Source organism: Lampetra fluviatilis, chromosome 12, assembly GCF_964198595.1.
Source record: "Lampetra fluviatilis chromosome 12, kcLamFluv1.1, whole genome shotgun sequence".
NCBI classification, from domain to species: Eukaryota; Metazoa; Chordata; class Hyperoartia; order Petromyzontiformes; family Petromyzontidae; genus Lampetra; species Lampetra fluviatilis.
The window spans coordinates 3,370,456-3,442,544 of record NC_136286.1 but is presented as its reverse complement, the minus strand read 5'-3'; the positions used below and the strand labels follow the sequence as shown (position 1 = coordinate 3,442,544).

At 49.0% G+C, this 72,089-nt stretch overlaps 2 protein-coding genes across 2 annotated transcripts in view; one reads left to right on the top strand and one right to left on the bottom strand.

The window, feature by feature from the left end:
* The window catches only part of LOC144935056 (pantothenate kinase 3-like), a 9,829-nt gene extending 5,433 nt beyond the window's left edge, over positions 1-4,396 (top strand). Inside the window, exons 4-7 of the mRNA XM_078861378.1 lie at positions 1,068-1,244; positions 1,489-1,612; positions 2,079-2,204; positions 2,454-4,396. Of these exons, the coding sequence (XP_078717504.1) occupies positions 1,068-1,244; positions 1,489-1,612; positions 2,079-2,204; positions 2,454-2,504 (478 nt within the window). The 3' untranslated portion in view covers positions 2,505-4,396. The remainder of the gene's footprint in view (positions 1-1,067; positions 1,245-1,488; positions 1,613-2,078; positions 2,205-2,453) is intronic.
* Positions 4,397-22,682: 18,286 nt separating this feature from the next.
* On the bottom strand, positions 22,683-63,922 carry LOC144935055 (rho-related BTB domain-containing protein 1-like). The gene is made up of 13 exons (XM_078861377.1): positions 63,453-63,922; positions 56,604-56,795; positions 54,314-54,417; positions 47,873-48,058; positions 44,501-44,891; positions 43,029-43,281; positions 42,572-42,806; positions 41,778-42,187; positions 40,034-40,152; positions 35,397-35,547; positions 32,664-32,752; positions 30,764-30,869; positions 22,683-28,585 (listed from the first exon to the last, which is right to left on the bottom strand). The coding sequence occupies exons 2-13, from the start codon at positions 56,793-56,795 to the stop codon at positions 28,389-28,391; spliced, it is 2,433 nt and encodes an 810-aa protein (XP_078717503.1). The 5' UTR covers positions 63,453-63,922; the 3' UTR covers positions 22,683-28,388.
* Positions 63,923-72,089: the final 8,167 nt, after the last annotated feature.

The following is a 72,089-nucleotide window of genomic DNA, read 5'->3' as shown; positions in this document are numbered from 1 at the left end:
TCAAACAGAGATGTGGATATCTGATGTGAGGTGGGAGTCCTTTAACTTAAGACTCTAGCAAGACTGGTTCCATCTCGGAGATGAATGCAGGAGATTAATCAACATGCTAGTGAAGCTAACAATAAATTCACCCAAAGGGGATTTAGTAACGTGGTGTGGCATTTAATTTTATGATTCCTTTGGAAGGAAATTATTTAAAAGAAGAGGTATTGGGCCATATTGCTATTAGACTTAGCTACAAAAGGTACCATGCAGAAAAGTGTTTCATGTCCAGCAGAAAAGTTAATCTGGATTTTTGTTCAAATGCATGATAGCACACTGCGTTCGGGTCCCAGGGACTTGAGTGGCAAATAATTTCAGAACCAGTCCTGTACAATATTAAGGAAAGTACTCTTGCTGGTATGGGGAGGACTTCATGCAGCAGTGGATCAACAAAGGGCTGTAAATTAGTAAATACATATTATGCAATGTTAAAAGAAAAAGGCAATCCAAAAAACACAGATAGCTGTTACAAATAACTCTTTACGTCCAGTTGTTCACCAGGTTTTAAGCTTGTTAATGAGTAGATTTTCAAATTAGTCAAGCAAAGCATTTTGGAACCCATGTGAAGTCATGCCCAATATATAATGAAATGATAGTTTTTGTTTATTTTCCCATTTTCATTCCAACTGTGCTCACAGCACAGACACATAGTTATGCAAGAAAAAAATCATTTCCTTCCAATTGGGTTTAATTCTCAACCCAATACATTTTAAATAGAGAGCTGGGTGTTCCACGCCAATCAGTGTCTGTGGCTTTTACAAATGTGCCACTTCAATTATTACCTGCTCCTAGCACGCGACTCCGAGATGATTAAGAATAAATAAAAACAGATGACACATTCCACATAAGTAATGAGTAAATACCGTTTTTTAATAGGCTAATTTGCATATGTTTAATCCGTATTTGTTTTATCCAGGCTACCCTTCCCATCCAATTACACTGGATAACTGAGAGTTGACTGTCTTCATTGTCTAAAGGGCCGTTTTCTCTCCACTTGCTCGCTTTCCCCACCCACCCCCTTCAAGCCTCGGCGGTGGTACATTCCTGGGCCTGTGCTGCCTTCTGACTGGCTGCGATAGCTTTGACGAGGCGCTTTCACTCGCCGAGCGGGGAGACAGCACCAACGTGGACAAGCTGGTGCGGGACATCTACGGCGGCGATTACGAGCGCTTTGGCCTCCGCGGCTCAGCTGTCGCGTCCAGGTGCGGTGCAGAATGTTGAGTGTTAGCCCCTTGAATGCGTGGTGGGGTGTCTCTGGGTGTACCGATTTCCTCCCGCATGATCCTAAACACTCGTTAATGGATGTGGCCTCATATCCCAACTTAGCAGTACGCTACTCAAGAGAGACAGTGTTGGTGACTCGTCGGATAAATAAAGGACGTTATAATTATTATTGTTGTGAATTCTTCCCAAGCTTAAACCCGTCTGTGTGTGTGACGCATGCAGCTTCGGGCAGATGATCTGCTCAGACAGGCGCGAGGCCGTGAGCAAGGAGGACCTCGCCATGGCCACACTCGTCACCATCACCAACAACATCGGCTCCATCGCACGCATGTGCGCCCTCAATGAGGTGGGCATTGTTCGGTTCTACCCGTGTGCCCGTCTCACAGTCCTCAATCTCCCACAAATGCCGCTTCTGTGGGAAGGGGGGGGAAGTTTGCTTGGGGTTGGGGTGAGGATCGCTCTAAAAATCCCACTGGCTTCTTTCCAGGTCACCCCTGCCGTGCTACTTGCTTCCTTCCCCGCTCCTTTCAGCCTCTCTATGGTGCTGCCTTGTATCAAACCTGCGTGTCAAGCAGCATCGTACAGGGCTTGGAAAGTGTCGGGGGCCTGCAGCTTGGGCAGTGCAGACAGCACGGGCTCGGGGAATGTGCTGGTTTTTCTTTGGTGTTCTCCTACATCTAATCTTGGTTGCGTCGACTGAAACGAAATTTGCCCTGAGCTTTTTTCTCATGATTTATTACCGGCATGGCTCTCATCACCCGTACCGAATACTCCATTGACTCCTCTGTCCTGCTGCTCCTGCCGTCCTGTAGAAAATGGAGCGCGTCGTTTTCGTGGGCAACTTCCTGCGCGTGAACCAGCTGTCTCGGCGGCTGCTCGCGCACGCGATGGAGTATTGGTCGGGGGGGCAACTCAAGGCCTTCTTCCTGGAGCACGAGGTATCAGCCGCTCCTCCGTCCCGTAAAGCCAGGGCGGAGAACAACATTTCGTAAAGCTGCAGAAGCAGCGTGCAACTGCGGTTGAAATTATATATTTTATCACAGCGGGAGCGATAGCTTCAAAGCTCATTTGCGTCATGTGATACGTTATCAGCTAAGTTACTCTGTAGCATTAGGTCACGCGGTTTAGTCAAATGGAATTAGGACCTTCAGCATGCAATCTTGACCGTTTCTTTGTTTCTCCGACAGGGTTACTTTGGGGCTGTCGGAGCGCTGCTGGAACTGTTAAAGTCGGAGTGACAACCTGGACCGTTTCCATTACCCAGTCTGCAATAGAAGAGTGGAGCTTCTTGAAAAACACTGATGCAGTCGACTAAAATTCACGCTCCGGAGGCTTGAACCAACGTCGGTGTCCGTCTAACGTAGTTTCTTTACAATGGCTTAAAGTATTGTGCTAAATTATGTGAATCGCTTTGGGAAATTGCCGTTAGGGGCACTGGGAGTTCCGAACACTACACCAGTGTGCGGCGTTCTTGCATAAATCAAAACGTCACTGCAAGGACAAAGCGTGCGCATCAAACTGCGACGTCCTGTGCAAATAGCCTCTGCTCCACGATGCGTGACCTGTTTGACCTGGTGCCATAGCGGCACCGAAAGGGCAGTTTTAACCGCGGCCGATGCCATCAACGGCCAACGTGAAGGATTACACGAGTGCTGGAGATCATCGCCGCGCCCTCTCCGATTAATCTATTCGCTGCTGATGAAGCGTATGCACATGCAGTTTATCTGTACAACCAATTTTTTGCTGTGAAGCGGTGTCCCCGCATTGTGGTTGTTGAAAATGCCCTGCTCCCACCGCCGCCTGTTCATGTTGCCAAACAGCTGTTCAGAAAAATGTCCGTTTTGTGATCAGCTGCTCGTACGAAATTACTTGTCTCTCATTTGTTTTTTTACGTTTTTCTTTTTAATCATTGCGAAAAGTTCACAACAAACAATCTGATCACGTAATGCAAATATCAAGTGGGAACGGTGTTGCGATGACACATTTTTCACATAAGCTATTTCGAATGGACTGGGTTGGGGAGGGTTAAGGCCGGGGAGGTGGTGAACTTTAGACAATTTCTTGCAACGTGACCCCACAATACCATTCCAGGAGATGCATGAGGCATTACGGGACAATGAAATTCGCAAACTGCCTTCTTAAGCAGGCCTTAACGGTTTTTTCTTGTTTCGTGTTATTTTAAAACGGATTAATCGGTAACGGTGTTTTGTTTCCTTACAAACATTCCAATGACATCGAATCACTAGACAATTGGCAAACATAAAAATAAAACCTGCTGTAATCATGACGAGCCTTAGGTTGTTCGCTAGTTTTATTCACAATTTTTGTAACAATTGTTATTTTTCTGTTTTGAGACGATGTGTGAAATAGACGTGGCAATACTGTACTTTAAAATGCTTTGCTATACAAGGTACAGAACATCTCCCGCAAATTCTCCCATGAAAAAATGAATGCCTTCTTTAGAGACTCTCTGTCACGTGGCTTTTGAAGATGGGAATGAGATGTATGTGGTTTAAAGTAGACTCGTGCTGGGCTGGGTTCACGCGAGGTGACGGCGGCCGCACTTTACTTGGGTGGTGGGGGGGTGTTTCTTGAAAACTTGGCCGAGAAGCCACAAGACGCCGCCTTGGAATCGGATATCAAACGGCCGGGGGTGAGTTTGCGCGCACGCTCTTGTGAAACGCAACATCTCAATCTGAAGTTTTAAAAAAATACCACAATTATTAAATTGGGGGGGGGGGGCTATGAAACTGGGACCGTGTAAAAACAAACACTGGCTGAATCCTCGTAATTGTAGATAAACACTTGAAATGGAAAGTCGCTGTAAGGTGTCAAGTGTGAAATGTGGGTTATGTTGTAACGGTGCTGTCGCTGTGTACAGAGCGAGCAAAGGGGGTGAGAGGTGGGAGAAAGGTAGCAAAGTGGTGCAATTGAGTGGACAGCGGACGAACACGAATTTCTGTATCGTACTTGCGATGCTTGTTTTGGAGCCCGTTCAGCGTTATTTAACATAATGGATGCAAGTTGCGTGCTGTCGCCTACAGTATTGTTGGCCTTTACAAACAAAACCTGTGAAGTGCGCATAACTGAACACTTGAACGTGTCCTGTCTGGAAATAAAAAAAAATCCGACCGCGAGATATTTGTTTTATTCATTTAACTTGAATGGGTATTTCACAGTGGTTCTCAAGCGCATTGGTATTGACGTCCTCCTCCACAACCATTCACAACCACTGGCCCCCTCATCACATCTCACTTGGGGCGTCGATGTGTGTTTTGTCGCCACCACATGGCACTTACCTTCCCTGTGCATTCACAAATTAATCAACTTTCCCGTAACTTCACAACGATGGTGGTCGGTATGGAGGATTGTGATGTTGGGGGGAGATTTAGACGTAGTGGTGAGCGTATTATTTGTAACGGTGCAACGCGGCCGGTGAATATATATTGGCACTGCCCTCTGCTGGCCACTACGAATACTCTCGCTCAGTCACCACAACTTGCTAGACCAGATCCTTAGCCCGGCCACCAAATGGTCGAACAAACCACATTAAGTTTGGTTCCACACACTCCATTTGGCTACAATCCAGCTCTGAGAAGGAACAATTCGGGTTGACCTCGTGCGGCTCACGTGACTCTCGCACGCAGGGCAAAGTGACGGGTGCTGGGCCCTCTCCCTGCGTGTGCACCACATTCAGCTGCTCGGTCATAGCCACTTAATCGGTCTTCTCTGATTATGCGTTTGTGTAAGGCAACAACAACAAGAACCAGTTTGGCCGGTTGGGGGAGTTATGGGGGGTGTTTTAAGCCACGCTGGTGACGTGGAGTTGATTGTGCCGGGTTGTGTTGTTCTATGTTGAACTTCTTTCGCACCGTACGTAGCCAACCGTGTTAATAGGATGTGGACGGGAGGGGCCGATGACCTCATAGACACGGGGCTGTTGGGGAGAGGAGTTGCGACGTCACGGGAGATTTGGGGTAATTGAAGGAGGGGCAGCATCAAATTAACACGTGGGCTTTATGATGAAGAGGGGCATGATGACGTCACGAAACTTCGAAGGTAGAAGAGATTACGTCACGCACGATTGGGATGAGCAGGTGGAGAGGGGATTGGTTTGACGTCACGCGACATTGGTGAGTTGGAGCAGAGGGGCGATGACGTCAATCTATAGATTGAGGTGTGTTGGTGAGGAGAGGGAGAGACGTCAACAAACGCAGCGGGTGGGGGGGGGGTGAGGGGTTGGTGACGTCACGCGATACGAGTTTGGTGGAAGACAGGCGGCGATGACGTCAAGAGACGACGGAGTGGTGAGGAGAGGGGGCCGGGTTATGACGTCACGAGACATTGGTGAGTTGCAGCACGGGAATGACGTCAAGCTATAGATAGAGGTGGTTGGTGAGAAATGGGTGACGTCACCAGACGCGGCAGGGGGGAGGTGAAGGGGTTGGTGACGTCACGCGATATGGGTTAGGACGTTAAATTCTAACTTAGCAATTTTTGAAATACGTGATCAACCAGGCTATGCGTTAATTGTGTGTTGACCGACCCTCTGTGTTGTATTACATTACATTTCGATATTTTACTAGGTTATTTAATTTTAGTGTGTCTTTCTCCTGATTTTCAGGCTTGCTTGCCGTGTAATCGTTCTTGCAGCACCAATTGATATGCTAATTTTTTCTCTAACCCCCCTCCCTCTCTCTGCCCCCCCCCCCCCCCTCTGTCTATTTAAGGCCACCCCACAGAGACGATCACCCCTCTCTGTTACCTGTGTTGCTCCCGCTATGTATCTTGGTGATATATGTCTGCCTATAGTTTTCTGGTTAGATTTTATGTCGCTATTTCATTATACCTGATGATGATTGCTTGTGTTGCAATCGAAACGTCGTATTCTATTATTTAATTTAATTTATTATTTTATCTTTAGACGTGACTTAACCGAAAGAACCAAATAATAAGGTGGAAGACAGGCGGCGATGACGTCAAGAGACGCCGGAGTGGTGAGGAGGGGGGGTTATGACGTCACGCGACATTTGGTAAATTGGAGCAGGGGTGATGACGTCAAGCTATAGATTGAGGTGGTTGGTGAGAGATGGGTGACGTCACCAGACGCGGCGGGGAGGGGTGAAGGGGTTGGTGACGTCACGCGATACGGGTTAAGTGGAAGACAGGCGGCGATGACGTCTAGAGACGCCGGTGTGGTGAGGAGGGGGATGGGTTATGACGTCACGCGACATTGATGAGTGAGTGACGACACAAACGAACGCGGGTTCCTGCCGGCGATTGATCGCCCTGGATGGCACCACGTGGGACCCGGAGGGATATTTGCCTTTGGGAAGTAATTGATGGAAGAATAAATATATATACAGTGCACTGAATGCGAAAAGGGGGGGGATACACAACAAAGACAAAGATCTCCCGTATAGCCTATTAACACTTGGGGCAAGTGCTGTTAGCGAGCACCTATAAAGGCTGGCACGGTACAGGAGGGGGTGGGTGGCCAACACCACGCCCGGCCGCCTTTGTCTCTCCCAAGTTGCGATGTTTACCACACCGCACTAGGTACTCATTTGAGGCTGAGTCGACCTAGTGGAGGCCCAGGACCGGCTTAGATAATCGCCACTGATGTCGGCCGTGAGCTCTGGTCCGCCGGGTTCGTAGCGCGGCGCGCTAACCCGCTGCACCACCGCTCCCGACACAAAGACAAAGATCCCCCGTATAGCCTTAACAGACTGTCGGGGCAAGTGCTGTTCGCGAGCACCTATGAAGGCCAGAACGGTACACGAGGGGGTGGGTGGCCAGCACCACACCCGACCGCCTTTGTCTCCCTAGTGGCGGTGGTTACACACCACACCAGGTACTCATTTCAGGCTGAGTCGACCAAGGGGAGGCCCAGGACCGGTTCAGATAATCGTCACTGGTGTTGGCCGTGAGCGGGAATCGAACCCGGGTCGTTGGGTTCATAGCGCAGTGCGCTAACCGCTACACTACACAACCACACACGCACACACGTTAAATTCATTGACGTTAAATAATACAGTAAAACACATTCCTGCGGAGGGAGCTGGTAGGAACGTTGGGTTGCTCGGTCAATGGCCAGGGTCAACGGCGGCGTGGTGTATTCCGCAAATATGCCCGACTGTGAGGGCGGGCACAAGCCGGCGTGAGTAGGTTAAACGTTGAGTTTTATAAGGGCACCACGCGGTGACCAGCCCCTCCCCACCCAGCCCCACCCCTCCCACCCCCACCCAGCCCCACCCTCCCCGCCCAGCCCCTCCCTCCCCACCCAGCCCCACCCCTCCCACCCCCCACCCAGCCCCACCCTCCCCACCCAGCCCCTCCCCACCCAGCCCCTCTCGACCCAGCCCGACCCCTCCCAATTTTGGATGCAAGACGGACGGACGGACACAATTATCCCCTGTGGGCTGGTGGAACCAGGTGGTTCCTACCAGTAAAAGAATATCTACGGAGTGGTAAAGCAACCATTGAGAGTCACGGATGAGGCTTCTTGGTTGGCGAGTTCACTTGCGGCGCCAACGTATTTAAATGTCAAGGTGCGCGTCTCGAGTGGCAATTCCCATCACAAGGGAGAAACACAAACAAATAGTTATTTTTGTTTGCCCGTCGTTGAAACGGCCGCGCGCCGTATGGACCTGACAACTCAATTTCCCTGTACAAGAATACGGGTAAACCGTGTGGGTTGACAGGTATGGTATAGTCGTGTAGTGTATGTAGGAGTGATGTAAGGGTGTTGTCACTCATCGTTCAACAGCCTGTAGTTCCACTTACCGTCAATAGAGTGCAGAGGCATTACCTCGCTCGGGCACATGCCATGGGTCAGAGAGGCCAACGGTGGATTCCAGTAAAACGGATCCTGGGAGATATTCCCCGGGCCACCAGGTGGCGGGGAACCGGGGGAATGATGTCACCTGAGAATGTTCCAGAAGGAAGGCGTGGCCAGGGCAGAGCCACCCACGAACCGGTATATAAGGCAGAGCTCAGTGAGCTCTGGCTCAAGTTATCTACACAGCGAAGACTGAAGAGACCGGGCTGGAAAATAGGACCCAGGACCGCAAACTCTTCAGTTCTTCTAAGGGCTGGAGCTCAGTGAGGCCAGTAGTCAGGACCCACGGGCCCGGAGGTCAGGGTCAGTTAGTCTCCCCTAGGTCCCAGCTGGAGGACGATAGGGAACGGGTCACCAGAGTAGGTCCCATATACTCTTTGGATCTTTCGGTAAAGTCACGTATAAAGAGAAGAGAAAATAATAAATTATATACTAGCATACGACGTTTCGATTGCAACACAAGCAATCATCATCAGGTATAAATGAAATAGAAACACAAATCTAGTATACTTAGAAATGTAATGTAATACAACAGAGAGTCTGATAACATAACAGTCAACACCCTACCTGGTTGATTACGTTATTCCTGAGGATGCTAAATTCGAGAGAGATAAAACACAGAACCAGAGACATATAGACAGACATATAAGTAGAGACAGATGTAACAGAGATACATAGGCACACAGAGAAACCACGCCTCTGTGTCGAGGCCTTAAATAGAGAGAGGGGGCGGGGGCGGAGAAAGAGGAAGGGGTTTGAGAAATTAGCATGTCCAATGAGTGGCACGCTGCAGAAGCTTGGAAAATTTAGGAGACAGGGAGAGAGACACACTGAATTAAATAACCTTGCAAAATTTTTAAATGTAATGTAAGTATACTAGATTTGTGTTTCTATTTCATTTATAGCTGATGATGATTGCTTGTGTTGCAATCGAAACGTCGTATGCTAGTATATAATTTATTATTTTCTCTTTATACGTGACTTTACCGAAAGAACCAAAGAGTAATTCCTGCAGTCACGAAAGCTCCAAATTAAGTAGGTCCCGTATAGTTCGGAGGCCATAGCGAGTGAAGGGACCGATATACCCTTCATGCTCGGGACCCTGTAGTAAAAGACAATAAACAACGTGTGCCTCATAAATAAGTGTATTCGTCAATCTTTACAACACTACATGTATAATAGTGTAGTTTATAGTGTAGTCATTAGTAGTATATAGTTTTGTAGTGTATTGCATACCTTTCAACCCCTTATCAGTGCCTACCTTATTACAGACCAATCGATACCTTTTTGCTCACCTCGTGCCCTTATAAATCTCAACGTTCATCCTACAAAGTCCCATCACAAGGGAGAAACACAAACAAATAGACAAAAACATGTTTTTTCCCCGTATTGAAACGGCTGTTCGCCGTATGGACTTGAAAGCCCAATTTCCCTGTACAAGAACACGGGGTAAACCATATGGTTTGACAGCTATGTAGAGCAGGGTTCTTCACTCATTTTCAGAGAGGGGGGGGGGGGTGGCATTTTCGCCGATATGACATCAACAGTGAGGGCCGCCACACATTTAAAACCATTTGGGTTTGACATGAGCACGATGATGGTGCAGGGTGAGTAGGCTGTTTCCACTCTTGCGTTGTTGTCGGGAGACCGCACGATGAGGGTGCCGCACTAAAGGCCGCCAAAGGGCCGCCAGTGGCCCACGGGCCTTGCGATGAAGACCACTGGGGTTACATTTTGACTGAAAACTTTAGTGACTGCAGGAATTCATATTCTTGGTTCTTTCCGTAAAGTCACGTAGATACATTTTTATTTTATTTTATATTGTTTTCTATCTACGTGACTTTACCGAAAGAACCAAGAATATGAACCACTGTGGTAGCGTTCTCACCCGCCCCAACTGGACATCTGTGAAAAAGACCTTCATAGCTCACCGGATTCCCTCAGTATAGATACACATTCTGATTCACTGTCTTTGACCGTGGGCCAACAACCTGCGGCTCTTTTAAGGACGGTTTCTTAACGTTATTCGTTAAGGACCACCTTCTCGTATTCACGTGCGTTGCTTTTTTTTTTAACAAATTCGAAACAAATGTCTCTTCTTGTTATTTTGGTTGCCGACCCCGGTCCGAGACAAACATCCGCAAGCGATCTGAACGCAAAGGCGCCAGTAGTCAACGGTTAATTAACTCCAGTGAGCTTGGGCAAGGTAAGGCAACAACATACAAATTGACCAGGTTCCTCTTTATACGTGTATAAATGTTGTCGAGACACTTAGTTAATGATTAATTTAAAACAAACCCAGCATGCGCGTAGTGGAGTTTTATTTTGCCAGGTAAGACGTGGACTTTACAAGGTGGACCTGGTCAAGGTGGCTGGAAAAGTACCAGAACCCCCCCCTCCCCCCCCTTATAGCACTCAAGCCATACACATACACTTCTGCTACTGTGACTAAAATTACACCACCACTTTTAATAACCCCGTACTTCATCTCAACCCGTCATCATCATACGTACACTTTTATAATTGCCATGATGCACATGGGAAAATGCGCTAGAAACATCTAGATAAGACACAAATGAATGCACAATACACATTGCGTCTCACCTTGACGCTGCGCATATTTGTGAAAGAGATGACATGTAATGTATTGAAAAGTGGAGCATGTCTGTCCGAGATGACGTCTGCTGTGGAGATGGAGCGCTCAAAACAACTCCTGATCAGGAGCTAGATGGATTGTATTGTGACAACGTGAGGGATGCCAACGGTTTGGGGAGACATTCATCCAGCAGTGTACTGCTCCAGAGTTATGATGATGAGGTGACAGGTAAATGGATCCGAATGTAGAGAAGGTTTGTCATCACTCAGAAACCGCCGGGCTTAAACTAATCTTTTTTATTTTACCAGGTAAGGCCCACTGAGTTATGAAGCTCTGTTTAACACGTAGGCTTTCGCGACCAATATCATCCATAATAGTTTGTTTTGTTAGATCGCGTAAATATATAAATGTGTCTTTAAAACCCGCCACCAGCCGACACGGCCAACTAGTAAGGGTTGTCACGTGAACAGAACGTGGCCAATTCGTCACGAGTACAGCTTGGCTCTCCAACACACCGGTTGGAGAGCCAAGCTGTGGACACTTCCCATGGTGAATACACCCCATGGTGGACACACCCCATGGTGGACACTGCCCATGGTGAATACACCCCATGGTGGACACTGCCCATGGTGAATACACCCCATGGTGGACACTGCTCATGGTGAATAGACCCCATGGTGGACACTGCTCATGGTGAATACACCCCATGGTGGACACTGCCCATGGTGGACACTTCCCATGGTGAATACACCCCAAGGTGGACACTGCCCATGGTGGACACTGGTAGCATTTGCCACCCCAGGTGATAGGGACCTACCCGCTCAGTAACACTAACGGCCTCATCCGCGCGTTTGGAGCGCTCGCGACGCAGGTGTCGTCGGCCCCTCGACGCTGGTGCCCGGGGCTCCGCGTGATGCACCTGCTGGCCCCAGTGGGCTGACTTCAGTGGCTCAGTAATTAATGACAACCTCACTGGGACTTACGTCCGCCGTTCTCTCTTTCTTCTGTTTTCCGGCCGGATTGTTTTTGACAAACTGTGTCGAGATGTTTTCCCGTTTCGTTATTTGTGCGCGTGCACCGCTGCCAACGCAGCAGCAGCAGCAGTAGCAACAATAATATTTGTTCACTGGGGCGTGCGAAGTTTGTCAAGGTGTTGCAACGATATGACTACTAATAATATTAACGCCCTCCTTTAATATTGTTTACACACAGTTGCGGAGCACACGGGCCAAAGGTAAAAAAAAACAATTATTTATTTTACCAGGTAAGGCACACTGCTCTCTATACGGTAGATCTTTTTCAGAAGCGACTTGGCCACAAATAATAGCTCAACGAAGTGGCTTATCGCGTGGAAATTTATAGCACCCAAATGCTCTAAATGCATGTCGATTCTAAATGTGGAGGGGGAAAAATGGAGAACCCGGAGACAAATCCACGCGACCATGTGGAGAACATGCAAATTCCAAATAAACAGGCGTAAGGGTTGGGGATCGAACCCACGATCTCCTGTATACCAGGCGAGGCAGTTAACATCTCGTCACGTCAAGCGGACAGTAACAAGCGGCACTATCCAAGTTGTGACAGATAAAGAGTGTAACACGTCTCTTAAATTGAGCAAGGTTTTCATCTTCTTGGTTCTTTCGCTAAAGTCACGTAGAAGGCAAATAATAAAAAAATAAAAAATAAAACATTATTTTATAATGTAAATGAAAATAATAAAATAATAAAAATTTAACATTCTTTTATGTAAATGAAAATAATAAAGTAATAAAAATAAAACATTATTTGATTATGTTTTATTTTTTATTATTTTATTATTTGCCTTCTACGTGACTTTACCGAAAGAACCAAGAAGATGAATGCCTGCAGTCACGAAAGCTTTAAATCGAAATTGAGCAAGGTTGTTTATAAGAGCTTGGGGTAAAGAGACTATGGGAAGAAATTTGAAACCCGAGTAGTGCGAGAGAGAAGGCAGACAGAAGTGGTGTGACCTGCAGTGGGGTGAGTGAATGGGACGGTGGGTGAGTGTAAGAGTGAGTGGGTGAGTTAGTGGCAGCGTGGGTGGGAGAGTGTGTTTGTTGTGCCCTGCACTGGTGGTTGAAAAATACGGGTGAGGTGGAAGTCAGTCTGGTAGACCAATTCCTCAACATGGATGGGGGAATCAATGAGTGCTGTTCACTAACCATGGTAGCGATAGCAGAATGATAAGGATATGACTGATTGAGTGATCGGAGTGAATAGCTGAGTGCTGGATCATCAATCACTCCGACTGTTGCTTCAGTCTCTAATTATATCGCGTGTAGCTGGGGTAGGGCCCAGATTCTCCACCCAAGACGTGACGGCAGGATCCCAACTTCGACAGACTTCGTGTTTTGTATACGAGTCATAATTTTACCGAGTTAAAGAGGCTCTACTTACCCAGGACATACTAACCCAGTCCCAAGACTCTTCTTCGCGATGCTGCTGCTGCTGCCACATTGGAATGTTGGTTGGCCAATAGCGTCCGTGAGAGTTGGACCTTGGGAAACATCCACCGTGCACATTTGGAGATAACACTCAAAGTTTTGCACAGATCGGTTCAAGAATCCATTGCTATTTCAGGGCCTCCTTGCCAATGGCGGAGCCAGGCTTTTCAGGTAGGGGGGGGCAACCCCTCCAGCAATGAAAAATGATAGAGGAGTTGCTAGTAAGTAAGGAGTTGTTAGTAAGTAAGGACTTGTCCTTTGGTTTTTATTCGACGCGTGTGTGGCGATGGTGCAGCCATCGATCGAGGGTCGAATTCGAACCGCGTTGTGTGATCGGCATCGCGCTCGCTGAAGGTGAATGCCTTCAGGGAAGTCGTGTGCTGTATACGCAACTGAGCACAATTCTGTGAGTCACTTATAACCGCTTTGCCGTTACTTATTGCCAATTATGGACTCAAACTATTGTCCTATCATCTCACAGAGTCCCTGGCACGTAATAATATGCTACGCAGTGGCAGTGGGGGTCGCAAAATGCCGATTTATTACTAATACACACCAATGATCCGATCGAAATTAGGGATTTCGATCGCCAGTGCTCCTTGCAGCGCCAGACCACAACATCCAGCATTCCCAAGCAATCTCACGCACGTGCACTGATTTCGCACCGTGCATAACCGACCGTGCTAATCGATTGGCTTACGTACTAACCAAATCAAGCTCTGCTTAGCTTGCAACGATTAACTCCCCACCGGGCGATTCTATACATGTGTCGCGATTCAGTAGCAAGGATCGCGATTCAATAATAATTCAACACATTACCTGGCGATGCTGCGTTGGCAGTGATACACAATCAACAGAAGAAGAAAACACCCTCAACCGATTAGTCAATAACACTGACTTTAAAAGCAACATTTATAATAGGCGACGTTTCGGATTTTGGTGAATCTTCATCGCACGTAGATTTAAGAAGTGATTATCTATAAACATTGTGGTGAATCTTGACTTAAAGCTTTCGCGACTGTAGGAATTCATATTCTTTTGGTAAAGTCACGTAGATAGAACAATAAAATAATAAAATAAAGTGAATAAAAAATCATACAAATAATATCACATTTAGATCGCAATACAAGCAATCGTCATCAGGAGAATAAAGAGCGTGAAAACTGCTGAGGCAGGATGCTTTAAAGGTTTGAAATGTGTGTAGCCCAAGGGTCATAAACGAAGTGAGCGGGGCTAGTGACGTTAAAGTGAGAGAGATTAGCATATCAGTTAGAGAATCAATTGAAATTGAGAACAATTCAAATAATTTTAATCGCTGTGATAGCTATAGACTCAGCGCAGCCTGGAAGCGTATTATTAAGTATTACACAACACATTGCATTTCCTTACAGGTGAGTCACATGCTAAGTGGCTGATTAATGATCTATTACATAATTGCATACACCGCCACCTCCGCCTCTGATCTCGAATCCTGAATGGGTTCAACAATGATGACGTCATCCTGCGGCTGCACTATTTAAGACTGGAAGCAGGTGGATGGCTTCACTATTCTGGCAAATCGCCCGAAGATGCTGGATGTAATTTCCCGCGAAACGTCGTACTACTCAAATGATACATGTTGTGGATCCACTCTTCAACACACCGGTGGGCTAAAGTGGTGAACTATTTGTCTGTTGTCAACGTGACACATTTTTTTACTGATTGGCCGTGTCGGGTGGTGGAGGGTATCGACACATTTATAAATAACGCGATCCAACCCAAAAACCTTATGAATAATAACTGGTCGCGAAAGCCTACGTGTTAAACTGGTTTTGTCCATGATGACCGTGGCATTGCCCTTGTCGGCTGAGAGGATGACGATACCATCTCTCTGTTTTAATTGAGTGGGCATCTGGTAAAATAAAAATGGTTTCGTTTAAAAAAAAAAGCCATCTCGGGCGGGCGACTGCTGCAATTGCTCACCGTGTCCACGAGAGGGCACTGCCGCACCACCAAGTAGAACGAACGGGCAGCCGGCAGAGCCAAAATCGTTTCACGTGGAGCGTTCGAACTTCTTTCGTTTGGCTGCTGATGCAGATGCCAGAGCAGCGACTACAATTTCACACTCAGGTGGTCAAGCCAGACAGCCGCGTCAGGAGTCCCGGAGTGTATCGCCGTGATGCCGCCTCCTTATTTGTGGAGAGTTCAAGACACGTGGCGCGTTCAAGACGCAGGACGGAAAAAAACACCTGTGGCTAACATTCACGGGATGCCGATGTGGATTTTCCCCATTGATACCTCCCCCGCCCGCCACTGTTGACACATACAGCAGGGAATCACAGAGCCCCATTTGTTCCAGTGGTTAGCGTCACACGAGGGCGATCAGGTCATTGTTGCCGTCCACGCTCCTGAGCAGAGAGCTGGGACGAATTCCTTGGCCACGTTAAGCAGCTCCAGAGACGAAGTCGCTGCCATTCGAGCTCCCGTGTCTGCGACGGATCCGAGGAACGTTGCGTGGCTCGATAGGATTAGCAGACGCAGGGAGGTCCGGTGGAGAGCGTGACAGGATAGTGTTGCAGATATGGTGGGTAGCTGTGAAAAGAGCTTGATAGCTCATCGGATTTGTCCAGAATAAATAAAGATTCTGATACGATTCGACACACGCTGGGACACGTGCGGCGCGGGATGGGAACGGGGAGGACCGATTGCCAAGACAGGGATTGAAATGATCTCAATTAATCCGGCGACCAAGGGGTAAGAGCTAAGACCAAATGCTTGGGATACTGCTATGGCAGAAGTGTGCGGGTTTCTTACGTGAGTCTGTGGGTCTCTGTGCGAGTATATGGCTCTTTGGGTGAGTCTGTGGGTCTGAATATACAGCCTTCTGAGACTCAGGGCAGATATTGGAGGTCGTGTATCTACTGTGCAGCAGCTGCGAGATCTGGCGAAGGGGAGACAGTGTTGGCAAAGAGCTGTGTGGTGGCACCGACGGTTTTGGCTCACGTACTGCCGGATGAGGGCCTCCCTTCACCGTGCCAGTCATTGGGATTATTGGGACATAACTTCACCACGCTGGCCAGTGTGGGTTGGTCAACACAGAAGCATAGACGTAGGGACAACAGAGGTACACCAATAGATGTTTCTGCACTGCCCTCTCTGCTGCCCACAACGCCTATAACAGTTTCCAAGGGTGGTGGTAGCCCATCTAAGCATCATCTAGCTCCAAAACAAAGCCTGCTTGGCTTCCGTGATTTGGCGAGATTGGGCTCATGCAAAGTGATTTGGTCACATGTGGTTAGCGCAACACAAGCTCAAACGTAACCTAACCGCGTATAATTTCCCAACACTGCAATACGGAACCGTGTTTATATACCAGTCATACAAGTGGAGATACAGCACGCGCATATCATGTGTTGTATATGTGAAGCAAGATACATTTGAAATAGCCGAGTAGCCGACTGGAAAATGTGCCATCGGAGCGAGGAAGGAGAGAGGGGGGGAGGAAGAAATGTCCATTAAAGTTCACAGCGCAGCAGTGACATGGAAATGATGAACACATTAAAAAAAATCATCTAAAAATGGACACAGAGAAGTCCAAATGGAGAGACCAGAAATGACAGCGACTTGATTCTCACTGACAAAGTCCAGCATGTCAGAGACGTGTCTGCTCCTCGGTCAAGTCAACACAGGGCGTGCTCGCAGGCTGAGGATGCGACGCCAGTTGCACACTTACACGTGGCCCAAGATAAGGCCAATTAATTAGTCAAGAGCAAGACCATTAACGAAAATACTATTGCTCAAGAGATTTGGTGATTTATACTGAAAAAAAGAGGCAATTTTGAAGGGGATTTTCAAGTTGCCCGAATCAGGTGAGGCTATGTTTAAAATGCTTAAGATGTGTGAATGCGAAAGGCGGAATGCATTTATACACCGAATCGGCCAAATTAAAATGCCTCGCGTGGGATCCTAAGAGCAGCAGGAGAAACGTTCCAAGCCCTCCCGAACAGCTGCCTTGTTCATATCGACTGTGCCAGACGGCCGGTGACACCTGTTCTGAATTGCATCTTATAAAATACCACAATGACGATGATACACATTGGCGTGATGATTATGATGATTATTGAGATGATGTCAATGATAACTGAGATGATTATGATTGAAATTATAACAATTAAGATGACGATCGTGAGAAAAAATTATGGCGAGACTAAATGATTATTTTACACACATCAACCCACACACACAGGCGAGAGCCTATTTTTAACGACAAAATGTGACGACGTTTCTTCTTCTCCTCCTCCTCAAATTCTCATATCCCAGAGCCCTGCAGAATAAATATAGAGCGGCGAGGCGAGAAGAAGGATATGCAGGAATTAATTAAGAGGCACCAGGGAGACCAGCGAATGTGAACATTGGTCCTGCACCTGAGAACATGCAATCATCCCTACGTCATCCGCGTGCCACTATTTTTAGCCGGAACACAGCCAACAGGGAGGGGGGGGGAGAAAAAAAACCCCACAAACACACACAAAAAATGAATTTGCAATCCCATGCGTTGCATTTGAGACTGCCACAGGTCCGGTGACGTATTCTCCACTCCCGCGGGACATCCGCGGCGTCAGCATCGCGTTCGTCTACGCGGCGGGGAGCAGAGAGGCAGCCGAGGGGTCTCGGCAGAGGGAAGGAAGCGACGGCGGCGTGCGGCCGACGACCTCTTGACCTTGAGCTCGAGCGGTGGCGCAGAGTTCGCGTTGCTACGATGGGGAGCCACTCGCTCACCGTACGATGCCTACTTGACCTTCCTCAAAGTGGTCGTCATTTTCATCACCCCAGAGAGGAAGGTGGTGGTGGTGATGATTGTGAAGATAAGGGTGATGGATGAAAACGAGTGTGGTGTTGGTGGCGCTGATGATGTGGATGTTAATTGAGGCGATAGGAGTGATAATTACTATATTGATCATTATGGTATTGCTGGTGATGACAATGCTAATGATAGCAATGGTGGTGATGGCGATTAATAGTACAATAATGGCAGTGGCAATGATGATGGTAGTGATGTTGAGGATTATGGTGATTATGACGACGATAACAATGATAGTCGTGGTGGTGATGAAGATGATGATGGTGGTGATGTTCGTAAAAATTGTGTTGTGTGGTTGTACCAATAACAACACCGATTTATTTGTAAAAACATTCACAGCAACCAGACAAAAGGGGAACTTGATACTGGCAAAAAGGGTCCTATTTTGTAGCTGCTCACCCCGAGCTTTAAATGCTCTGATACGTGTGCCATCGTCTGTGTACCGTTCGTCTCTTGTCGTTCTCTGGTCTGACACGGATGAGACTAGCAGAGGTGGGACAAAGTCATTGTTATGCAAGTCACAAGTAAGTCTCAAGTCTTTGCTCTCGAGTCCCGAGTCAAGTCGAGTCAAAGATGAGGCAAGTCCAAGTCGAGTCTGAAGTCATCAAAATCATGACTCGAGTCTGACTCGAGTCCAAGTCGCATGACTCGAGTCCACACCTCTGAGGTGGGACAAAGTCATTGTTGTGCAAGTCACAAGTAAGTCTCAAGTCTTTGCTCTCGAGTCCCGAGTCAAGTCGAGTCAAAGATGAGGCAAGTCCAAGTCGAGTCTGAAGTCATCAAAATCATGACTCGAGTCTGACTCGAGTCCAAGTCGCATGACTCGAGTCCACACCTCTGGAGACTAGGCCATAAAGAAGGCTGCGTGTCGGCCAGTTTCATAGACAATGCATCGATTACCGGAGCACGTTTGCTTGCAAGTTCACAAGTACGTGTGGTTAATGCTGACTTGATTCCTTGCAAAAGATTTCTATTTGGAGTTTGAACATCTTAGAAAGGGGTAAACTATTTTTTATTGTTTTATTATGTTTTATGTTTTATTTTTATTATTTTATTACTTCCCTTCTACGTGACTTTACCGAAAGAACCAAGAAGATGAATCCCTGCAGTCACGAAAGCTTTAAATCGAAATATTTTTTATTTTGTTCATAAAAAGGAACTTACTGTGTAATGCATCTCGTGGCAGACCGCACCGGGCAGAGGTTACGGAGTGCAATCCCCGCAGTGTACGTAACGCACACATCTCCACGGCTCGTTCGTTTTCATTAAACACAAGAGGAATCATCAACTGCCGTATTTACATTGACAATTCGGTCATTGTTATTATTGATGCGGCGAATTTCCATAATCCAATTAGGCTCCATCCATATCGCTTATAAGGAAAATGCGCCGACGACGGCTTTCAAAAGAACACAAATGTCTCTCGTGTTTAAATTATGCAGAGTGTATCATCGATAATGCCCTTCAACTGGAAAGTTTCGGAGAGTCCAAGGACTCTTTTTTTTTGGAGGGTCCTGCTACATTGGGATGTTTGACAAATTCCATGAACGATTGATTTTGGCTTCGAGTATAAGGAAACTGGAGCACCCAGAGGCTTAACACACCAAATGAACTCCGCGCGCATATATTCCGTACATTCTTGCAGATGGATGTACGGACGTACGTATGTTGAATTTCTTTCGCACCGTGCGTGAGCCGACCGTGGCAATACGGAGGCGCGGCGTTTCCATCTCGCGGGGTCTTCCACGCACAAATATTTCCTACAAGCGAAACGTAAACACTGTGCTACGATATCAATAAATTTAACAAACCCACTTATGCTGCACTTGCAATCTCCTGGCCGGCCACCTTGCAGCCAGCCCAAGCCGCCTCGTGCCTGATATTCCCATGGCAGCCTTCCGCTCTTCCGTGCCAAGCAGGAGCCACCCAATGCTGAAGCTGCCCAGATCCGGCCGCGGCGAGAATGATTTTTTGGTGTCGCGGACGGATCGTTAAGGAATGCACGCGCGCGGATTCATTGCCAATGCTGCACCAATGGGAGCAAAAAATATATATATCAATACCATTTAAACGTATATCCTACAGCTGTGTTTCCACAAGCCTTATTCATAATTAACACCGGCACGATTTATTATGCATGAGTGTTGGCCGGGTTATAAATGGGCGCATACACACAACACCACACGCACAAACTCGCCTGCTCGCTCGTTTGAAATAGATACCGTACATCTGTGACGCACACATGTTCATTAATGTCCTTTACTTAAGGTGATATCCAATTAATGTTAATTATTTATTTGACAAGACGGAACTCGAAAATGTGTTTTGTTGAGTGGAGGAAATTGAAGTCTTCTGTGCCGTCCAATTATAGCCGCCTGCAACCGCATTTCCATATCTGGCATTTGGGCTACGACACCAGCACATGGCAAACTACTCTTGATTATCGTGCCGCAGGGTCTTCAATGCGCACTTCGTAACAGTTGGTGGTGTGCTCCATCAATTCCCAGGAGGCAATTGCAAAGTCCCTGTATTGGGAATCAAACGGAGAGCTCTTTGCACGCTGGCTCAGAGGCGATCGGACTCACCTCAGAGCTCCAGAAGTTCTGTACGATCCATAAATCACCGAGGAACGCCACATCGTTATCTTTCCTCTACAGCATCTTGAGATCATCGCAATAGAATTATGGAATGGCTTTGTTTATCCAGCAAAAACATCGCCGAAGCCAAAGACTCTCCCCTTCAGGATGGCCCCGAATGATAATTATTTTCAGAGACGGATGGGAGACTTGGGTGGACGCGACACTGCCTGGGAACACCAGGTGTGGTAGGTTTGGGCTTCACTGGCTTGCAAAACATTTTGTATTCATAATAATCAATCAATGGTGGTGGTCTGTTTATTCAGGAACGCCTTATTCAGCTATAAAAAAAAAAGTCTCAACTCATTCGTCAATACCACTGCTTTAAAATAAAAATATATATATATAATTGACGTTTTGGGCTATGGCCCTTGTTCAAAACACATACATGTAGAAGAGCCATTTCCGGATGTCACCTATTTATATATTTTTTAAATTTAAGGCAGTGTTATTGACGAATATGTGGAGGGTTTTTGTTAATTGTGCTTATGCACCACAGGCAAATCAGCAGCAGCAGCAGGGTCGTCATCACCAAATAATGTTTAATTGCGTTTCAAGATTCCCTTTCAGGGATCGTGCTGCATTGGGATGTTTGGCTAGATTAAAATAAAATGCCCCTTTTTAAAAAAATGCCCCTTTCTTTGTCGCAGCAGGGCCATTGCTCAAAATGCCACCGATGATATTGTTTTCCTTTTGGCACAATGTCACTGACGTATGCGTTGAATTTGTTTTTGTGTCGTTACCGTTTAAGCTTATTGCTGCCAACAACACAAGTAACTACAACAATAAACACGTGTTTGACTTTGACAAGAGACTCCCACTCATGTGTTTCAAAAAACAGCACTCGCTGTCCCCACCTCCACCCAAAAAAAACACAAGTGGGAGTCAAAATTCAGTCACAAAACCAAAATCAGCTCAGGGTGGCTCATTAAAGGATTGCAGGAGCTATTTTAAGACACTAAATCTGTCTTGGATTTAGGGCTGTCGGGTTGAGTCAATTAAGCGATTGGAAAAAACAACATTGAGCCAATGTGTTGGACAGGTGTTGCTGTCCCTACTGGCAGTACAGCTGATGCATCGGCCAGTCATCTGTCAGTCGGGTAACCCATGGCACCTGGGTCCGTTCCGTGACCTCCTGCCCGCGAAGTGTTCAACCCCTCACGCGGCATTAAAAGTGCACGTAGCCTGGCACAAGCGCTGTGGTGACGTCACCACCACTTAGTGGCGAATGGCGGTTGTTGTTGTTGTCCCTACTGGAGGCAATGGAAGCTCCGTGTCGTCTGTGGGCGACTTCTGCAATGTGCTCAGCATTATTTGTATTCTGCCTGAATTTGCAGCAAATGGTTTCCGGCTTGCTAATTAAGCAACTAATGAATGCGATGAGCACAAATATATAATAATAATAATAATAAAATCCATACCACATTGATCATTAACACTGCCTGGTAACATAATTGGCTAACGTTTCAGGAAATGGCCCTTCAGAGTAAAGAGAACAGAACCATCGACCGACGTTTTTCCAAAGACCACAATATAAAGTGTTAGCTCAACTCCAAGTAATTATTTCTGCTTTCTCTCATACTGAATGTCACTGCCCAAAACACAAGTCTTAGGACCGTATGTGTAATGTGTATATATAGTACTGGTTATCATCATCAGCCATGGTCAATGGTACTACTGAATTAATGCCTCCTCCTCATGCCACAGCCTCTCGTGATCTTGCGATGGGACAATCCACCCAGCACCTGCGCATGAGCCAATTCCATTGCTCCATCTCCTTCATCTCTGACGCGTTCCATCCCTTTGCTGCCGTTCCGTTACGCTGCAAGGCAGCGTTCTCGACGAAATACTCCTTTGTGCTGCTCCCCCACTGCCAACGCCATCTCTTAATATTTGACTGGGACGAGGGAGGGTTGTTATTATTATTATTACTACGAGGCACAGTTGGGCAGCTGTTCCACAACTAGAGCATCCCTGGACATGTGCAAAAACGAGCTCCATTGCTCATCGGATTCCTCCAGTATGAACAAAGACTCTGATTCTCACATAGTTACTGGGTTTCCGCTTAGCGTTGTCACTAATGTGCTGTCTGTGTATTAGTGTCACAAAACTGTTTGGTTAAAGAAATCGATGAGATAGGTAGAATAGATCACACCTCCACGCAAACGCATTTCACTGGAGAGCAGGACACGCGCTTATGCGTGGAAAATATTCATCCAGAAAAAAAACAAAGCGAGCATCCTTTTCAGAGATGTCCTGGGATGATTAATTAGCAAACCGAGTTTCGATTAAATGCCCTGAGGACACGGTGAATTAAGAAAGCTAGGATTTAATGTCATGTCGACTTTCTAAATCGGAAACCACGCTTAGCTTAAGAGCAGGCCTCTCCGTCTCTCTCGGCTCACCTCAATCTGCACGCCTGACACAAACGCTGCATGACGCTCAACGGATCGGGGCCCGATGGCGGGAGTCACCCGTCGGGTATTGTGGGGCGGTGGAGAGGGTCGCGGTCACGGAGGCAGACGTGTCAAACACAAGACACACCGCCCACAACAAAGCGGGTCCCGTTTCATTTTCTCTTTACTGTACCGCTTTTAAAGAACACAATGTCAGTGCACGCAAACATCAAAAAACTTCGGCAGAAATGTAAAGCAGCAGCAGCAGCAGAAGAAGTCGTCGTCGTCGTCGGCGGCGGCGGCGGCAAAGAATTATGGCACATCAAAACGAAATGGGAAAGCTTCCTAACAACAACAAAACAAGTTTCACTTTTCAATTCGTCACCGTCGTCAGCTTGGCTCCACCTCGGCGAAAGCTCCAGGCGCGGGAGGGCGGGCGGGAGGGCGGGTGGGCAGGCGGCGGTCCCGCCGTTTCGAAATTTGCAACGAGGACGACGGCGCGGCCGTCGTTTTGGAAACGCGCGCGCGAGGAGCGATGGGAGAGAGATTGCGGCCGCGCGCATCGGGGGGGCCGCGACACCACGGAATGGGCGAGGGAGTGGAGGGGGGGGGGCAAGAACCTGGTGGGAGAGATGCAGCCGCAACTTAAAAACAACGGGACGCGTCGCGCGCGCGCAGGACGAGGTGGCAAATCACAACCCCTTATAAACACATCGGCAAATCACAACCCCTTATAGCACACACCGCCGAAAGCTTCATTCAATGAATCGGCCTTTGCCTTGAATGGGTTTTTTTGTTGTTGCAACAAACAACATAACTGTAGCAAAACCAGCTTCTAATCAAGACACTTGGCATCATGGTTGTGACAGGTTACCTACTTTATATAATTACATTTTTCAAAATTATTGGCCCGTTCAGTGAAGTACGAAACCGTAAATTGACTACATTCACACGCCTGTTCAACCGAATGACGCGCCTAACCTCAAGAGAGTTATTCAGATGTTTTAATGCAGCTTTCTTGTTTTTGCAAGCGAAGACTTAAGAGACAGTGCTACTACCCAGCCCGCCCTTTCCAACGTTTTAGAATTCTATTAAGCAGACGTCGAAATCAACTTCACAAACTCACAACAGTCAACAATCTAGAAATGTAACACCAACACACATCCGCCCGAATCTCACTGCCTAGAAATGAGAGGAAATTAAATCAAAGCCACAATGTGCAAACCTATCGACTCTGTTGTACACCATGGCTAGACAAATTCCTGCAATCGTTTTTAACCTTCTGGATTTTTTTTTGTTAACGTTATCTTTCATATAAAATGCTCACAAATTTGAAATCACACACATAAATCCGACCAAATTGGTTCAAAACCAATTAACGTTTACAGTGTTATGAAAAGTACTTACAAAATCGGTGCTGGGGGAGGGGGGGGGAGTTGGTGGAGGTTTGGTCGGGAAGTGTGTTTTACAAACCGGGGGGAGGGGGGGGGCACCACCAACACGTGAACCGGACTTTGCGTGAACGACAAACGCGCGTGTTCACAAAATGGACCAGCCATTCGACGAGTGCACGCTTGGCGCTTTCCAAGTACGGCCTCCTATTATGGGTTTTTTCACCGCCGTGTGTTTTTCTTCGATGGTGCAGCACGAGGAGCATCAACGGAGGAACGCGCGACTCAACGATGTTAGGCGCGAGGGAAGAAAAGAGACCAACGTTTGAACAGAATAAATAAACTGTGCATTGTTTTTTCTCTTCGAGTGAACAGCACTTGGCGTGAGACCACACTGTTAAATTGTACGATTTTAGCCCTTTTCAGGAATTTTACCCTGACACGGTGGGGGGGGGGGGGAGCGTTAATGAATACCGATGTTGAAAAACAAATCTAACGTTTTACATTTTCATTTTTTTTTACATTCGCGCAAAGCTGCAGCTTTTTGCCAATTCAAGTCAAGTCCGTTGCCATAGCAATGCCATAGCAACATGCTCAACCCACGTCAGGCGGTCATTTAAAAAAAAAATGCGTTCCGGTCATGAGGCAAAAAGGATTCCATTCCACACACACACAAACCAAAAAGAACCATTCCACACACACACAAACCAAAAAAAACCATTCCACACACACACAAACCAAAAAAAAACAGGTATCTAGTGAAATAAGCTGCCACTATACAAAGAGACGTTATTTACATAGAATGTACAAGGGACACACCGAGATTTACACAAAAGCAGTAGTGTATCCTACTGAGTGCACATGTTTCTTCTCGTCTAGACGCAGGCCCTTTTGGTTGTGCTTTAGGGAAACGAGATCACCGCTAAGAGCGAGGGGGGGGGGCTTCGGGTAACGAGTCAAGGGACAAAAGTAAGCGAGCGCATCGCGGCGTACCAAATTAATTTCCACGTCAATTGCCGGCGACTTGATTAATCAGGGTGCCCAAAACCACACGGCCCGCACAAGCACCAGGCAACGTTTCGACAACGCGGGCGTAAGCCAGTCCGAGGCACGGCCAGGTTCGGGGCACGACAGCCATCGCTTTCACTCGGGGGGCGGGGGGGGGCAACGTGCAAAACCGCGCGCCTCACACCAACCACAGGAGCCGTCAAATATTACAGCGACCTGCCCCGCACACCACGCAGCCTCGTTACTCGCGACTTTCGACCCACGCCGCTCGACCGCCCGCGTACTCCTCTGGAAAGCAACAAAAACGCACGCCGGGTGGCGTTTGTAACGCCAACAACTTCCCCCCCCCCCACCACCCACAGCGCTGCCCACTAATATTTCATGCGGTCAAGGCCGCCAAAACACCCGCCACCCGCCATCGCTCAGGTTCAGGTAAGTGCAATTAATTATTAAGCTACCGTGTGCTTAACAGAGAGTAAGGGAGGAGGTCGAGTGGGCTGGCGGAAAAGAGGGAGGTGTGTGGTTTCAATTTCAGCTACGCTTGGGGCATTTCTCACACACGCACAGCACGTACGGCGAAAAAACAGCAGTGTCCAAAGCGGACACAAGCATTTGTTTTCGAAGCCAAAGAAGAAGAGAATCGACACAAACTGCAGAGTAAACACCAAGAGAGAAGGCCTTCGGGTTTTTTTTTTTACAAAATACACTTGTTGGCATGCCTATACTATTGTACAAAGCAGTCTTTGTGCCATGGAAAAAGGCCAACATTCAAGTGGCAGTATTTGTCCTCTGGTCTGAAACCACGGTGGATGAGAGGACGGCTACTAAAATGTGTGGTTTTTTTTTACGATTTACAATGGTGGAGCATTTGTGTGTAAAATAAAAGAAAGAAAAAGGAACGCCTCAAACGGACAGGGACTAGACGTCGCCACTCTTTTGAGACTGCCGCGTCGTAGAGAGTTTCCGCCCCAAGTGGCGGCACCCAAAGCTAAACGGACGACGGCCGCGTGAAACCGCGTCGTCGGTTCCACACGTTGCGTACAAAACGAAAAACAATTAAACGGTTCTGAGGGGAGAGAAGTTCTTCACAGCATGCGCACTCACAGCAGCCACCAGGCAGGCCGCTCCCATTCGCAACGAGATGCTTTTGCCCCCTGCCTGTACCCAGAAGCTCGTGTCCATCCGTCCGTCCTAGAGATGGCTTTGTCCGGTCCGTTATGCGCGCACACATGCGCGTGCTTAGTCGCCGTATGTAACGCACCCTTGGGTTGCTTTGGCCACGTGTTGAACACAGCTGAGCTTGTAAACTATATGGTGAAATGGGAACACACAACCCTATAAAAAGATTTGTAAACTACGATTCAATTTAAGAGCCATGTACCCCCCCCCCCTCCCTGCCCGCCCCAAATAGTTTTCACAGAAAGGCATTTCTTTAAAAAATACTCGAGTGTTCACATTTTTGTTGTTATTGTTTTCAAAGATCCGTTGGCAAATTGTGTTCACCATGCATCGGCATCATAATACAAATGTGCACGGCCGAGTGTTTTTTTTTTAATACTATTTCTGAGCTCGCGGTTGCAACGTCAGGGTCTGAGCATCGGCGCCAGGCATTCAAATCGGCGCAGTTTCCTTCTCGCTCGGCTATAGACCCTTGTCTGAAGTGCGACACATGCAGAGGAAGTCTTTAAAGTGTCGACGTGCACATTACACAATTATGAACACCAGTAAAACACGCGCTACGTCCGCCGCCTCACTCAAACCAGCGCCAGCGTCTACATTTTTAGAAAGGAAATTAAAATAAAATAAACACGGAGGCCGCGGTGGCCATCCAAACCCAAGCGAAGATGCTTGGGCATTATATTTACATCACAGGCAAATGTTGGCAATTTCCGTCAAAAAAACCCCGCGCTATCCACAAACTGCCTACGCAAAAAAATAAACAAAAACGTGTAAACTCCACCACCCGCCAAGAGTTGTCGATCACTAGTGTAGTCGGGGAGGTTTTAGAAACACGAGGTTTAAGCGCTTTGATCACACGGACCCCGAGTAGAAAAGGAATAGGGTCGCGAGTATTGGAGAGGAGAAGTCTGAGAACGAGGGGGCAGAGCCTCTCTCGTGAGGTTCGACCGTTCCCGTGCTGGGCGCGACCGTTCCCCGCTGCCCGTACCGCACCCATCCTCTCCCCCCGTGTCACGCAGCATCAACGGCGTGCACAGCTCCCACCCGGAACTCCCTCCCGGCACGCTACGGGAAGCAACTCTCCGCGCTGCGAGCAGCCGAGCCAATCCACCGCCAGGGCGGACGGGCTCGGAGGACGAGCGCAGCGTGTAATTTTATAATTCCCATCGATTTATCGTCCTTCCCCCTCCATGCGCGCGCCGCTATTGACGTCTCCACGTCCGCTGACCATTCAAATCGACGTGTTTTTGTCACGGCCCATCTAAATGGGAGCAACGTCAACGCAACTACGCTCGCCGGAAGGTCACATTAACTTGTTTAATCGTGAACCTTGCCAAAGGATTACAATCAGAACCTCGGTACGAAGGAACACGGGACTGGTGCCCCATGCACGTGTCCAGCCCTTTGTTAATCCACTGCTGGATGAGGGCCTCCCCACGTCGTGCGGGCCGTGGGGAGTTTGTTGGCCACACTTCACCGCGCTGGTCAGTACTGCGGCATACTCTAAACGGTACAACTCGGTCCACTGGGTTGATCGCGCGATGCCATCAGCCGACTGGCCGCTGATCGCACCCAGTAGCGAGATCCCATTTCGCGCCGCCATTGCGTCGGCGCGACGGCTGTCAGAACGCAGAACCATCGACACCGTTGACTGCCGCGCGCCGCTGCCTTGTTTGTTTATTTATTTATCGTTGGCCCGGGGGAGGGAGAGCGGCGACAGCGAAGTCGGCGGTGGCGACGGCGAAGTCGGCGGTGGCGCCAGCGAACCTCTCACAGCACGGTGGAGGAGGAGGTAGAGAGCGGCACCGTCGGAGAGCTCCAGAAACACCAGCGGCGGCGCGCGCTCGCAGGCTTGGCCAGCAGCTGCTCCTCGCGGTCGCGCTCCTTGCGCGCCCGCTGGTGGTGGTCGTCCTCCTTCAGGTACCACACGGGCGGCCAGCGGTGCCGTGCAAAGTACGCCTGGTTCTCTGCGTTGCGCGCACGGACAAGTTCCAGCATGGGAGCCGGCGAATATGTATATATATATTCCCCGTTTTGACTTTCACAATTTTATCCGAATCCATTTGGAACTTTCGCAGAGCACCGCAGCGTTTCGAGTCTAGGGAACGGCCCGCGAAAGCAGATGTCACAGAGCTACCTCCGAGATGCTTTCAAGTGACCCCGGATCCAAAACGGTAGGGGGCAGAACTTTCCCAAGCCTTCCCCCCAAACCCCCTTCTTCCCGAGAGTAATGTTCATTGTAAAACAGTCAAACTAACATATTGAGAGCTCCAATTGAATTTCTACAAATGCAGTGCAGAACTAAATTTGATGCAATGGTGTTTTTCTTGTCAATATTGAATGGGCTGAGACCTTCAAATCCGCACTCAAGGGCCCAGTAATGCCAGCTCAGCGCAATGGCCTCCGAGTTACCCAGCCAACCTCCTACTTAAAGTAAATGTTAAAAAAAAAACCTCAAACCATTCATCCGAGGCAGATCTAAGTGCACTTGAGATGGGCGTAGCGGTGCGTGCCTGTCATTGGAGGCAAGGGGGTTGGTGAACCGTGCTGATTTGTGCAATTCAATAAAATGCTTTTTTTGGGCTGGATGGTGACAGCATAGCAAGTGAACTTTATACCCGTGTATGAGAAGTCGGTGTTTTCCGGATAATCTGGTTTTCCTTCCCATGTGCAAAAACCCCATCTAAAACCAGGACACTCGCGAAAAAGTGTCTTGAGATTCCATAGTTTCGTTAATAAATGGAATCATTAGGTTACAAGCAATAAAATGTTGCGAGTGCATGAAAACAATTTGGAGACCACGAATAAAATATGATTTAAAAAATCTAAAGATCTCAGAACATAGGTTCACAATGCAGATTATGAAAAACACCATAAATAAAAACACATTCAGACAAATATCCCCCTATGGTCGTACAAACTAAAGGGGCAAGTGCACTGGGGAAACAAAGATGGGGTCACCGTGCTCATAGCGCACGGCCACTAACCAGTCCGCTACCGCTCCCCGTGGTGCACGTATCTAACGTACACATGCACACATCCACGACATCATACAGTGCACGAGGTCGTACAGCGACCGATCGCAGCCGGTCCCTTCAGCCCGACGCCACGGTCAAGCCGAGCCCGCCGACCCGAGGTCAGAGTGTGCAGAGCACGCACCCACGCACATATTCACACGCATGCACGCAAGTATCCACACGCACACACACATAAAGACAAAGATCCCCCGTGTAGCCTTAACAGACTGGAGGGGCAAGTGCTGTTAGGGAGCACCTATAAAGGCCGACACGGCACACGAGGGGGTGGGTGGCCAACACCACGCCCGGTCGACTTTGTCTCCCTAGTGGCGATGTTTACACATCGCACCAGGTACTCATTTGAGGCTGAGTCGACCTAGGGGAGGCCCAGGACCGGTTCAGATAATCGTCACTGGTGTTGGCCGTGAGCGGGAATCAAACCCGGGTAGCCAGGTTCATAGCGCAGCGCGCTAGCCGCTATGCTACCGCACCCCACACGCATGCACGCATGCAAACATTTAATTTTTCTGGGGCTACTTTAGCATGTTCTGTTAGAACATATTAATTATGGAGGGCGCAGAATAAAAATTAGCGGGTGGTGGCCATGGTGTGCGCGCGCGTGTGTGTGTGCGCGTGTATGCAGAGCGGTAGTGCAGTGGTTAGCATACTGCGCTACGAACCCGGCAATCCAGAATTCAATTCCTGCTTATGGCCAACACAAGTGACGAATGATAATTATCTGAACTGGCCATGGGCTTGCCCGAGGTCGACTCATCCTGAAATGAGTACCTAGTATGATGTGTAAACATCGCCACGGAGGAGACAAAGGCATCTCACGTGCCTCATCAGCCTTCATAGGTCCTCGCTAACAACACTTGCCCAACAGTTAAGGCTATATGGGGGAATCTTTGTCTTGTCCATAAGTGTGTGTAAGTGTGTGTAAGTGTGTGTAAGTATAGAGTGTGTTCACTGATCCCATTCCAGCTTTGCAGGGCGTGGTGGTAGCTACCCACCTCCTCGTGTGCCAGGCCTGCCTTCATTTGGTGCTCGCTAACAGCACATTCCCCAACAGTCTATTAAAGCTATACGGGGGGGGGGAATCTTTGAATTTGTCTTTGTGTGAGATACCTGCTGCCATGGCCCGCATCTCCTTGGGGAACTTGCGACACACGCTGTTGTAGTTGGTACAGATGTGGTGCTGGCACCACGCAGCCAGCTGCTTGGCGTTGTGGAACTGCCCGGGCGAACGGCATAGGGGTGGGGGTGGGGCCCACAATCAAGCGATCAAGCGTGCCGTGTGGTACCGTGATGGGAAGCCACAGCCAGACATCCATCGCCTCCGAATCCATTTTAAAAAGCAACAGACATATTTGTAACCGTATTTGTTGAGATTGCAAAGCCATTCGATGGCGCCCGATGGGATTCCATTTGTGTCGAGAAGCTAATAATGGTTTACATTTAAATGAAATAACAATTTACAGGCCTGTATTAATCCACTGTAGGAGGAAAGCCTCCACACACCACTCGGTCACCATATTGTCACCACACTGGTTCGTGCGGGTTGGTAAATGAGCGCCCAGGACCCATCTTCTTGGTTCTTTCGGTAAAGTCACGTAGAAGGGAAATAATAAAATAAGAAAAATGAAACATAATAAAATACAATTCTTACGACGTTTCGGCCACAACGCAAGCAGCCGTCCTCAGGTGAAAAACAGGGCTTGTCGGAAAGACAGCGTCCATTCAGACGCTGTCTTTCCGACAGACCGTCCATTCAGACGCTGTCTTTCCGACAGACCTGTTCTCCACATGAGGACGGCTGCTTGCATTGTGGCCGAAACGTCGTGAGAATTGTATTTTATTATGTTTTATTTTTATTATTTTATTATTTCCCTTCTACGTGACTTTACCGAAAGAACCAAGAAGATGAATCCCTGCAGTCACGAAAGCTTTAAATCGCCCAGGACCCGTTTGGGATATTGCTCGCCACCGATGCAAGCCGTGCCTGGGAAATCAATCTCCGAATTAATAGGTCAAGGCGCCAAACCACTGCACCACCGCTTACCCCACATATCTCTCTTTAGCTAAGTTACTTATCTACGTTTTAAAAATGTAATATTCCGAACCTAATAAAAAAAGGCACATGTCCGTGTATTAGTATTCATGCACATGGCAAGCAGCCGGAGGAATCCATTGCCAATATTGGTAGTCATATGATCGCAGTTGTACACATACTGCAGTATCATTATTATACGACCAAACCTGCGCATATTATCAGTCCGAGGATCGATTATTTACAATGACAGTTCGTAATAAGTTAAATAAACATTTTTCTTTTGCACATTGATTTCCATTGTTGCCAGTTTGTCGTCATTATATATTTATTTATCCATCACAGCCTCGTAAAACGATAACAACCTGCCTGGCCCAGCAAACAATTCCGAGCACAAGTCCCGTCAAGGCATCGTCATCATCATTATCATCGGCAGCGGCGGCAGCAGTAAAAGCCTTGAGCAGTAACACATGGGTGGCCACAGACAGCACTCCAGGAAGGACTGCCATCTGTGCCACGCATTTTGCCCAAGCGCCTCCGGGTCGTTTGAGAAACGCTGCTAAGCAGCCCCCCTAGCATCGATGAACAGAGCACCCTGGGGGCTCATGGGAATTACCGCAGAGGCCTGGTGTTGGAGTTTTGGATAGCGGGCTTTGCCGGGATTATTGTAAAAATAAGCGCTCATTCATAAATAGCAGACGTTACGTAAAGCCGTGCCGCTGCTAAACCGCTTACCGTCCGCGGCGTGACAGTGGAGGCAACGCGTACACACAGCTACTTATTTATTCAATTATCCAGAATGAAAATTAGCCAGGATAAACTGCGAGCGCTACAAATTAGCCCGCTCCAAGAGATTACGCAAGCGCGAGGAAAGGAGGTAAGGGGGCAGAGGCGTTCACTGGCACGCAGGAGGCACCCGTTGATTTTTTTTCACGTCGATGAGATTCAAACGGGGACTAAAATAGGCAGCAGGCTCACCTGCGCTTGCTCAAGATAGCATATCGCCTCCTCGTCGATGTCCACGCCTCTCTGCAGGTTCTCCGTCAGCCGCTGAACTGCGTGCTGCTCTGTTGTGTGGAGGGGAGGATGGCGACACAGAGGCGGCGCGAGTGGTGGTTTGTGAAAATGCTAAAGTCAAACATTTTTTCAGGCTGCGGAGCTGAACTTAAAGGGGTTATTAGGACAACGCATTGGGGGGGGGGGGGTGGTTACCTCCTCCACAGATGGGGGAAGCAAGGAGTCATCCATCGCTGCAGTGAAGTGGCATCCATCACTACCCAGATCACCCTTGCAAATCAGACTATTCTGGCCTCTGAGTTCTCACCTAGTTGAGCAAATGCACTTGGAGCTCACATCACAATGGTGTTGAATAGCATTGGTCTCTATGCTAGTCTATGGGTCTCTTTCGGAGTCCATGGGTCTATTGGTCTAAGTGAAGTGCAAGCCATCACTCGCATCACCGATCATTGCCCCACACACATACGCCTTTGTAGGAGGTACAAAATTCAGTTTCATTTATTAGGTATAGCCCTGTGAGCCATGCGGCTCTTGACTCGGGTGCAACCACAACACAACAAAAACATGAACGAAGAACACCTTAAAGTGACTACGCGCAACAGAAAAATGCAAGAAAAAACGGAAAAATCCGGGAAAAAATGAATCCATCTGGTGCTCCCAGACGCCATTGAATCGCTTCTCCGCACGCAACGTACACGGTTATAAATTTGGCGAAGGTGATAGACTAATCTAGTGAGATTTACGATTATAATTAATGAAAGTGTACGATGCTATATTCTTGGTTCTTTCGGTAAAGTCACGTAGGTAAATAAAATAAATTTTTTTTAAATAATCCCTTGTCACAATCAGCTCTTTTGCCTACTTCAGCGATTTTCTTGCTGTGGTTGTCACCACCTGATGACGGACGCTTGTGTTGCGCCCGAAACGTCGTGATTTACATTAAAAACAAATGTTTTACGTGACTTTACCGAAAAAACCAAGAATATGGATCCTTGCAGTCACGAAAACTTCAAATCTGGAATGTACAATGCTATATTGGGGGATTCAAAAGTAACTGGTTGAGACAACAGGAGCGTTTAACAAAACGACATCACCTTAATTTGTCTTCATTTGGCACCGCACAGTGCTAAAGTTGAACAAGTGCGCACCCACTGAGAGTTATCAGTTTTCATAACAGAATGTTTAATTACGCCGTGTTACAGCGACTACGTTCCAAGTCTCTACAGCAATGCAGCTGCTGCTGTGAAGCAAGCACGTCATCCTCTATCCCCCAGCACTGCACGAGCAAAACAAACAAAAACAAAAATCTCCCCGACTGGGAATGATCAGTTTAAGTCGGGGTCACGTTCCCAGAAAACACGACTTAAACTGATTCGATGTCAACTGATCAACTATTTCCCATGCGAATTAACGAAAGTACAAAAGATACGTTCCAGCGTTTCAATACTCCACGTGTAAAGTCTTAATATTTCACAAATTATACAATTTAATGAGGAAGAATAACACTAAATAATAGAGGGAAGTAAGCACAATATATTTTTTTAGTTTTCATTCTTTGACTCGCCTTTTGCCCGTCCAAGGACGGGTGCATTTCAGTAAACATGAAACTTGCAAGCGAAAAGCAGACCACGACGTGATATTCATTGCATCAATTCGTGTGCAATTTGTAAGGGCGCGGTGACACAGACTTATTTTATTTAAAGGTTATAATCCCTTGTTCATCACGACGTTCTTTTTACTTTGATGTCTCAACAGCGCTACGGAGATCGCGTGACGTGAGGGTTCTGCCTTTGTAGTGAGGGTTGTAAGTTGACGCTGAGGAGGGGGGAGGAGGCGTCTCGCCCCCCCATGTGGAGTGACGTCACCCGCTAATTATTATGAATGGGGGGAGGGGGTGTCCATTTTTAAGATGTCACCTGTTCATGATTATTAATGAGGGGGGCTGGCCGACGTGGAGTGACGTCACGCACGGGACACACAGACATTCTTGGCTCATTATAGTAGTAAATACTGGCAGAGTACGATATATATTTACACACAAATACAAATTTTATATTACATAAAACAATAAAATAAGATACATGATAGGTATTTATAGTTTCATAGGTACATGAATATTTACAAAGGGTGTATTGGGCTCACATTTACATTGGGAGCGATGTGGCTTGAGCGAGTCGAGGTGGTGGAGAGGTGAGTGGTGGAGGCAGACATGGGCGAATGACAACAACAAATGACGCAGCGGCTCAAACTCGTTAAGGAGATCGCGTGACGTGGCTGAGCTACTTACAAGTGAAAATGACGACGTAAAACTGACGGACGACTTAAACTGAGAATAATATTCCCTATTTGCCAACGATGTGAAAATGATGAGATGTAAACTGATATGACGTAAAACTGATCATTTCCGGTAAAGCATTAACAGACTGTTGGGGCAAGCGCTGTTAGAGAGCACCTGTGAAGGCCGGCACGGTACACGACGGAAAGGTGGTCAAGCACCATGCCCAACCACCTTTGTTTCCCCAGTGGCCATGTTTACACACCGCAGCAGGTCCTCTGCAACAGCCACTTGACCAATACACACGCACAACTCTCAAAACACCCAACACCCCCCCCCATTGAGATTTCGACTTGCAAACGGTGCATGTCAATCCACTATTGGATGAGGAGGAGCCGTGCGGATCCAATGCCTCTCACCTGTAAGGCTGATGAGGCGGGGCAGACAGAGGCGGTTTGCCAGAGCGATGAGCTCCATGGGGTTGAGGTCGGCAGGTGGCGAGATCTGGTTTGTGTAGAGGAACTCAAGCACCACCTTCATGCACGCCTGGCTCGTCCCCGGGAAGACCACCTACCGCACGGCACAGCAACCACGGCGCCAGAGTTAGCCGGCTTGCGCTGACCGCCCGTACAGCAACCACGGCAGTGTTGAACCGGCTTTTGCCGACCTTCCACACGGCAACCACGACACCAGAGTTCGCCGGTGTCGTCTGACCCTTCCAAGCGGGAAGAATAAAAAAAAAAGTTGACCGGCTAGCACAGGACTGCTGCTACCATGCTACCCGGATTCCCAATAAAAGCCTCGAGATGCGAAGTGACGAGCTCGAATCCCAGCCAGGGTTGTCTCTGCCGGCATTCACCACCACCACCATGTGATTCGTTATCATCGTGGTCATCATGACTATCATTGTCGTGCTCATCATGACCACCACCATCAAAACCATGAACAATCACCGTTATCATCATCATCCCCTACCACCACCACCACCACCACCAAAAACTGTGGGGAAAGTAAACAGTGGGTATGTGATCATCACCGCTTGGTGTGAGTAAACAGTGGCAGTCCTGCAAATAGCCTGGTCCCTGTGACCAGAACATGGAATTTCCACCCATGTTTCATCCTTTCCAAAGAAGCCCGTCCCATGCCAGCGCGCCAGGATGTCGACGCTTTATGAAAGTCTGCACACGACACAGACCCATTTCCTCCTCTGACGACGACAGCACAAGGGCCAAATTGCCTCCAACGGCTTTACCATGGCACGGACACTTCTCGTGGCGCACGGGCCCGACGGCGCGGACGTGCAGCCACTCACGTGTCACCCCCCCCCCCCCCCCGTCACATCATGGATGTTTAACTGCTCATGCCACGCATTAAGAACTGGCGGGGGTGGTAAAGGTCACGGCGGCGGCGCAAGCTGGGTCGTCGCCGGCGCGCCCTCCCTCCTTGTTTGTTTACAAAACACGGCGCAACGCGAATTGGGGCCATAGAGCACCCTTCCCTGGGCGCTGCCCACGGGTGCGGGGTAGCATCAAGAGCGGCAATCAGCGCAGTAAACCCACGGTTCAAGGAGAAGCCAAACATCGCCGTCTCGCACACCGTTTGTGCAACAGAGATACGACGCACGACGGAACACGCCGGCGTTTCTCTCTTGTACAACGCGCTGCCATGTACTCACAAACTGGCATCTCTCTCTCTTATACAGCACACCGTCATTCTTTATTTAATTTTGTTGTTGTTGAAAATGCATTCATAGTCAATGCCAAGAAACAAGAGGACAATGATTGATCGAGGCAACTTCACAGCACTTTCTAACACTCGGTTGGTTACGTTACAAAAACCTCGCGACGAATGCGAAACTACGGCCTAACTACTACAAAACTATTTTCTCAATAGACATCTGTGCTTGCTTGTATGTTTTTGCTGTCGTTTTCGGTGACCTAAACAGTTACGCAAGTGCGGACAAAACAAGGGTATGGTTAATGAGTTACAATGGGTTGAGTCAACAAACAACTTGAAAAAAAACCCTAAAAGTAATTATATTGCGCGAATTTTGCCAACTTGGTTATGTTAGTTTGACCTTATTTCTCCCGCGTGTGTGTTGTTTTGTTTAAACAGCTGACCGTGCAGTGGATGCGATTCAAGTCGCTCTATGTGTCCCAACATTAAAAGCACACACACACAAAGCCTGACAAAGAACCAATGAAGATTTGCCACCACCCGCCCGTACCTGGGTTTACACGAGCAGGTAAACGATCGATTTAACCCAGAACGGAATAACAAAACAGTGTGCAAGTCGAATCGCGCATGTACGAAGCCTATTTTCCCATAGGCAAGCGGGTTTACCGAAGAAAAAATTAAGTATCACTTAATGTCACTACTTTAACGCTGGATTTACGAAATACGTATAAATGTTGTACTTAATAATGATATTACTAACACGACAAAAATTACTTAACAAGGAGTAACTTCAGGGTTTTCTTGAATGCTTCCGTGGACTGCTTACAGCAGCAGCAGCACAATGCAAACCTCGCTGATCTCGTCAAGGAAAATAAACCATCACGCGAACTACGGTCATCCTCCCAGCGGCTTTTGGCGAGCCATCGAACAAAGATGGGCACCGCATCGCGCGCTTTCAGATGCGCTTCTGCAGCCGTCTGGAACGCTTTTCTTTCCGATATTAGGAAGCCACTGGATCTATGCACTTTCAATTCTAGATTGAAAATGTATTTCTTTAGAACTGCTTTTTGTGTTTAATTCGTTGTCCTTCCCTGCACGATTGGCTACGTACAGTCCGTGACACTGGGCATTGCCATGACGCGGTGACGCCATCAGATTTGTTTTTTTTTGGAAATAATTGTTGAACAATTTTTTGTGGTATTTTCTTGAGCACGTAATTGTGAAACGCATTGCGTAAATATGAAATAGGTCCCCAAAATATGAATCGCATAACTGCGAATTTGCGTTATGGAGGAGGAGGGAGGCGCGTTACGCAAGGGACTCATGTACAGTAAGTCCCCGGATTGTGGAAGACCCCGACTTATGGAAATCCGACCTTACAGAAATGCTCCCATAAATCATGTAAAAAAATTAAATATGCGGACACTTTTGTGCTAGTTACGTAAGCGCAAGTAGTGCAAAGCGGTGAGGTTGTGTGGATGAATACCACGGAGCGAGACTTAAGGCGCCTCTTGCGCCACAAAAACGCCACCTTCACCGAGCCAGCTTCACCAGGATTAAGGCAAATGTAATATTTTGTAGCGTTACATAATGCTTTTCCTTTTGTAGCATTACGTACTTGTTTGTTTCTATGCTCAGAACTATATCTCCCCCCCCCCCCCCATGTTTCTATTGCTAGTTGTCTTCATTTTAAGTTTATTTCATGAGTTATTTTCCATATGTACTCTCATTAGACCTCCTTTGCCAGTACCAAAATATAATAATATGGTTTTTCCCCTTTTTTCTGGCAACAAAACTGAAACCGTTTTACAAGGATTCATGTCTGCATTAACCACAATACTTGCAGTCAAAATATCAGTGTGTTTTTTGTTTGCATTTTGACTGCACGTATTGTGGTTAATGCAGACATGAATCCTTGTAAAAATGTTTCAGTTTTGTTGCCAGAAAAAAGGGGGAAAACCCTATTATTATTGTATGTACTTTATTTAACACAATTACATTTCGATTGCTCATGGTCTCAGCCAACAGCGATCAGAGAAGTCTCGACCTAGCCCAATGCATGCTAAACGCACATTCGGAAGTGACGGCTTTATGTTAACAATTAATATTAAAATGTTTCATGGTATTCATAAACAATTGGATGCAGTATGCAGTATATTTTCCATTCGTTTAATTATGGGCAGCGTTAGGGTAGATATTCGATTAAATTAATCGTAGGAAGTGCAGAGCGTATGTATAGCGATACGAAACAGGCAGCAATAGAAAATGTATGACAGTGCGATCCAGTACTGAGAGAAAACTAATTAGTAATCTGGTAGGGGAGGCACGAGTATTTCCAGCTATGGGGTTTTATCGTTGATTTTGGGGAGAAATTGTTCAGTTTCCGACATAAGGAAAATTCGGGTTAAGGATCGTTCTCAGGAAACTAACCCTTCCGTAAACCGGGGACTGTCTGTATTTAATAATATCAAGCATTCATGAAGTTAAATAAATCACGAAAATTTGTATATATTACATATGAACACAGGGACGAGCAGATGATGAAAATGTAACGTTGCAAAAAGCTTCGAAAACATAGCTGCTATAATTATTGCACGTCTGTAACGTATTACCGAGCGGACGTTCGGCAAGTATCGATTAGCGCCAATCAGCCTTTTTTATTTTTTATTAAGGGGCACTTTTTTGGGAAGGCAACGAGATATTGACCGGCAAGCACATTTCCCAAGTGCTCATCTAAGTGGACAGGTCGGCTTTTTCAGCGGCCCAACGAGTTAAGACTTGCGCTGGGATTTCACTTTATTTCCCATATGAGTGTCCGCTTTATTGGTCGAACAGCAGATGCTGTCACGAGTCATTCCGAGCCGCTGACTCGAGCGAAACTCTTGCTTGTACGAGCACGGTACACATTTTGTTTGTTGTCCAGATTCAGTGTTTAACCGCATTAAATATGCCGCAGAGTGACAACAGGCCCCTGTTGTTGTAATCCCCTGCCGAACCTTTGCGGGCCTTGCCCGAGCTTTGCCGCGCCCGTAAGCACCCTTCTCTGCAGCAATGCGCTGGCTTGGCATCCAAACTTAATGCGGATGTTGTGCCATTTGCCTGACGAGGCAGTACGTCCCGCGCCCGACGATCGGTAACATTTTATGGGCTGCGTTGAAAATTTTACTTGTCAAGTCGGCAGAAATGCCAAAAAAGCCCCACGGCGTTATTTCGAAAATAAATTCTAGTAGAATTTTCACGAGGGCATCGCAGTGCACAGACTGTGCCCACCCACAGAGTGCTCGCTCTTAAAATGTTTCTAAGACACACCTGGCAGGTTTCGTTTTAAAAATCGCCCGTGGCGATCAAGGAAAATAAGACGCGACCGGGAAAAACTCACCATGGGGCTGAAGCTCTCGACGAATGCGCCGCCAAACATCGCCGCCATCCAGTCGCAGCTGCAGATGAGGAGGGGACGGTGTGCAGACACCTCCCCGTCATCCGAACGGAACGCCACATCTGCACGATGGCACAAGGGAGAAGACCGATAACGGATTATGGGTCTGGCCAGGCAAACCTATGAGCCGAGCGCCAGATAGCTCCCGTGACTTCAGTTCAGTTCGTAATGACAGTAGCCACGTGACGCCTAAGCCACTTCAAAAATGAGCCCGAAACAACTTTGAAAATCATCAACGCAAGCATTTCTAGCTGCACTAATAAGCTACTGGAGGGGATTATTTTTAACGTGGAATCAATGTGCTGTCGATGTAAGGGCCTCTTTAATACTCGAACAACATGCACACTGTGATCACATGAGATATACGATGGAGAATCTATTATTGTGCTTCTTTATTTTGTACTTGTATTCTCCACAACGTTGCTAACGATTATGCCGTGATCATGCAGACTGCACCGTGTGTTGTGTGCATGCGTAACGAGGTGCGTGCAGGAATCGCATTCAGTGCGTTTAAAATTAGCCTTATTTTTATCTTTTGCTTAAACACCTATACATTTTTTTATAAAGGTGTGCGCGCGCGTGTGACCCACCAGAGGTATTTGAAAGTCCCAGCAAGGTAAAACTTCCCCCCCACCCCTGCAGTGCGATAACAACATCTGCTCGTGTAAACAGACCGCCAGGGAGGTGTGTCACGTGAGCACACCCGCAGACTCAGTGGCGGCGGCGGCTGCGGCGGCGGCGGCGGCGCAGCGTGGCGGATGGCGCACGTCATTGTCCATGAAAATGTTGTTTACGCGCTCGCAACGCAAACACGCCGCCACGGAAGCACACGACCGTAACGAACCCTGAAGCTGGCCAGAGACCCGTGGAAAAAACAGGCTCATGCTCCACGTGTTTGGGCGTGTTTTTCGGTCAGGCTTTTAACTCACTTCGACTTTTGACAAAGTAACGCAAAGCGAGTTTTCCCGACGCAAGCCGTGGAAGGCTACCGCCCCGCAGTTCCCGCTCGCTCCACCTCCTGCCGGACACGCGGCCTTCATAATTCAGCGGCCACATGAGGCCTGTCACTTAGAAGAGACCCGTAAACGTATGTATGTAATCATTTTTCCCCATACGTAGCCAACCGTGCTAATCGGAGGTGCGGGGGAAGGACAATAGACTAAACACGGAAAGCAGTTCTAAAGAAATTAGTTTTCAATCTAGATTTAAAAGTGCGTAGCTCCAGTGGCTTCCTAATATTGGAAAGAAGAGTGTTCCAGACGGCCGCAGAAGCACATCTGAAAGCGCAGGATGCGGTAACCGTCTTTGTTCGATGGCTAGCCAATAGCCGCTGCGAGGATGACCAGAGTTTGCGTGATGGTTTATGCTCCTTGACGAGAAAACGATAGTTATCCATCAATGAAAACATCTTCGCCGCACTAATCGACGTGTGCTTGAGTGGAAGATTTTCAACTGACAGACACAGTTTCTAATTAGCACGCCCGGTCATTTATGTCACTGCAAGGGGACACCATGTGTTCAGCCAGTAGACACGCTATTTATTTTATCATTATTTGATATCGGTGAGGTGCGTGTCACTTTGTGTTTGAAAATGTCATTTGACCGTCTGTTAGGAAACGGTTTCCCCCACCACCTGGCACGATTCCCCACGGTGGAGCAACCAAACGGCCACGAAGACCACACTCACCCGAGAAGGTCCCTTTGGCAAGGCACTCCTTGACGCGGTTCGAGCGGCGCAGGTGGAAGGCCTTGGTGATCTCCTGGTTCATGAAGCCCTCATCGTTGAGCAGGTTGGCCACCATCATGCGCAGGTCGAACACCTCCAGCAGCTCGGCGATGGTGGCGATCTGCAGCAGGTTGTCTCCACGCCTCGTGCCCACGACCGTTGCGCCACCGCCTCCTCCTCCTCCGCCGCCACCGCAGCTGCTGCTGCTGCCACAAACGCCGCCAACGCCGCCGCCGCCACTGCCAAACCCACAGAATCCCAGCCCGCCGCTCTCGGGAACATCGAGCCGGCCGGTGTAGAGGTAGCGGAGCACGGCGAGGAAGGGACCAGGCTGCACCAGCAACGGGTCGAGGGTCACCACCGTCATGGGCCTACGCGCGCAATGGGAGACACGGAGCAGGTGAGAAATTGCCGTTATGACACAATCACCGTGTACAGTCCGGGACCAAGTCACTGTGGACACTAAGCAGGCTTTAAACGCCTGCTCACAACTCTGATTAGAGACTTCCCGGCGTTTGCAGGCTTAGCATGTCAGGTGGTGCATTATAAATTGTTTAATCCATCTGCTGAGAACTTTATTTACCCCTCCACGTATGTGTGTGTGTGTTTTCTCACTGGGTGCCCTATTCAAGCACCCGTTGATGGAATTGGCAAACCAAACAGCCACGACTGGCATCGTCCCCGCAGGCAGACTAACAAAGCCGCCACGCGACTCCCTTCGCAACGATTTGCGTTCCGCCATCTCCGCCACTGACCGTGCGGGCACGACATGCTGGGGGTCGTCCATGAGCTGCACGTGGACGCTGAGGAAGCCTCGGCCCCACTCCGCCAGGGAGCGACCGCCGGCCAGGTCGCAGCCGTTGCCGCCCCCACCCAGGAACGGCGCGCCGCCTTCGCCGTCGCGCGCCGCGTGACCCCCGCCCAGGCCTGCTGCAGAGCCGCTTAGCTTCAGCGTGCCGTCGCTTTTCGACGTGCGCAGGGTGGCCCGCGCTGTCGGTCAGGCGGAACGGCGAGAGGGCAGAGGCACGAAAGAAAATGTACGTTAAAGGGGGGGGGGGGAGGGGGGCCCACCGCCGTGGGGTCTCTATTTTTCGCGGTCGTGTTGCACAGCTCTGCCGACGCGTTTAAATCGGTAAATTCCGTTCGCGATAAGCCACGGCGGGGATGTGCAATTTACTTATTGTCCTTTTTGTAACTTTTTTTATGACTTACCTCGCCCGGCGACGCACAGCCTGCGGCCATCCTGGGTGACATCCTCGTCGATGTCCAAGCTAATGGCACGCTTCACCAGCTCCTTCTTCCGTTGGGTGCTGCCGACCTCTAATCTCCGCGGGTCGCAACCTGCAACATCCCAAGCCACGCCCTCTCCACCAATGGGTTCACCCGAGGACGCAGGCTCGTCCATTTGATCCCAATCCATGGTGAAGAGGTCGCAAAACTTTGGCGAGGAGGTGGCAAGGTAAACCTGTTTTGTGTCGTTTTAACCAACAAGAAGTTTAAGACGAAATCAAAGCTCTATAAGACATTGTCGGAATAATAATAATAATACGTGGGACAAACACGCACACACATACACACATACATGCAAACGTGCAGCACGCATAAACTGTAAATTGGAAAGGTCACTGGAAATTCTGCCGAGCAGTGAGAGCATCCACAAGCCCAGACCAGAGATGCTAATAGCATGAATGACGAGATATAAAATGAAAGTATTATTATTCTTATCATTAAATGGGTGGGTTATTAAGTAACCCACTCGTATTGGCCATGTAAATAAATCGGTATAACCCAAGGTTGGCTACTTTAGGTGGGACCAATTTCTGCTCTGGCCCACGGACGATGATTGTGTAAACTGCCAGGAAGAATTTTAGTTACCTTTTCCACTTTCCCTCATATATAAAAGATACATTGTAAAACCACACCTTAATTCATCAATGTCCTTTTGTTATGCACTAATATTTATAACAGTTTTACTATTATCTTCAAAGCATTATCACTGATGGTGCAATAACCGTGTAACAATGTACCATATGAAAGCGGACTAAAAACAAACACTGCACAATCATTATTAACTTTGTAATTAACTTTATCAGACAAAATAAAAACATGTTTCACACATTACAAGTATGCAGAAATTAGTCAAAACACAAACACACACATTATTTACAATCGTAAGAGTTGTGTTGGCATGACGTGAGCGCACTTACTTGGAGACGTAACCCAAAACAAAAGAGCTCTTATCTTGTATCTACGTACTTGTCTGTGTGCCCCAGGCGGTCTCGCTCAAGACTTTAACTTCATCATTAATATAAAACTAAATTGTACAAATCACAGACGGGCACCAGTGACCTCGCCGTCCCGACATATTCACAACGTATTGAATTCACATCCCAGTGACATAACCACAGTGGTGTGAAAACACACTTGGTCGTTACTTTTAATCAATTTTTCTCATTAACGACGCTTGAAAACAGCGAGGCACACACGGAAAACCTGGCATACATATCCCCCCATGATAAGCGCCGTTCAATCCTTGGGTAGTATATTCCTACGAATGTGTTACTTGTCACCCTGGAACACCCTTGCAAACGATATGTTCCACCTCAAGCGATTACCCAGGCGGATTATTTTTGCGAACAAAATCATAAAATCGCCTTCACAGAACGACTCGAGAAACCACCCACCTTGTGCGCGTAGATCTTCTCAGCGCCGCCCAGCGAAAACACAACGTCCGCGCAAAGCGGGCTGGCCAGGAGGCCGGCGGGCCCCGCATCGGCGTAGGAGGGCCCGTCGGCGGGGCAGTAGCAGCCCGGCGCCTCGGGCACGCACACGAGCGGCGGCGGCGGCTTGGGCGGCAGGCAAGGTGCCTGCAGTAGCGGCCGTTGCACCTTCTTCAGGTGCGACTTCCAGAACTGCAGGTGGCGGCGCGCGATGAGCGCCGCACGGATGGCGTTGTCGAACACGTCCTTGACGCCGAACTGCGCCACCACGCTCGTCTCGTAGTACGGGATGCCCAGCTCCTTGGCCACCTCGCGACCCTTCTCGGGCGGCTGGATGTCGCCCGTTTTGATGGGCCTGACCGGCGCGATAATCAGCAGGGAAGAGGAAGGAAAAAGAAGGCGAAACAGTCACTCGCTGCGAGTCGTGGAGATCCTGTTGCGTGTGTGTGTGTGGTGGTCAATGTGTGGGTGTGGGGGTAGGTGGGTGTGTGTGAAGCGGCAGTGTAGTGAATAGCATGCTGCGCTATAGACCCGGTGGCCTGAGTTCGATTCCCGCTCACGGCCAACACCGGTGTTGATTATATATCTGCACCGGTCCTGGGCCTCCCCTAAGTCAAGTCAGCCTCACATGAGTAGGTAGTGCAGTGTGTAAAATCATTGCCACTGGGGAGATAAAGGCAGCCGGGCGTGGTGCTGGCCACCCACCCCCTCATGTGCTGTACAGCGTGCTCGCAAACAGCACTTGCCCCAACAATCTGTTATGGCAATACAAGGGATCTTTGTGTTTGTGTGGGTAAGTGGAGCAGTAGCCAAGCATCTAAGTCAGTTGACTCATAACACCCGGCACCTCCGATTAGCACGGTTGGCTACGTACAGTGCGAAAGTAGTTCAACATGCATACATACATACCTGGGTCTGTCCTACCAGTGAACCTTTGACACTTAAAGTGCTTTGATGACATCGCCACCAATAGTGGCGAATGGCGACTGTTGTTCTTATTGGCTAACGTCTGTCGTTATTGCACCCTGTTTTCTGGGCACGTGTGTGGTTATGTTTCCCCATCTGATCGTCTACGTGTCTGTGTGTGGGTGTGTAATATAGATGCAAGTTGTAGATCACTGGTACAGCAGTTAGCGCACTGTGCTATGAACCTAGTGAAATGGATGTAATTCCAGGCCATGGCTAACATCAGTGGGAATTATCTGATATGGTCCTGGGCCTCCCGAATGCCAACTCAGACTTAAGAGAGTACCTGGTACGGTGTGTAAGCATCAGCAATAGAGAAACAAAAGCGGCCGGGTGTGGTTTAGCCTCGTGTGCCGTGCCAGCCTTAATAAGTGCACACCCCAACTAGTCAGCACTTTCCCCGACTAGTCCTTACATATACAAGGGAATATTTGTCTTTGAACCGTGCGTGTGCATCAGACCCCCAAACCAGAGGTTGGCAGTTAGAAACAGCGTTTGCAGGTCAAAAATATTCCCTGAGAGTCCGGCTAAGCTGCAAGATGCTGACAGTGAGTGATGCCCCCTTTCATTTGCGGGCAGCTTTCGAAGTGGTAGGCCTCACACGCGAAATGAAACAGCGGACCTTCGCAAAGGACTCCCCCCACCCCCCGCCTTTTAACCAGATCAGCGGGAGGACACGATAAGCACCGGGGGGGGGGGGGGGGGGGGGGGCACTGGTGACGAGGGGGAACGGGGCACTGGTGACGAGGGGGAACGGGGCACTGGTGACGAGGGGGAACGGGGGCTCTGGTGACGAGGGAGAACGGGGCACTGGTGACGAGGGGGAACGGGGCTCTGGTGACGAGGGGGAACGGGGCTCTGGTGACGAGGGGGAACGGGGCTCTGGTGACGAGGGGGAACGGGGCTCTGGTGACGAGGGGGAACGGGGCTCTGGTGACGAGGGGGAACGGGGCTCTGGTGACGAGGGGGAACGGGGCTCTGGTGACGAGGGGGAACGGGGCTCTGGTGACGAGGGGGAACGGGGGCTCTGGTGACGAGGGGGAACGGGGGCTCTGGTGACGAGGGGGAACGGGGCTCTGGTGACGAGGGGGAACGGGGGCTCTGGTGACGAGGGGGAACGGGGGCTCTGGTGACGAGGGGGAACGGGGCTCTGGCGACGAGGGGGAACGGGGCTCTGGCGACGAGGGGGAACGGGGCTCTGGCGACGAGGGGGAACGGGGCTCTGGCGACGAGGGGGAACGGGGCTCTGGTGACGAGGGGGAACGGGGCTCTGGTGACGAGGGGGAACGGGGCTCTGGTGACGAGGGGGAACGGGGCACTGGTGACGAGGGGGAACGGGGCACTGGTGACGAGGGGGAACGGGGCTCTGGTGACGAGGGGGAACGGGGGCTCTGGTGACGAGGGGGAACGGGGCTCTGGTGACGAGGGGGGACGGGGCTCTGGTGACGAGGGGGAACGGGGGCTCTGGTGACGAGGGGGAACGGGGGCTCTGGTGACGAGGGGGAACGGGGCTCTGGCGACGAGGGGGAACGGGGCTCTGGCGACGAGGGGGAACGGGGCTCTGGCGACGAGGGGGAACGGGGCTCTGGCGACGAGGGGGAACGGGGCTCTGGCGACGAGGGGGGACGGGGCTCTGGTGACGAGGGGGGACGGGGCTCTGGTGACGAGGGGGGACGGGGCTCTGGCGACGAGGGGGAACGGGGCTCTGGTGACGAGGGGGAACGGGGCTCTGGTGACGAGGGGGAACGGGGCTCTGGTGACGAGGGGGAACGGGGCTCTGGTGACGAGGGGGAACGGGGCTCTGGTGACGAGGGGGAACGGGGGCTCTGGTGACGAGGGGGAACGGGGCTCTGGTGACGAGGGGGAACGGGGCACTGGTGACGAGGGGGAACGGGGCTCTGGTGACGAGGGGGAACGGGGCTCTGGTGACGAGGGGGAACGGGGCTCTGGTGACGAGGGGGAACGGGGCTCTGGCGACGAGGGGGAACGGGGCTCTGGCGACGAGGGGGGACGGGGCTCTGGTGACGAGGGGGGACGGGGCTCTGGTGACGAGGGGGGACGGGGCTCTGGCGACGAGGGGGAACGGGGCTCTGGTGACGAGGGGGAACGGGGCTCTGGTGACGAGGGGGAACGGGGCTCTGGTGACGAGGGGGAACGGGGCTCTGGTGACGAGGGGGAACGGGGCTCTGGTGACGAGGGGGAACGGGGGCTCTGGTGACGAGGGGGAACGGGGCTCTGGTGACGAGGGGGAACGGGGCACTGGTGACGAGGGGGAACGGGGCTCTGGTGACGAGGGGGAACGGGGCTCTGGTGACGAGGGGGAACGGGGCTCTGGTGACGAGGGGGAACGGGGGCTCTGGCGGCACGCACTTTGCCAGCGGTCGGCGCGCCCGGTTCACCGCGTCCAGATCGGCGTATCTCAGGTCAAGCTGGCAGCCGACCAAGATGACGGGGGCACGCGGGCAGAAGTGCTTGATCTCGTGGTACCACATGCTCTTGACGTGGCGCAGGGAGTTGGGGTTCGCGATGGAAAAGCACAGGACCACGACGTCCGACCTGGAAAGGAGAAGTCAACAAAAACACGGAAGCGTAAAGGGGGGAAACAAAGAGAGGAAGAGGTCGCAGAGCCACTATTTTGCTCTTCAACACGTAAGCACTGGCGTGAACAACTTAAAAGTTTTAACTAAAAACTCAACGATTATTTATTTGACCAGGTAAGGCCCACTGAGCTATACTGTACAACTCTTTCAGAAGAAACCTAGCCACAAATGACAGCTCAAAGAAGTGGCTTATCGCTTGGAAATTTATAGCAGACAAATAATCTAAAACGCATGTTTCTAAAGTTGGAGGGAAACACCGGAGGACACGGAGCAAAATCCACGCAACCACGGGGAGGACATGCAAATTCCAAATATACGGGCGTCAAGGTCGGGATTGAACCCACATCGTCCTGCATACCAGGCGAGGTAGTTAACATCTCACCTCCATGGAGCCCCGATAACTTTGTACCATGCATAATTTTCGAAACCTTTGTTGCGATACATTTTTTGTTGTTTATGCTTTTTGTTTTTATACCGTTTCTTGATGTGGTTATTCATTTTTATTTTCTGAACTTAATCATTTGCTATAAATAGGATGTAGCCCTTACTGCGATTTATGCATATAATTATTGTACAGTGTTGGGAGATGCAATTAGCATGAATGACACTATATGATACTGAAATCATTCTTATTATCCAGCATTTACGTTGTAACGTTTGTGCAGGGCTTTCAAGGACCATTAAAAAAAAATCTATTTTTTTTAAGAATGAAACAGGACGAATCCTCCATAACCCTGTTGCGACACATTTATAAATAACGCGATCTAACCCAAAAAACTTTATTATGAATAATACTGGTCGCGAAAGCCTACGTGTTAAAGGTAAGAAAGTCACTAAAAATAAATAAGGTATACAAGTACAAATTGTAAAAGTATTTGATATATTAATTCCTGCCGATTTTTCAACACTAAATGCAAGCTTGGGCAAGGCAGCAAAACAACGATAACAATGACAGTGCCAGAACCAACAACAAAAAGCACGAAACTAATGTAGGCTTTTCAATGACATGTACTGCATTAAAATAATCTAGAAGGAATAAATTACACAAACACTAGTAGAATGTAGAAGGGGACGTGATATTCCATGACACGTCAAAAGACCTTGGCTCACACTCACACGACTCTCTACGTCTTTGTGCTCGAGACAAAGAGACCTGCCCCACACAATAATGACTCGTGCCCAGAGGCACACTTCCTGTACAATTATGCGCCGCCATTCGCCCGAACCACAGGCTCAGAGCTTGATGGCACAAAGCATTCCACTCCCGTACTTAAAGGGTCATTGAATTAAAATCATCCACGTTATTGTGAGCAGCACGGTGGCAGCCCTCCCCGTCTACAGGGCAACGGGTAACAACGTGCACAAAACAAAGACCTAGCCTGTAACAGACTGTTGGGGCAAGTGCTGTTAGCGAGCACCTATGAAGGCCGGCACGGTACACGAGGGGGTGGGTGGCCAGCACCACGCCCGGCCGCCTTTGTCTCTCTAATGGCCATGATATTAGACAGCACCAGGTACTCATTTGAGGCCGAGTCAACCTATGGGCGGGCCAGGACCGGTTCAAATAATCGTCACTGGTGTTGGCCGTAAGCGGGAATCGAACTCGGGTCGCCGGATTCGTAGCGCAGCGCGCAAACCACTGCACTACCGGATAACAACGTGCACGCGACACGCACACACACACACGCGCACACACACACACGCGCGCACACACACACACACACGCGCGCACACACACACGTAAAGCCTACCAACTGCAGCGTAAAACACGTTGAGATTCACCAGGCACAAGGATGGTACAGGAAACACAACCACACGCATTGTGTGTTTTGCTCATTCCAGCCCCCATAGGCTGCCCCAGATATATCCGTGGGTTTCCAGGGCAGGGGTGGCGTGCAAAGAATTTGATGTGGTGGAAACCCTCACCGCCGCATGAGTAATCCAGCCGCCGTCTAATGATATCCGAGGGCGTGTTTACACATTGAAAACCCACGCTGCACCCAACTGCATGCTGCCCATAGGCGGAGTTTGGCTTCTTTTAGGAATCGCGGGTGCATGTAATTTGGTTTTTTTTTATTGTAAACTACTGAAAATAAAATAAAGATGTCCAGTTTGGAAGGGGCATTGCCCCCCCCTCCCCGCCGCCCCGTGCCCCCCCCCCCCCCCCCGCAAACTTGCCGCCCTATGTTCCAGGTAACGCGGCTGTGGTGACGTTAGGGAGGGGGGTTCCATCATCAGGCTGGTGTCACAGCGGTAACGCGCTTGTGCCTTGCTGCCAAAAAAAGGGGGCCTGGGCTTCTATTGTTGACGACTCGGCCGCCTTCCTGAGTGGAGGTTTAAAAAAAAAAATCCAATTGTTCGGCATGAGTTTCCTGCACGAGCGATCCGGTTTTCTCCCAAAACAAAACAAAACAATGTTACTTGCATGGACCAAACGTCCCATTGCAAAAAAAATGTCTGCATGTGTGCAGCTTCTTTCCCTTCTATATGTTAGCCCCCCCCCCACACTTCTCTTTTCCCACCCCCCACGCTGAATTAATTTTAATAAAATAACAGCCAACCCTGTAAAATCCAAACTATACGCCTCCGTGTACTTAGGGACGTGCATGACCTGTAATGCAGGTCAGTAAGTGTATTATTGGAATGTACCATGCATAAAATCTATTAAAAAATATCCTTGTTAATCGCTGCATTGGGATGACACAGCAGCAGCAACATCGCCATCCCTTGCTGTGAAAACTTGGGAGAACCCTCCCGACAAAAAAAAAAGCGAGGCTTTCCTGGGTGAACCAGCGGAATAATAATAACTGGACTGAGCGACGCACCAATAGCACTCCTCACGCTAACACGCGTGGCTTCTCCCAGCCAATATCTGTCGGTTGTATAGATCTTCAGAAGGCCCTCCTGCCTTAGCATAAATAAAAATCCAAACACAGCAACCAGACAACGTTCGACGAGAGTAATTCATCAATCCCAGTGACACTCGGTTATTCACAACCGATACATTTAAATGGTTTCCATTTAGTGAAAAAAATTGTATTCAATGCCCCCCCCGCCCACGTGACGTAGATCGAGGCTGCCAAGCGGTTCGTAAATAAATTACCCACGCGGTTATAATGGTCGGCTCCAAAACGCTCCGAGCAGGACGTTCATCGCCGTCCCCTTGACGTGCTCTTGACGCGTCAACGAAAAGCATTTAATTGCCACGGAGAAAACCGTGGCAGTCGCGGTTGGCAGACGATTGGTTTAAGGCATCGGATGACCAGTTGCGCCTGGCCGTCGTCAGGGCGGCCGCGAGATACTATGACAGCGCACGCACGCGAGCGGCCGACTCGCTGACCAGAGCGGTTAAGGATGGTCAAACAACCCCCACCCCCCCCGTGACCGAGGCGGCCTGCAGAGACCTAGGAGCGAGCAGATTGCTTTTATTCATACACAGCTCACTAAAAATTGAAATGCCAAAACCAGTTCGGAATTTTTCAATTTCAGCCGGATCGGCTGGGATGATGTTAAATGTGTGTTTTGGCAGTAATTATTGTTAAAAGCAGCCCATTTGTCGACGGACGCTGCATCTGCATTGACTGTTACCGTAATAGCAGCAGCCACCGGTCAAAACGCATTAAACCTGCATTAATGGCACGCCCAATGAAGAGTGCAGGGATTTAATTAGGGTGAGCTAGCGTGGACAGTCAACAGCAGCCCACCGTTGGCTACCGAGGGGATACGCCCTTCCCCCTTTTCTGTACAGCAAATGACAAAATATAGGGGGGGAATGCTACCATAACTACTAGAATTAAACACGCCACCTCCTTTGGTTAGAGCACGCACGCGCGCACACACACACGCACGCACACACGCTCACACACACACGCACGCACACACGCTCACACACACACGCACACACACGCACGCACGCAGAACCAGCATTGACATGGGCGGTGGTGTATCGAGTCATAAAACCATTACACGGTGCCAATGCGATAAAAGCCACGATGCCGTAAGTCAGAATGTGCTCGGGCAGATGGGATGGGAGCCATACTGGTAAATGATTAAGCAGTCAAATGGACAATCCTTACAGCACCGTGCGGTTAGCTTTACCGCCCCCCCCCCCAGCTGCTCAACCAGAACACCCACGCTTCCTTTTGGTCAGCATCTTTTTCTCCGGCCGGCGGTGGCATAATTTGCACACAATTGGCAAACGGTAAATTCAAATCGCTGCCTCCGACCCAATGCTGCTCCGCTAATCCACTAATTAAATTGAACGTTAGTGGTCGGAATTTATTTTTTCACGCTTTAGCGTCTATCACACAACACACACCGCATTACGTCCAAAACACCACAACAGCCTAATCCAGCGCCCAGCAGTTTTTATTTTATCGTGATGTCACGGGATGATCCACACACGATTTCAATGAAATACAAACGCGTCCACGCGACGTCTGCGATTAATTTCATTCCCTGCAATCCGGGCGCCCAACCGCAAGCGGAGCATCTTAGCCGAGCGGCGCAGTCGCCATAGCGATGGGAGGCGGGTTGCCACGATGCTTATGTGCCGTTTCCAATGGTAACCCGGGTAAGTGCTGCTGCCCGCTTGCCTTTAACCTCGCGTGGCTGGAAATGCGGCTGCAAGCGTCGAAAGCCGTCACCGCCGATGGGGGGCCTCAAAGCGGCAATGTCCGCTTTGAGATTGTAAACATTGAGAGGCCGTTATCGTCAATCAGCCCGGATCAGATTGCAGGAACCACCCGAGGTGGCCGTAAATGTTTGGCGTTCCAATTTCCTTATGCAGCCAACAATAGTGAATTACATGATAACCACGTCAAAAGATTGGGGAGGGGGGGTGGGTGTCAAGTATTTCGCTCTTAATGACCGTGTAAATAAATGGGTACAACTAAAGTTTTGCTAGCTTACTTGGAACCGATTTCCGCTGCGGCCATGTGAACTTATAAAAGGCGAGTTTGTGGCAGTGTTAGGTCAACGCTGACATTCAATGGCGTCAAAGAGCTCCTGTGGAAAAGCACACCGCTTTGAAGCTTGAAACGGATCCCGGCAGGAGGCAAGGTTTTAGTTACGCTCGTGCGACATTAACTATTGAACAACGCGATCGCAGGCTCGGATCGCGAGGTGCTCAGTGGCATGGCAACAACAAATTAGTAGTGGCACCTATGTTACAGGTTACACACTCATTTGTTTTATGTTGAACGAAACGACTTCAACGTTCCAATGGACCAGTGCCAAAACGCGACGACTGTAAAGATGTTTTTGTTTAAGGCAAATCGTGACCACTTCATAGAAATGAGCCAGCTTAAACTAAACAAAAAACTATAATATATTTGTATTTTACCAGGTAAGGTCCACTGAGCCACATAGCTCTTTTTCAGAAGCGGCCTGGTCACAAATGATAGCTCAACGAAGTAGCAGCTTATCACGTGGAAATGTATAGCAGCCAAATACTCCAAAAGCATGTTTCTTAATGTGTAGGGAAAAACCGGAAAACCGGAAAAAAATCCAGGCGCCCATGGGGAGAGACTTGCAAACTCCAAATATACAGGCATCAGGGTCGGGATCAAATCCATGACCTCCTGTATACCAGGCGAGGTATTTAACATCTCCTAGCCACCACGGCGCCCCAGCTTGGCACAACACATGCACTGTGAACACAGCAAATAAAGAGCCAACGAAAATGAAACCAGGTGCTGGCAGAATGCCAAGGGTGAGGCTTGGGTCAAGGATTGCTGGTAGGCTGGAAGGAGAGTCATATTGTCCGATTGGCTCGTGGTGTTTCTTCTTTTACTTGCTTTTTAACACAGTTGCTGAGCACAGGCCCAAAGACCAGCAGCAAACCCGCACTTGCAAAGTTGTAATAGAAAAGAGAAGGGCTTTCACCTGCCAGTATGTTGGTTGATCACAATACAGTCAGACTGCTAGAGCGAGTCCACATTATGAGTGGAGGAATCAATGAGTGAAGTTCAACGAAACAATGACGACAGAAGAGTAAAAACGACACTGCCGATCGCCAGTGAGCGAGTGGCCGAGAGTTAGGGCTCTTGTTTGAGTTGGCACGTGTTCTCGCCCACCCCTGGCCAATGCAGTGGCCTTTCTTGGGTTCCTACGGCCGTTCACTCCTGCGGTTTTCACTGCACTACGGCGCGAACGTCACCGAGCCTTGTATCGCATCATCCTGCGTCGTCGTCGTCGTGCATCGCCGTACCTGCTGTAGGCGAAACGCCGGTCCTTGTGGTGGTCTCCAAACGTGTCCCAGAGGCGCAGAGAGACGCTCACCTCGTCCACCACATCCCGGGAGCGCTCCAACACCTGGTAGAGCCGGGAGTTGTGGCCCGGCGGGGGAGCAGGTCAGAGCTGACACATTTAAGATGATTCCCCCCTCACCCCCCACTCCCGACCTACCCCTCCTCCCAAGAGCGCTCGCCACGCTTTGCAATAAGAGCTCATAGCTGAGCCGCTAGTTTCACAAGTAGTGAAGCGTGCTTGGGTTTTTATTACAAGCAGCAACCCTGGCGGGTCCAGGCACGGTGTCCCGTTTCATCCACGAGCCGACGCCAACAACTTCATGAGGCGGCGGGGTCAACCAAAAGCCACGCAGGAGTACGTGCCGATCTCAGGGTTTTAAACGACGGAAATATGGGGCACAGTTTTAAACGCTCTACTGGTCTAGATGAGGGTGGTGGTGAGGTGCGGGATAATTGGGGGGGGGGGGGGGGGGGGCAGCGGGAAATACAGGGGGGGACCCAAGATTAATACAACGGCGCAACGGCACTAACTTGATTTAATCGTCAATCCCGGGGCGGATGCTCGAAAATCGTTATTAGAATTTTTTACCTGCGACGCGATCGGTCAAAGAATTTTTCTCGCACGCTTGTCAAAGGAGACGCAATTTTAAAAATGCAATCGTTAAAAACGGGGGGGAAAAAAGCGGGCTCCAGTTGTCTCCAGCGGTAGCTTCCGAGACACAGAGGTCTCAATTTAATTCCGATCATTACCAGCGAGCCATAATTGTCCTAAACAATGTGTACCGTGTCATTTCACATCTCCGTGCCCATCCACTAGCGCGCTGCCCACACACATCGTTCAGAACCGCTCCACGGCATATAAATCCTACTTAATCTTGCACTCATTGTGGATTTAACACCAACAACGGGCGCTCCGGGGTGCAATTACCTCCTTTGGCGTGCAATCTCTCCGAGACATTGCCGGGTCTCCTCTATCACTGGCCAACTAAATCTCAAACGACCGACATTGGCCCTAATACTTTGGGAGTAATGTATTTTTGAACGCAAAATTGCAGTCGCAAACGGGGCCAAAGGATATCCCTTTGCCGATCAAAGGAACAAGGCACACGAATTCACCATCCGCAATGAACGTTAGCAATTAAAGTTGTTGCAAGTATGCTTTGAGCAGATCCGATACAGAATCAGAACTCTGGTCATCCTCGCAGTGGCTTTTGGCTAGCCGTCGAACAAAGAGGGTCACTGCATCGTGCGCTTTCGGATGCGCTTCTGCGGCCATCTGGAACGCTCTTCCTTCCGATATGAGGAAGCCACTGGAGAGCTATGCACTTTTAAATCAAGACTCATTTCTTTAAAACTGTATTTTGTATTTAGTTTGTTGTCCTTCCCCCACACCTCCGATTGGCACGGCTGGCTACGTACGGTGCGAAAGAAGTTCAACATAAATACAATATATATTTATCCTGGTGAAATCCAATGAGTTATCAAGCTCTTTTTACAGATGTCCAGTAAAACGGGCTCACAGGGGATGCTGGGCATCTCAGTGCATCACGTAATGCGTGAGAAACCTTGGTGAGAAAGCGCGCATCAATTCACATTGTGGCACACTTTGAATTTTATTCATTCATATTTATTTCAAGACACCAAAGCGCGTATGGCCGATGCATGTTACTCCACATCCCACTCACCAAACAGGTTCCAAATAAACCCCTCAGCAAATCTGAGCATTAACATTTAATCATTTATCAAGAGTCACTTATGAGAAGCTAAAACACAGCAAGTTCTACAAGAACAAGCGTTGTTTTATAACGAGCACAGGAGTACTGGAGAGGAGCAGCAGTGCCGTGCTTTGTGCATTGAGCTCCAAACCCGGTGGCCTGAGTTCAATTCCCAGCCATGGCTAATGTCAGTGGCGAGCGATCTGAACCGACCATGGCACCGGCTAGCCAATTCGCCTACCTGCAATGACTGGCGTGGTGAAATATGGCAAAAACAACCTCAACATCCAATACGGAGCCAGCTGAGCACTCCGACTTCCGAGCCACACGGTCACCTCTGCTGACCACCTTTATTAAGACGAGACACCGACACCGCCACACTGCACCCCTCATCCCCCCCCTTCCCCCCCACCCCTATCCCTACCCCATCCCACCACCTCCCCCCCAAATCTCTCTGCCAGGCCTGCCCAATTCAGCAACGGCAAGGTGTGTCGAATGGCACATCGGTGAAACATCGCCGGCTGGCGCCACTCACCTCCTGGCACACGCGGTATTGATCGATGGCCCAGACGGTGGGCACATGGGTGGCCAGCAGCTGGTACTGCGTGAGCGTCGCGTTGCAGGCCCGCGCGCAGATGAGGCGCGTCTTCCCGACCGCATTGTCCCCAACGACGACGCACTTTATCGTCTCCACGTTGGGACGCTCGTAGTCCATGTCGATGTCCATCTGCAGCCACCGGGGTGGACACAGAGGAGACAGAAGCGCCAGCCATTAGCAAGCACAAAGCAAGCGCTTTAGCTCCTGCGCTTTGTCCAATGGGCTCTCGGGTCGTACCAGATGCTGTTCGGCGTGGCGTCCGACGTTTTTGCTCCACGTGCTGGGGGGCATCTTCAGGAGCCGAATTCATCATCGCTATCAACGGAATTTAGCTCCTGAAGAAGCACCCAACAGCCGGTGTGAAACGTTGAACATCATGCTGAAAAACGTGCTACAACCCGCAAACACATCGGAGAGTGGCATAGCACAACCGTGGAAATGAACACAATAGCATAAACATCAAATAATCATCATAACATCAAATAATCATCATTTATTTTCTCTCTACTGCTGGATGGTCTCCCCCCCCCCCATGCCGTGTCAATCATGAGGATTGTTTCACCCAAATAACCGACATGGGAAGCAGGGGGTTCAATTAAAACAAATATGGAACCTCGTGAGACATGTAAATAAATATTTTTTGTCATCATCACCACCACATCGCCATGTTCTATCTACTGGTGGATGAAGCCCCCACGATTCCACTCCCCGCCCCACCATCTTTCCCTCTGCTTGCCAGCATTCACCGTGACGAGAAAGTGTGAGACCCATTTCACCACTGGAGCAAAAAGAGGCTGGGGAGAATGTGTAAATCTCACTACCTCCACGGTGCAAGGGGCAGGGATGCACAGCACGTTCCACGGGAACGTAAACACGCAAAAAACACACCAGCACACGTTCTCCTTAATATTTACATGCAAACATACAATATTTTCACGAGATTACTATAATAAAGATCATCAACCTATTTCCAGGATTACTATGAAACCCTCACAATTCGAATAGGGTTACGACGCGGAAAAAAACCACGACATTCTGATTTACATGTCATCGATTATTGATGCTGATATGTGAACCGCTCCTGGGCCCCCAACGCTCTCCGCCAACCCGCAATGACCAAAAGGGTGAAGTATGGCCAAACGACCCCAATGTCCAGTCCAGATATTGCGTGCGGATGTCTTCATCCAGCAGTGAATTGACAAATGGCCGCACTGTTATTATTATTTACGAACACCATTGGCGAGCGACATCTGAACTGCTCCTGGTTGGCCGGGAAGTATGGTCAAACCCCAGCGACCAACAACAATGCATGGGAGGAAGGACATTCATCCAGTAGTGTATTAACAAAAAAGGGCTGTACGTTTAATACTCCATATCAATGTACTCATAATCATGGCACTACTAATATTTTGGCAAAAAATTAACCCGTAAAAACAAAGTTTTTCACTATAAATCCTTTATATGCGTGGCGGCTAGAGTCCTCTCGTCCTCTGGCTTGAGATGGCTGCCACCTATGGGTCAGATGAATGCCTGCCACCATTAAGCAATTGGTAATTAAATATAATTTATTTTTTCCTAAAAAGTGTAAAATTTTGGACATTTTTTTTTCACGAAAATACATTGTCACGCACAACGAGTCTGTGTGCAAAATGTCAGCTCGATTGGATCACGGGAAGTGGGTTAAAAAACGACCGAAAGATTTGCACGGTCGTAAGCGCGCAAGCAAGCAAGCAAGTAAACTTAATATAAAGGATTTAAAAAGGGCTGTACGTTTTATACTGCATATCAATGTACTCACAATCATGGCACTACTAATATTATGGCAAAAATGAAACGATTTTTCACGAAACCCATGGCTTTTCGTCTAGTTGATAAACAGGCCGCTCGTGGCAAAGCCCCCGCACAATCTGTGATCTCAGGACGGCTCTCTCGGACCGCGCGACAACAACAATCCACCTGCTGTCTGCCAAGTTGGGCCCCATCTTGGCGCTCCCCGGCATGCAAATTGGCTGCTCCGGGAAGGCGATACGAACGCACTTCTGAAGAGGATATATTCCCGGGAGACGTGGCAGTGTAGCAATGGAATGGACCATCTCCCATGTTTTATTAATTTTGTTCGTATGGCAAAAAAAAAAATTGGTTTTCGCACTGGGTAGAAAATACAGGGCAAGTGATTTTTGCCAATATTAAAACAATAATGTATATTTCTACAACACCCCCCCCCCCAACCTGCTCCCGCAAGTTCTATTGTAATATATGTATATTTAAATAACATTTCTATTTCCATTTATTGTAGCGCAGCAACTATCAACAAAGTGTGGATGGCTGCCAAATCCGGATACGCACCACATTTAAAAATGGGCTTCGCAATTAATAATGAAAACTGCCCATTTGGATAGGTTCTTCCATTTTTCTTGCATGTTGCACAAATTATTTATAATAAACTCTTTATACGGGGTATCTCCATTAGAACGACTGCTCGGTCAGCATCAGTTCATTTTCTTCAGGACGTATCATGACCGAACATTGCAAGATAGCTCTCCATTCCAGCTCTCTGACAAATGTTCACTGGACTGTACTGTTTTTGATGCAATCGAATTTAGGCCGTAGACTATCGAAAACCACATTTATTCGGGCGAGAATTCTGAATAACCAAAGCCTACAAGCAATTACTATTTCAGTGCTTATCTATTAAACAAATCCATAAGATATTTAAAAAAAATAGTAATCAATGACGCCGCCTTAAAAGAAAAAATACAGAATAACAATGTTTCAGCAATGGCCCTTCTTCATAGCACCAACGTTTCAGGTACTGGCCCTTCTGCATTGCACCATGTGCTATGAAGAAGGGGGGCGAACTACCCAAAACTTTGCCTCTTGTATATTTTTCCTCTTCAAGCAGTGTTATTGACGGATGCGTTTCAATTATAATTTTTTTGCTCGTGCACCACTGCCAATGCAACATCACCAAATAAGTCATATTTTTTATTGCTTTATGGATGGAGCAGCATTCCCTGTGGCAGATGATTACAATAGTGAAAGTGCCTTTATGTCAACAGAATTGACGGCACGCACGCCTTTTACTTATGAAAACACAAGTCGGTGTGCAATGTTTTTGCATCGCCGTCACTTCAGACACCCCTATGTTTTGAAAGGAAGCAAAGGAATGAAAACAAAGAGCCCCACGTGCCCTATTTCTGGTGCCGCTGATATTGAGCTGTAAATGCAAACCAAACAGTGGCATTACAACACTCTTGCAATGTGTACAAGCAATGATTCCCACTGCTGTCGCATATATGTCACGTGCCACACCTAAGGTTGGAAAGGCCCTGCACTAATTACAGTAAGACTGTAATTAATGTATTATGAATTTAATACAAAAAAATCCATCGCTTATTTGACAGCTCTATCATTAAGCAGGTGGCACTGGGCCAGCAAATACAATTCTCGATATGTATGACATACACCGGAAGTTGGTGATTTATTTACATGCTCTGGCTACTAGACAGTTTATTAATTGTGAAAAAAAGAGCAAACTCTTTCCTTTTCACGCATCTGGGGCACGTACCCAGGCTTGGTGTGAAATGCTCCCACAGGTAAATACTGAATACCATGTAACCAAGCACGCGGCTTTACAAAACACACACACACAAGAAACAAACGTGAACAACAAGACCAGCCATGCAGTTCGATGTAACCGCATACACCACTGTCAACCCCCTCAGATCACCTGCCAACCTCTCCTCATTGACCAGCCACTCAGGTCATCTGTCAACCAGCCACTCAACTTACCTGCCAACCATCCAACTCGTCAACCACCCACTTCACCTGCCAAGCACGCAACCCAGCAACCTGGCTCACCTTCAAACCAACTCGCTCATCAACTGGCCACTTAGTTCACCTGCAAATCATGCCCAAGAGTCTACAACCCCAGTTCATCAAAGCCACGCACCCTACACCAGCCACCCAACCCAATGACAGCAACCCAACCCATCAGCCATCCACTTAAATTAACAGGCAATTGAGTGAAGGCACCCAACCCTCTCCAGTAGGCCTGTAACGATAGACCGATACAGATTTGACTAAATATTGTTGTGCTCACAACATGTATTTACTGTGAAAGCATGTATGCTGTTACATGTGGGCTCAGAGTGAACAAAACTGTACAAACAAGATAAAATAAACACGTGGAACAACACAAATGACATGGCAAAACTGAGACCTAAAACACACGTGTTTCTTTAATTGTATCACGACCTCGAACCAGCCACCCTATGCTTCCACTCAAGCTATAACAGAGCTACACAGGCCAACAACCAACCCACACTATTCAGCCATTATATCAATTAACAGCAAAGGCACTTGACACAGCCACTCAACCAATTTGTTGGTGATCAGGCCATCAGCCGACCACTCAAACCATCAGTCACCCATCCAGATAGCCCATTAACCAGTCACCCAGCCCACTGTCCAGCCACTCAGCTGATCTGGCAATCACTTAGTCCATCAACCCACCATTTTATGCAACCATTCAACCCCATATGCAGGCCACCTAGCTCACGAGCAAAATCAAATCGACCAAGTCGTACTGCTATTCAGTTCACCCATTTCAGCAGCCAGTCCAGTAGAAGCCTCCCTTCTCAACCGTTCAGACAGCCATCCAGATGGACCGCCAAAGTGGTGAATCCACCCTTATCCATCCATCCAGTCCAATACCCCCCATCCATAACACCCGCCCCACTCCCCAGCCCCATCAACCAAGCCAAACCACCCTGCCACCGAGCCCATCACGCCGCATCGAGGTCCATCAACCAGTCACGCGGTCCATTATTCATCCATTCACCCCGTTATCCACCCTGCCAATGTGCTTGTTGGCAGACACAATCAGTCCCATAACCCACTCGCGCGCAGTCCACCTACAAGCACACCATGCAGCCCATTAAATGCATCTCGTCATGCAGCCGGTTACCAGACACACAACCTGTAACCCGGAAATTTGCTCAGCCATCCAGCCCATACATAAGTCGCAGTTGTCATCTAAACACTATAGCCAGTCAGCCAGTCCAGCTCATAACCCAACCACTCAACCAATGATCCAGTCACCCAGCCCATTATCACCAAGCTCATATAGCCACACCAGGTACTCGTTTGAGGCGGAGTCGTCGTAGGGAAGGCATAAGACCGGTTCAGATCATCGTCACCGGTGTTGGCCGTGAGCACACCGCTACACCACCGCTCCCCACCTGAATAGACCCACAAAGGCAATAATCCACCGTATAGCCCCACATAGACTGCTGGAGAAACAAACACCCATTGGCACACAATGGATACCCAGACACAGAACACACAAACACAACGACACACTGACATGCAGAGACACACATCGACACGAAAACACGGACACACACAAGCCAACACTGGCACACACATTCACTGACACAAAAGAGACATGCGCGCACTGACAAAGACACACACATACCGACATATACACTAACACCTGCACCCACTCGCACATACCGACACTAATATACGTACCTACAGACACACATAACCAAGTGACACTCACATGTACTGACACACACACACAAAAAGATTCGCTGTGTACCCTACAAAGCCACGAACGCACACTCGCCCATACAACCGACACGCAGAAAGATTCATGCATAGAAGACACAAACAGATACACACACACTGACACAAACACAAATATCTCCCATGTAGCCTTTAACAAGACTGTAGGGCAAACGCTGCTAGCGAGCACCTATTAAGGCCGGCACGGTAACACGAGTGGATGGGTGGCCAGCACCACGCCCGGCCGCCTTTGTCTTCCCAATAGCAATTTTTTTTTTACATCGCACCAGGTACTTATTTGAGGCCGAGTCGACCCAGGGGGGCTCAAAACCGGTTCAGATAATCGTCACTGGTCTTGGCCGTGAGCGGGAATCAACCTCGGGTCGCTGGGTTCAAAGCGCAGCGCGCTAACCACTCCACCACCGCTCCCCACTGACACACACGCACACTGACACACACGCACACACACACTGACACACGCACGGTCACACTGACACACACACTGACACACGCACGGTCACACTGACACACACACTGACACACACACACGGTCACACACACGCACACTGACACACACGCACACACACACGGTCACACACGCACACACTGACACACACGCACACACACACGGTCACACACGCACTGACACACACGCACACTGACACACACACACACTGACACACACACACACGCACACACACTGACACACACACACACTGACACACACAAACGCAGACTGACACAGACGCACGCTGACACAGACGCACATTGACACAGACGCACACACACGGTCACACATGCACACACACGGTCACACATGCACACACACTGCCACACGTACACACGGACTGACTGACACACGCACACACACTGACACACATGCACACACTGACACACGCACACACACACATGCAAACACTGACACACAGACACACTAACACACGCACACTGACAGACACACATGCAAACACTGACACACACATGCAAACACTGACAGACACACATGCAAACACTGACACACAGACACACTAACACACGCACACTGACACACACATGCAAACACCGATGCAAACACTGACACACAGACACACACCGACACACGCACACACACTGACAGACACACGCACACACAAACATGCAAACACTGACACACAGACACATGCATGCGCCGACACGCGCAACGACACGCACAATGCAAAGGCACGCTCCGCTTACCGCAGTCAGTCTCGTGTCTCCAGGCACAGCAATGGGCGGCACGAAGCGACAGAGGCACTGGGAGCCAATGAAGTCTACGGACGACGACGATGCTAAATGATGAAGAGGATGATGAAGATGCTGATGATGATGATGAGGGGCGCGGCCAGCAACCGCCCGGCCTCACACAACACCGCGCACCGTCATCGCTCCCAACACCACCAGCAGCACTTCACAATGGAGCCAAACGGGGCTATACCGCAGCAGCAAGAAGTGTAAAAAAAAACACGCGACTAAAAAAATAACTACGATATAAATAAAAGTCACAAAAATACACACAATAATTCGAGGGCGAGGAAAAAAAACAAGCTTTAATCTGAGGTCGTCGCCGACGAGGTGAAAATCACGTCGGATAAGATTTTAATTGTAAATTGTTGATCACGATCGCGCTTTTAAACGCAACGCGCTTTTTGTTCTCGCGGCCTGCGACTACACGCAACTGTGCGGGGCGCGCGCCCCCTTATATATGTGGACATACGCGACCGGAAGTGACGTCACGACGCACACGGACGTACGCGCAAAGGCGGAGCGATCGCGACGTCCTTTGCGTCACGACCCGAGAGGAGCGCGCCCATTGGCCAGTTTGCAGAAACGAATGGGAGGGGGCGCTGCGTTACGTCACCGCGTATGCAAATGAGCGCTGCGCGCCGCCTTTCATTCATAAAAAAATACGGACGCGTCCCGGGCACCGCGAGCACGTGGGTCGCACGCCCGTATGGGGTTCATCTCAGCTGCAGCGGTGGCAGCAACGGCAGCAACAGTATAACATCAGCGAGCCAGCGAGTGATTTGAATCTAGTATATATGTTTTAAAAATATGCCTGTAGTATGAATTATTTTTAGTAAAAAAAAAACAATAATGTAGTTAGAAAAAAATACATGCAGTGGTTGTGTGAGCGCGGATTGAAACGTAACTCTCCGCGTTTGTCATTAGCACTGCTTTGTAAGCAGAAGCTTATACAGTATGTGATTAGGGTCGTCGTTTCAAGCTGTGGCCCTTCCTTACTCGGAGCAGAGAGAGATGTTGTAGATCATCATCCTAGCCTGGTGCTCGATAGCTACTCTTTGTTGTGTGGGGGAGTGTGAGGGAGGATGTCTATCTGCCTCGCGTGTCCCATTGTCTCTCTCCGTGTCGCCCCCGCGGGCTCAGAAGACTGCACGGAACTCCCCCGGGTGTGTGGGGCTTCTAAATTGCAACTGCACGCCATTTATTATTACACATTTTCACACGGGAGAAAATAGAAGTCGATTTCGCCGCGCATCACGGCAGCAACAGTGTGGAGTGAAACACCTAGACTTTGATGTTAATCTTTACGTCTTCTCTAAAGAAGGGTGATTGCCTGAAACGTCAGCGGCCTATTTCCATACTCTTCTCTGCTGTAGAGCAGAGTTATTTATTAAGTTTAACGATTGATTTTGTTACATCCCAGCATCATTGCCTCGAGCACGAATGAAATCCGCAAATGTCATTGTGTGCCTTTAGCATGAACACACGTTCTCTCATGCGTCTGTGCTGCTTAATACTCCACTGTACCATATTTTAACAAAGGGCTGTTTATTTTGAAGGAGTCGTTACAGTCTTAATTAGCTCTCACGCGGTTATAAATAAAGACTTGGAGTATAAACGACATTTCGGGACTGTATTGGCGGTTGTGTAACTAGGCACAGCTAACTCAACACCTTCATGATTAACGACGAACGTGGCCACACATTGAGTATTTACGGGTTTGTATCACCGTGTATTCCGTTATAGTGTGAATATATTAAAAGACGCGTTGCGCTTTCGTGGTGGCGAGATGTTAACTACCTCGCCTGGTATGCAGGAGGTCGTAGGTTCGATCCACAACCCTCACGGCTGTATCTTTGGAGTTTGCATGTCTCTCGCCCCGCGGTCGTGTGTATTTTTCTCAGGGTCCTCCAGTTTTCCCTCCATATTTAGAGTCAACAAATGTTTAGAGTATTTGGCTGCTTTACATTTCCAGATGATAGGCTACCTCGTTGAGGTATCATTTATGACCAGGTCCCTTCTGAAAAAAAAATTGCTGTAGCTCAGTGGACCTTACCTGGTGATATAAAATAGTTAAATGTGACAAACAGTGCATAGGCGCATTGCTTGGAATGATACTGGTTTCACCAGCCCACAGGGGATTATTGTGTCTGTCGTGCAGGGAGGGGCTGGGTGGGGAGGGAGGGGCTGGGTGGGGAGGGGATGGTGGGGAGGGGAGGGGCTGGGTGGGGAGGGGCTGGTCACCCCGTGGTGCCCTTATAAAACTCAACGTTTAACCTACTCACGCCGGCTTGTGCACGCGCTCACAGTCAGGCATATTTGCGGAATACACCACGCCACCGTTGACCCTGGCCATAGACCGAGCAACCCAACATTCCTACCAGCTCCCTCCGCAGGAATGTGTTATCTCGTCAATATATAGACGCGTGCAGAACAACACTGTGGACTGCACAGGGCCAAATTCAGAAATAATATTCACGTTCTCCCGCACGTGTATGCCTCTACGGTGCTCTCACGAGCGGACACTCCAATGCGGTTCGGAGCGATGGAGATTGGCACGTATTGGGCAGGTGCTGCCCGTCATAACGGGGTGACGGTTTGAGGAGGCCTTCGTCATCCAGCAGTGGATTTATCGTGGCCGACGCGTTATGACGAGGTCGCGCGCAGTGTTAAAGCAGTAAACGTCATGGGCGTTTGTTGCGAAGCGAGAGAGGACACATATAAAAAAAACAACAAAACCAGCCAACAACCCAAGGCGAGATCGATGTCGCAGAGCCTCTCGTACTTTTGAGGTTATCGAGCACAGCGGCCCTATCGAGCCGAAAGCTGGCCCTTTGTGCCGATATCATTATCACGCTTGTGGTGACGCGGGGGCAATTTGCAGGAGAGCCCCCTCGCGGCTCTTCGAGGCGGGGGGGGGGAGAAAGGTCAAGTCAGGCAAGCCCAGATTCCAATGCCCGCCCCGGATCGCCACCTGTTACCACCCACAGGCGTTGGCCGCTCTTAATGTCCATGTTCATCATCGTCAGTCCGGGGTCGATAAATTAGGTGCAACTTTGTGGGGAAGTCTGACATTGGTTGTCCTATGGAGAGAGTCGGGCCCCCACTGTCAGAATGTGGAGCTTCCACCACTGGATCAGGGCTGTCAACATGAGATGAGCACTTTTTTAATGCTCGTGTTAACAAAAAAAATCACTTTGGCTGATTAGCGAGTTGGTTATGATTAGCGCCAGTGTGATCGATCTAGCGGATAGTTGGTTAAGGTTCTGGTCGGTAAGAAGTGGCTGGATTTCTAGATGGTTAGGGTAGTGGTCAGTGAGATGGCTGGTACTCGTGACCAGTAGGCTATTTGGTTAAAAGGGTTTAGGTTGAGCATTTTTTGGTCATCTATCATGCTCCATCCCTACACTGCTCCCAGGGCTACGTGTGTCCTTTTACCGACTTTTTTTTATTGTTTACAGCTTCCTCCACGTCCCACTAAACTAGACCGGGTCACCGTGTAGGGCATGAACAATTAGGCAAATGTCCCGTTTATATATAGCCTCGAAGCGGATGTGCGGGTACCAGCCGACCCCCCCCCCCACATCGCACCCCCCCCCCCTTCTCCCCAGAACCCGCTCGTCTATTCAATTGCCCCGAATACAAATCTGGTGGCATTACGTAAGCCACGTCGGATTTGGAGTGAGGTCTTATCTGACGAGGTGAGCCTGGCGCGTGCGTGTGACTTCTGAGTGCCCAGTGAAGGGAATGTACCAAATGTGCAGAGGTACAAGTGCGCCTGTATTTTACAACAGCGCAGACACACAACGAACTACCCGTGCAGGCGTACGCACTTGGTTTAGAATTTTAAGCTTACTCGACTGATCACAGAACATATTAAAAGTAATAAATGCCACGAACTGTGTTGAAACCGTAAAGAAAAGTAAGGATACGTCGCAACAATTGATTGTTTCCGATGGTCAAGAATAACAACGGAGTAGCAGCCAATGAATGTAAAGCATTGGAGAGCACGTGTGCCAAGGAGATGGAGTGAATTAATCGGTTCACGTGTAGGTTTAAAGTGGATCGTGAAAGGTGGTGGTGGTGGCGGCTTGGGAGATTTTCATCCAGCAGTGGATTTACCATGGCTGCTGGTGATGATAATTAACAACACAGTAGTTAAAACAACTATATGTTATTTATTTAACCAGGAAAGCCTCAATAAGTCTAAATACCCTTTTTAAAGAAAACCTTGCAAAGGGATGTATGGCCAATTCATGGGGGTTTTTTTTCATGTGAGTTTTGTTCCATGTGAGAGGAAAACCGAAGAATACCCACCACGCATAATTGGCATTAAAACAACTAAATAAAATTCGCAGACTGGCCCTGAATAGCCTACGACCAGAGGCATCGGAGAGGGGTTAAATGAGGGTTGAATGGTCATCCTCGCAGTAGCAGCGGCATTTGACTCATCATCAAGCAAAGGCTGTGGTCACCGCATCGCGCGCTTTCTGATGTGCTTCTGCGGTCGTCTGAAATGCTCTTACGATATTAGGAAGCCACTGGAGTCATGCACTTTTATATAAAGATTGAAAACGAATTAATTAAAAACTGCTTTTTATGTTTAGTTGGTTGTCCTTACCCGTAGCCGTCCGATTCCCACGGTTGGCCACGTACGGTGCGAAAGAAGTTCAACATACACCACATTAACGTGGACGTCTCAGAAGGCGACCTCGTCGTGCCCTCTGTTGGTGAAAGTCGAGGAGTGCATGCAGAACGACGGTGACATTTGTTGACGACCCTGGCACGCAGTGTGACTGCACGCGTCACAAATTGTGCCCCCCCCCTCCCCCGTGCACACGCAAACAGTGAACGCTTGGCCCCGTGTTGTGATGGTCACCTGAGATCAGTGGCAGAGCTAACGACCGTTGCAGCCGACCCAACGGTTCGCGTCGGTCGTGATCATAAGGATCAATCACGTGCTTCCCGTATCTGCGCAGCGCACCATCGCAGACATGCCGGCTGCCCGGTTAAGCGCCCATCGATTTACTTAAAAAATCTTCAATGTCAGAATCAGATTGAGAGTATTTATTCATACTTGGGGAATCCGATTCGCTACAATGCTATTTTTCACAGATGGCCAGTAGGGGCGGGTCAGAACGTTGCAACAATAAACGATACAAAAACACGACCAGAGTGCAAAGTTACATAGGTAATTAAACCATTTGCACCAACGACTACAACCGGGCGTGGTGGCTATGCACAGAATTGGCACTTGCCCTAAGCAACATAAACAAATGCTTAGTGCCCAAAGAAACTCAGGGGGGCCGGATTTATGAAACCAATAGGGCTGAACCAAACATTTGCCAGAATGTAAATCCAAATAAACATAACAAAGCTAATTAAAATACAAAAATTAACATCTTACGTCCATGTTTAATTAGGGAAGGATGTGCTGCTGGTGAGGGGTGGGCGGGGGGCAATTGGACAGGAGGCCCCATTTCATTCCTTGCACCAGGGTCCGTGCCAACCACCCTACACCACTGCCCAAGATCCATATTCCAGTGTTGTACTATTTGATTTATTCCTGCAAAATGTTCCATCGAATGAATGCCAAGTTCATTATATGCTTAACCAGGTAAGAACTCAAAGAAACGAGCATAGTCTCATTTGCAAGAGTGTTCTGGGCCACAAAACGACAAGAAAATCAAAATAAAGAACAGCTATGAAGAAAATATACATCAGAACAACAACACGTGTAAAATGTGTAGTGAGCACACGTGATACAGCACGTGACAGTTGGGATTGGTGGATCACGCAGATCATCGTGTACCAAAAGACTCCAAAACTACCTGGGCTGAAAGGTGGATGAAAGGCAGGAGAACCAATGGACCCCTAACCTGTCTGTATGGATTTTTGCTCGTGTGTTATCCTCTCACGTGCTGTTAAGAAGGGTTATTGCTCCAAATGTCACCCGGAGTATTATGATTCCTTTTAAGGCAGTGTTATTGATGAATTATCTCCGAGCATCGCCACCTTATCGCGGTGGAGAGGTTTGCGTTTTCCAATGATCCCGAGAGCGACGCCGTCGGGAGCCTCGTGCTCCTGGTAGGGGTCACCCTTGGCGGCAAGGTCAAAGGGGAGGTTCCAGACTAAAAGTGATCCAAGAACTCCTCAACGGCAGAACGTGCGGAGACTGTAGGTCCCAACGCCTGTGAAGGCGGACGAAGAAAAAGTCGTTCCATTCGTCGCGGCTCGCCATTCCACTGGACCCAGCCACTAACCTATAACAATCGTATGGATCCCGCCCGCGCACTGGGGTCCCCACATAAATGAAATCCACACGTAGGTTTTCGTCAGGTTAGGGAAAAGTCCTGCAATGATGGACAATTGGCAAAGCAAGCAGGGCTGTGAACCTGAAAGCCCTCAGTCAAGAATCCGTACGCAAGCGGCGGACGTGTGATGGTTGTTGGACACCTGCATCGGGATAGAGGTGTTTTTCGGCGGCAGCAACATCCGCGGTTGAGCAGTCCTCTTTAGGATGCCCTCTGTTCATCCTCAAATGGGATAAGGGGCGAGACAAGGTGCCCTTAACATCGGCTGTCCCACATTTACTGGTTGGGGAACTGCACCCAGTGGGATCATCATACTGGTGGTCGAGCAAAAACAATACAACAACTAAACGTATGAAAGGAAACGAAAAGAAAGATCAATCTTGCCACCTGGAATGTAAGAACGCTCATGGACAACATCAAGAGTGATTGCCCCGAACGAAGAACGGCAATAGTGTCCAGAGAGTTCGCGAAGCACAACATTGACATCGATGCTCTCGGTGAAACACGACTTCCCGGAGAGGGGCAACTGAAGGAAGTGAGAGGAGGGCATACCTTCTTCTGGAAGGGGAAGCTGGAAAGTGAATCTCGGATCCACGGAGTCGGCTTCGCAGTCATAAATACGATTTTTGATGTACTCCTGGAAGCCCCCATAGGTATCAACGAAAGGCTGATGACTCTCCGCCTCCACCTCAGCCAAAACCAACGCACAACTGTCATCAGCGCCTATGACCCGACCCCAGACACGGATGACGACATCCAGGAGCAGTTCTACTCCGATCTTGATGACGCCCTCACCGCCATTCAGAGGAGCTACAAGTTCATACTCCTGGGTGACTTCATTGGCCGGGTTGGACGTGACCACATCATCTGGAGCGGAACCATTGGCAAGGAAGAGGTGGGAAAAGTCAACGCCAACGGCATCCTCCTCCTTACCAAGTCTGCTCAACACGGCCTGATCATAACAAACGCAGTCTTTCGCCATAAACACCAACAATAGACCACATGGAAGCACACCAGGTCCAAGCACTGGCACCTCCTGGACTATGTCGTCGTCCATGCCAATGATCCGAGATACATACTTATGAAAAACGCCATGAAGGGATGCGAGGGCTGCTGAACCGACCACCGTCTTGTGCTCTCTGTGATGGTCATTCGTCTGGCGCTGAGACACCGGAAGACCAGGAAGGTCGGCCAGACAAAGCATAATCTCTGGGCCCCGGAAACCAGGAAAAGCTGCAAGCACAACTCCACACCACATTGGAAAATCTTCCGACACCAGAGGCCATCACCATCCACGCACAATGGGACCAGCTCAAATCCACTGTACTAGACTCGTGTGCTTAGATCATCGGCTACAAACCCCGAAGACACGACGACTTGTTCGACGTAAATGGCACCCAGATCCGCGACCTCCTGGAGTGCAAGCGTGTTGCCTTCCTCGCCCACCAAAACTAGCTGAGGATACTGTGCAGGATCTCAGCGTGCCGCCAATTGAAGGCAGTTCCACGCCATGAAGAACAGCTGGAGGGTGGAAAAGGCACACGACATAGAGGGATACGCCGACCAGTACGACATGTGGACTTTTTGCAAGCAACAAGGACCTAATTTGGACCTCGGTATACAGGACAGAACCCCATCAGGTCACATGATGGATCCCAGCTCCTGGAGGATGACAATGCCGTTCGTCAACGCTGGAAAGAATATTTTGAGCAGCTTCTAAACAGGGAAATCACCGTGACGAATGAGACGCTCCAAGCCATATCGCAACACCCCCAAGGAGCACCACCTCGGCGAGCCACCAACAATCGGTGAACTGAGGTGTGTCATCAAGCAGATACAGTCCAACAGAGCCTGTGGTCTGGACAGCATCCCAGCTGAAGTCTTCCAAGCCGGCAGCCACCTTCTCACTTTAGGGCTCCACAAGTTGATCCTCCGGGTCTGGGACGAAAAAGTAATCCCCGGCAATCTCAGGAATGTGACCATAGTAACAATCTTGAAGTGTTACTATGGAAACTACGGAGGGATTTCCCTTTTGCCCATAGCAGGAGATATCCTGGCCCGCATCCTGCTCAGTCGTCTGAGTTCTGTTGCTGAGTAAGTCCTGCAGGAGACACAGTGCAGATTCTGACCATCCCAGGGAACTGCAGATATGGTCTTTGTTGCCCGACAGTATCAGGAACAGCATCAAGAACTGTTCTTGGCATTCATCGACCTAACCTTCTGAAAAAGAGATATATGGCTCAGTGGGCCTTACCTGCTAAAATAAAAATTAAAGAGT

What these genes read in the sequence shown, in the direction of transcription:
- LOC144935055 (XM_078861377.1), bottom strand. Translation starts at nt 56,795, where the DNA reads ATGGACATCGACATGGACTACGAGCGTCCCAACGTGGAGACGATAAAG. An exon ending in GCGCGCCGACCGCTGGCAAA is followed by an intron (nt 44,892 to 47,872) that starts GTGCGTGCCGCC and finishes CGCGCCGGTCAG; the next exon opens with GCCCATCAAAACGGGCGACA. An exon ending in TGCCAAAGGGACCTTCTCGG is followed by an intron (nt 40,153 to 41,777) that starts GTGAGTGTGGTC and finishes GCCATCGTGCAG; the next exon opens with ATGTGGCGTTCCGTTCGGAT.